The sequence below is a fragment of the Malania oleifera genome, chromosome 10 (assembly GCF_029873635.1).
Source record: "Malania oleifera isolate guangnan ecotype guangnan chromosome 10, ASM2987363v1, whole genome shotgun sequence".
NCBI lineage: Eukaryota > Viridiplantae > Streptophyta > Magnoliopsida > Santalales > Ximeniaceae > Malania > Malania oleifera.
In genome coordinates, this window is record NC_080426.1 from 57,818,308 (window position 1) to 57,885,938 (window position 67,631).

The following is a 67,631-nucleotide window of genomic DNA, read 5'->3' on the forward strand; positions in this document are numbered from 1 at the left end:
GACCACTTTCTAATCTAGGTATGGGCACTACGAGTTCTTCGTATTGCCGTTCAGATTGACTAATGCACCAGCAATGTTTGTGGACCTAATGACTTGGGTGTTCCATCAGCATTTAGACTTGTTTGTTGTGGTATTTTTTGATGATATACTAGTCTACTCAAAGAGTTTTAAGGAACATGAGGAGCATTTGAAGCTGGTATTTCAAGTATTAAGAGAAAGGAAGTTATATGCTAAATTTAAGAAATGTGAATTCTAGCTTAGGCAGGACACTTTTCTCAGGCATGTGACTTTTGGGGACGGCGTATCAATAGATTCGAGTAAAATAGTAGTAGTGGTGAATTGGGTGAGACCGGGGAACGTTTAGGAAGTTAGAAGTTTCTTAGATCTGGCAGGGTACTACTGGCATTTTGAAGATAGTTTTTTCAGATTATCAGGTCCACTGACACGACTCACAAGGAAAAATATGAGTTTGAATGGACCGATAAGTGTGAGCAGAGCTTTTAGGAGTTAAAGTAGCGGTTGGTCACTGTACCGGTATTATCTATTCCATCAGGAGAGGATGGATTTGTTATATAAAGTGATGCATCCCAGAAGGGACTCGGGTGCGTGTTGATGCAGCATGGGAGGGTTATTACTTATGCTTCTCAGTTGTCACGCCCCGAAAGCCGAAATGGGACCCAGGGGTGAAAATGTAAGCTAATTTATCCCTGTATCATACAAATCATCATAGATACAGTACAAAGGATGAGGGTCCAACCCTATGGGGTTCCCAGACACCTTAAACACATCCAACACAATCATATACGTAATGAAAAAACCATACATACATATGCAGTATTATACTAGAGTCTATACAAGAGCAGACACAAAGCTCTATCAAAACATACAAATGGGTGCCCAACACATCCCAAAATGGCAACCCACCAAAATTACAGTCCTAGCATTTACCTAGCCCTAAAAGCGGTACACCGGCCACTAAGCTCCGTACACTAGGACACTAGTTCCGGTTACCCGAAGGACCTGTAAAAATGTACGTACAGTAGGGGTGAGACACCTCTCAGTAAGGAAGAGCACAGGTTATATCGGTGTGTGGCATTTGAGTGTTATCATGATACAACATACACGCAATTAAATGCATTCCAGTACTAATTTCATTAGTGCATACACGCAAACATACACATACACATGATCAGCGATCCGGATGTCGTCACACCCATCGGCCCGAAGCCGGTCCTCGACAATCCGGCGTTGGCCCGTAGTCAACTCGCGAAGCACGGTGCCACTGGCACATAGCTAGTCCTCGACTCCCATGGCATCGTACCGATGCATAATTGATGGATCCACACCCTTCGGCTTGATCTGCCAGAATAGGCTCACGCCCTCGGATATAGAGCTGGACACTTTTGCCTACATGGCAGGCGATAAACACACGCCCTCGGATATAGAGTCAGACACTCTTGCCTACGCAACAAGCGATAAAACACATGCCCTTAGATATAGAACCGGACACTCTTGCCTACGTGGCAGGCGATAAACACACGCCCTCGAATATAGAGCCGGACACTCTCAGTACTTGGAACAATTCAGAACCGTGTTTCCACTAGCATTTCAACATATCACACACACATGCATGCTCATATAACTAAACAAACCACACCCATTTGGTAATCTAAATCATGGTTTTTCAAAAAAATACAGTTAAAACAAGTCAAGGCACGGTCATCCCAATATCACAGTATAAATCAACATATACGCACGGTTTTCAACAAAACCAGGGATGCAGCCCGTCGCCCCCTTTTTCCAAAACTGTAATAATGAAAAACCTATAATTTTCTCTGTTAGATCCCCCCCAAATGAGTATCCAAAACACACACAGGACCATGAACTACAGTTCCACCGAGTCCAATTTCAAAAATAACCAATATAAACATAGTTCCCCTTATCTTTTCCCCGACTAGCCAATCCTGAACTCCTAGGCCCCTAAACAGCGAACCAAGATCCAAAACCTACAAATCACAGTACAGAATGTACTCACAAAACAATTTCCTACAAAACGACCGGGTCAAAAATGAAAACCGAGCCTTACCTCAATTTTTCGCCAAAACCCAAAAATCTCCGAAATAGGATTCCAATTCGTAGAACTTGTAGAGAATCCTTCCACAATCCTCACGGTAACTTCCGATTCTTGATTCCAACAACGATCGGCGAAGAAATCTAGAGAGAGAGAGAGAGAGAGAGAGAAATATTTGAAGTTACTTAGTGAAGAAGTAAAGGAAATTCCTATTTATAGCCCTTTGACCCGGCATAATTCATTGACGAAATGGTGCCTTTGTCGACGAATCTTTCACTACCTTTGTTGACGAATCGGTGGCCTAGTCGACGAATCTGAGATCACCGGTTTTTTCGAAACTCCTCGACTTCTTCTCGTCGACTAGTCTCTGAATTTCATCGACGAGAAGAACAAAGGCTTCGTCGATGAAATTTGGCTTCGTCGACGAAATATGCCAAATTTCCAATTTGTCCCTCTCTTATTTATTTAAACCCAGTTATCACGGTTCGGGTTCTTACAATCTCCCCTCCTTATAAAAATTTCGTCCTCGAAATTTGTCATCTCTCATTCAAAAAGTCATATCTGGAATACTCATATATGAACTATCAACAAGAAACTGGCGACTACTACAGCGCAATCCCATCATACACATAGACATACATACCCTCACTTATGGCGGAGGAATATCGTGGTTACATATACAACTGTCACAGGAGTTCACAATACACACACACTCCCGACGACTAACCACCTATCCCAACCCATAGTAGGATCATGTACAAGTGCTCAAAACAATTGTGGATACTTCCAGAATATTTCTGTTTCCAGTTCCCAAGAAGCCTCCTCAATCTCGTGGTTTCGCCACAATACCTTCACTAACGGTATCTCTTTGGTATGAAGCTTCTGAAATTTATGGTCTAGAACCTGAACAAGTATCTCCTCATACGCTAAAGTATCCCCAATTTCCAACTCATCATAACTAATAACATGTGAAGGGTCCAACACATACCTCCTCAACATGGATACGTGAAACACATTATGGACCCACGAAAGTGCTGGAGGTAATGCAACTCTGTAGGCTGCCGAACCCACTTGCTTAAGTACCTTGAATGGTCCGATATGCCTCAAGCTCAACTTGCCCTTCCTCCCAAACCTCATCACCCCTTTCATAGGAGCAATACGCAGAAATACCTTACCTCCCACTTCGAACTCTAACTTATGGCGGCGAACATCCGCGTAACTCTTCTTTCGATTCTGGGCTGATCTAATTCTCTCCCGGATCAAACCCACCTTCTCAGACGCCTGCTGCACGAGTTTAGGTCCTAACACCTAACGTTCACCAACCTCTTCCCAACACAAAGGCGACCGACACCTCCAACAATACAATGCCTCGAACGGTGCCATCCCGATACTAGACTGGAAGCTGTTGTTATAAGCGAACTCTATAAGTGGATAAACCGTATCCAGCTACCACAAAAGTTCAACACACAAGCTCGCAACATATCTTCTAAAATCTGTATCGTCCTCTTTGACCGTCCATTAGTCTAGGGGTGGAACGCTATACTGAAAGTAAGCTTCGTCCCCAGTGCCTCCTGTAAGCTCATCTAGAATCGAGAAGTAAACCTCGGATCTCGATTTGACACAATGGACACCAGTACTCTGTGCATTCTCACAATCTCATGCATATACAACTTTGCTAGCCTACTCAAAGGATAGCTAACTTTCATCGGTATGAAATGAGTAGATTTCGTCAATCTATCCATGATCACCCAAATAGCATTCTATTCGTGAAGCGCTGGTGGCAAACTGGTCACGAAATCCATGGAAATATGCTCCCATTTCCACATCAAAATCGGCAAGGGCTGCAACGGCCCTACCGACCTCTAATGTTTAGCTTTCACCTACTAACACGTCAGACACTGCTCCACAAACTAAGCAATCTGCTTCTTCATACCAGACCACCAAAAGGTCTCACACAAGTCCTGACACATCTTTGTACTGCTAGGATGTACCGTATACAAAGAACGATGCGCCTCCTCTAGAATCGTCCTTCTGATTTCATCATCATTTGAAACACACAAACTGGTCCCAAACTTCAACACACCTCCCTCGGAGATGTTAAACTTCGTAGCCAAACTTGTTGTACCTTTTCCCTAACCTCTGTCAACTCTGCATCACTACCCTGCGCGGCCTTTATACGCATAAACAAGGTCGGTTGGATCACCAAACCAGCAAGATAAGCCTGATAATCACAACAACTTTATACATGAGCTCTCCAAATCCCGTCTGATGTGATACTAAGTTGCAACCGCAGATACAGCTGTAGGCCCTGACTTTCGACTCAACGCATCAGCTACCACATTAGCCTTTCCCGAGTGATAACTGATCGTGCAATCATAGTCCTTGATCAACTCTAGCCACCATCTCTGCCTCATGTTGAACTCCTTCTGCGTGAAGAAATATCTAAGGCTCTTGTGGTCAGTGAAGATCTCACACTGCACCCCGTACAGATAGTGTCTCCAGATCTTCAGTGCATATACAACAGCAACCAATTCTAGATCATGCGTAGGGTAATTCTTCTCATACTCTTTCAATTGTTAAGAAGCATACGCTACTACCTTACCCTGCTGCATAAGCACACATCCCAAGCCCTTCAGAGACGCGTCATTATAAATCACAAACCCACCATCCCCTGAAGGAATGGTCAATACTGGAGCAGTAACCAGCCGGTGCTTCAACTCTTGAAAGCACTGCTCGTAATCATTGGTCCAATCAAACTATACTCCTTTCCTGGTCAATCGAGTTAGAGGCCCAGATAGTTTAGTGAACCCCTCCACGAACCGATGATAATAACCCGCCAGTCCTAGAAAACTCTGAACCTCCTGCACATTCTTCGGCCTTACCCAGTCGACCACGACTTCAATCTTGCTAGGATCAATTGATATACCATCCCCAGTAACCACATAGCATACAACTTATTCTCCCGCAGAATCTGTAACACTAACCTCAAATGTTCCATGTGCTCTTTCGTACTCCTCGAGTATACTAGAATGTCATCAATGAACACCATAACGAATCGATCCAGGTACTCATGGAAAACCCTGTTCATCAGATCCATGAACACCGCCAAAGCATTTGTCAACCCAAATGGCATAACCAAGAACTCGTAATGGCCATATCTGGTTCGAAAAGCAGTCTTTGCTATACCCTCCACTCTAACCCTCACCTGATGATATCCTGACCGCAAGTCGATCTTCGAAAAGACCCACGTTTCCTGCAACTAGTCAAAAAGATCATCCATACGAGGTAAAGGATAGCGATTTTTCACAGTTACCTTGTTAATCTCATAGTAATCAATGCACATCCGCATCGACTCATCCTTCTTCTTCACAAACAATACTAGAGCTGCCCAGGGCAAAACACTAGGTTAAATGAATCACCTGTCCAGTAATTCCTACAACTGCTCCTTCAACTCTCAAAGTTTTGCTGGAGCCATCTGGTATAGAGCTTTAGAGATCAGTGCCTTACCGGGCAGCAACTCTATCACAAACTCCACCTCACGATCCGGAGGTAAATCGGGTAAATCATTGGGAACACATTCGGGAATTCGCTGACTACCCGAATGTCCTCGAGTCTCAACTCATCCCGCGGTGGTTCCTTCATACACGCTAGGTACCCCTGACATCCGTCCAAGAGTAGCCTCTTCGCCTATAATGCCGATAGAATCTATGGCGTCGAACACATACACGATCCCACAAATTCATATCCCTGCTCCCCAGGTGGTCTAAACACTGCTACCTTCCTACAACAGTCGATCACTACATAACTAGAGAATAACCAATCCATCCCCAGAATAATATCAAACCTCGATATGTCGTATACCACCAGATTCGCTGGTAGTAGCTTTCCTTGAATTTCCATTGGGCAGTCTACCAACATCTTTCTACAGAAAGATACACTCTCAGATGGTGTAGTAATAGATAACACCTCATCTATGTCTCAAGTCTCAACCCCATACCGTCCCACAAAATTCACAGATACAAAAGAGTGAGTTACACCAGAATCAAATAAAACAGAAGCCTTATTTGAAAATAATAATAAGGTACCTATCACCATGTTCCCTGCATGCTCAGCTTCTGCTGGAGTAAGAGAATATACTATGGCCGGAGCTGTGTTCGTTTGAGCAGTTCCCCGAGGTATCTGATTGCTCCCTCAGTCCCCATTAACTGCAAGCACGTCTCGCCTTGGTGCACGACAATCACGAGACATGTGGCCTAGCTGACCACAATTATAGTAGTAACCCCCAAATGACCAGCACTCACCCTCGTGCCACCTATGACATCTGGTACAACGACCACCAGTCTGGCTCATCTGAGAATCCTAGCACTCGGTATTATGACGATAACTCGAGCCCTTGCTCCTTTTCTTCCACGATCCTTGACGAGATCCTATCTGAGAACCAGAAGGTACTGTCCTCTTCCTCGATTCCTGATCCACCTCGTCCTCTCGGATACCATTCTCGATCATTGTGGCTTTATCCACCAACACCGAGAACTTGTGGATCTAAAGCATACCCACCAGTTTACGGATATCCTTCCTCAAACCCTTCTCGAACCTTCGAGTCTTCTTATACTCGCTCGAGATCATACATGGTGCAAAGCGGGACAGCTCTACGTACATAGCCGCATACTCCTGCACCGTCAAACTCCCTTGAGTCAGCGCAGAAAACTCATCTACCTTCGCATCACGTACAAAAGCTGGAAAGTATCTGTCAAAGAACACCTCCTTGAATCGACTCCACATCATCTCCTCAGGACCGGCTCTCTACTTTTCTAGCAGACTCACTACAGTCCACTATCGATCCGCCTCCCCAAACAGCTGGAAAGTAGCATAGAGGACTCGCTGCCTATCTGTGCAGTGCAGGACTCCCAGAATCCTCTCAGTCTTCTCCATCCAGTCCTCTACTGTCATTGGGTAGGTCCTCCAGAGATCGTCGGAGGATGCATGCGTGTGAACCTCTTAATGGTGCACCCCGCAGTAGTAGGAGAGTGCTCGCATCTCTTCATACTCTGCCTGATCTCGCGTAATACCTGCCTTATCAAACCTTGAGGCACAGAAGGAGACTCATCACTCGTGGTCTCCTCGGAGCCACTTCCCTAGTTATTATCCTTGGGCTCCATTCTACAACACAATAGGAATCTATCAATGTCCCTATAACATATATAGTTAACACAATGATCTACACTAATTGTGTTAACTACTCCCTGCCAGGTCTAGGTCTATCCTATCACATCGATACGAAAGTCATCAATGATCTGCCCTGCTTTTACTAGAACCATCATCCCAGGAAAAACATAGAATACCATCAACAAATCTCGGTCTAGCAACCGAACAACCTTCAACCAACTCTACCCATATCCACATCCTATACTCTGGTATGTACTCCCAAATAAGCCTAACCAAGTCTACAAGATCTAGTAACCTGGCTAGCTCTGATACCAAGCTATCACGCCCCGAACCCCGAAATGGGACCTAAAGGTGAAAATGTAACCTAACCTGTCCCTGTATCATACAAATCATCATAGATACTGTACAAAGGATAAGGGTCCGACCTCGTGGGGTTCCAGACACCCTAAACACATCCAAACACCATCATATACACAGCGTAAAAACCATACATACATATGCAGTACCATACCAGAGTCTATACAAGAGCAGACACAATACTCTATCAAAACGTACAAACGGGTGCCCAACACATCCCAAAATGGCAACCCACAAAAATTACACTCCTAGCACTTACCTATCCCTAAACGCTATACACCGACCACTACGCTCCCTACACTAGGACGCTAGTTCCGGTTACCCGAAGGACCTGTAAAAATATACATACATCAGGGGTGAGACACCTTTCAGTAAGGAAGAACACAGGTTATATTGATATGTGGCATTTGAGTGTTATCATGATACAAAATACACGTAGTTAAATGCATTCCGGTACTAATTTCCACAGTGCATACACGCACACATACACATACACATGATCAACAATCCCGGTGTCGTCACACCCATCGACCCGAAGCTTGTCCGCAACAATCCGGCGTTGGTTGGTAGCCAACCCATGAAACACAGCACCACTGGCACATGGCTATTCCTCGACTCCCATGGCATCGTACTGACGCATAGCTAGTGGATCCACACCCTTCGACCTGATCTTTCGGAATAGGCTCACACCTTCGGATATAGAGCCGGACACTCTTGCCTACGTGGCAAGCAATAAACACATGCCCTCAGATATAGAGCCGGACATTCTCAATACTTGGAACGATTCGGAACCGCATTCTTACTAGCATTTCAACATATCACACATACATGCATGCTCATATAACCAAACAAACCAAACTCATTTGGTAATCTAAATCATAATTTTTTTTAAAAAATACGGTTTAAACAAGTCAAGGCATGACTATCCCAATATCACAATATAAATCAACATATACGCACGGTTTTCAACAAAACCAGGGATGCAGCCCGTCGCCCCATTTTCCAAAAACTATAATAATGAAAAACCAATAGTTTTTTCCCATTAGATCCCCCCCAAATGAGTAGCCAAAATATACACAGGACCGTGAACCACAGTTCCACCAAGTTCGATTTCAAAATAATCAATATAAACATAGTTCCCCTTACCTTTTCCCCGAATAGCTAATCCCGAACTCCTAGGCCCCTAAACAGTTAACCGAGTTTCAAAACCTACAAATCACAGTACATAATAACTCACAAAATAGTTTTCTGCAAAACTACTAGATTAGAAATGAAAACCGAGTCTTAACTCTATTTTTTGCCAAAACCTGAAAATCTTTGAAACGGGATTCCAATCCATAGAACTTGTAGAGAATCCTTCCACAATCCTTGTGGTAACTTCCGATTCTTGATTCCAACAATGATCGGCGAAGAAATCTAGAGATAGAGAGAGTAGGGAGAGGTTTAGAGAGAGAGAGAGAGAGAGAAAGAAAGAGAGATATTTGAAGTTACTTAGTGAGGAAGTAAAGGAAATTCCTATTTATAGCCCTTTGACCCAGCCCAATTCATCGACAAAATGGTGCCTTCATCGACGAATCTTCCACTACCTTCGTCGACGAATCGATGGCCTTGTCGACGAAATTTTGCTTCGTCGACGAAATATGTCAAATTCCCAATTTGTCCCTCTCTTATTTATTTAAACCTAGTTATCATGATTCGGGTTCTTACAGCAGTTTAAGGAATATGAAAAGAATTACCCGATATATGATTTAGAGTTAACTGTAGTGGTGTATGCTCTAAAAATCTGTAGACATTATCTTTATGGTGGGAGATGTGAGATCTTCACTAGCCATATTGAATATGAGGCAGAGAATATGGTTAGAACTTATTTAAGATTATGATTGCACTATTAGCTACCACCTAGGGAAAGCAAACGTGGTGGTCGATGCTTTAAGTCAGAAATTAGTGGGAGCAGCATTGATAGTAGTAGAGATTCAGCATCCGATTTATATGGACTTGGAGAGGCTTGGTGTGGAGTTAGTAGGGAATGATCAACAGAAATTTATTGCCAACCTAGAGTTACAGCCTACTTTGCAGGAAAGGATTAGAGCTGCTTAGAGGAATGTCGTAGAATTGGTAGAGTTGATAGATAAAGTGCAGGACGAAGTGGGGGAGGAGTTCAGTATTTCAAATAATGGAGCTCTGAGGTTCCATACTAGGCTGTGCGTACCTTCAAATGCTGAGATTAGGAGGGCTATCCTAGAGGAGACACACAAATCCCTTCACATAGTGCATCCTGGAAGTAGTAAGATGTATCAGGACCTCCGAGAATACTTCGGTGGAGTGACATGAAGAGGGAGATAGCTAAGTTTGTGGAGTAGTGTTTGACATGCCAGCAGGTAAAAGGCTGAGTACCAAAGACCAGCAGGACAGTTATAGCCACTCCACATCCCTGAATGGAAGTGGGATCCTATATCCATAGATTTCATGACAGGGTTACTGCCGGCGTTGCATGGACACAATGCTATTTAGGTGATTGTTTATCGATTGACAAAGACCACTCACTTTCTCCCTATTAAAGTCAACTACTCTATAAACATACTGATTGAGTTATACATTTAGGAGATAGTTTGATCCCATGGTGTTCCAGCATCCATAGTTTCAGACCGAAACCTATGATTTATATCGCGATTCTAGAGGAGTTTACAGGAAGCCTTGGGGTCACAATTAGCATTCAACAAGGCATTTCATCCTCAGATTGATGGGCAAACAGAGAGGATGGTCTAGATACTTGAAGATATGCTACGAGCATGTGTGCTGGATTTCAGGGGTAGTTGGACCCAATATATGCCGCTGGTTGAGTTTGCGTATAATAACAGCTATCAGGCTAGCATCGAGATGGCACCATACGAGACATTTTATGGTAGAAGGTGCCATTCTCCATTATCTGGGATGAAATGGGCGAGAGGCGAGTTTTGGGACCATAGTTGGTGCAACAGGCATATGATAAAGTTTGATTTATTAAAGACAGAATTAGTGCAGCTCAGAGTTGACAGAAAAGCTATGCAAATACTCGCTGCCAAAAGTTGGAGTTTGAAGTGGGAGATCGGGTATTTTTTAGAATAACACCTCTTAGAGGAGTTATGCAGTTTGGGAAGAAGGGTAAGTTGAGCCCTAGGTTTATTAGCCCATTCGAGATACTTAAGAGAGTGGGTTCAGTAGCCTACAGGCTAGCTTTACCACCAACTCTAGTATGGATTCATGACATATTCCATGTTTTCATGCTGAGGAAATATGTCCTTGATCCCTTCCACGTAATTAGCTACGAGGAGATAAAGCTCAGGGATACTTTAATATATGAAAAAACACCAGTGCATATTCTAGATAGAAAGGAATAGGAATTGTGTACTAAGATAATTCCACTAGTAAAGGTCATGTGAAGGAATTGTGTAGTGGATAAGGCCTCGTGGGAGCTAGAGGAGGAGATACGACAGAAACACCCATATTTGTTTGGTGGGGATCAGCATTAGATAGAAAAGGAACAGTAATAATTCAGGTAAAGCAAATATAGTTTGGTTTTATTTTATGCAGAGCAGGATAATGTATGTATAAGTTGTATTTTAGGTTATAGAATAAGTAGTGTTATTGGTTTGGGAGAATTTTCTTTAATGTATATGCTTGTAATCTCCTATAATTATAATTGTAACCACGGTATTTCTCCGCCACAAATGAGGGTAATTAATAAAGTGAATAGAAAATTTTCCTTTGAGGATGGTGTATAGTACAGATAGCAAATTTCGAATGACAAAATTTTATAAGGAGGGGAGAATGTAGAGACCCAAAAATTTAAATTATGAAATTAAAGAAGGAAAAGAAATTTTTAAAAAAGAAATTCATAGGGCTTCATCGATGAATGCCCTGGGCTCGTCAACAAACTCCCCACTGTGACCCGTCGTCGAGGACACGTGTCTTGTTGATGAAGAGATACCGAGAGCAGGATTACAGGACATTCAGGTCATTGACGAATTCATGACCTTCGTTGATGAACTCTCTTCTTCGGTTCGTCAATGAGTCCACATGTCTCGTCGATGAGATCGTGGCCAGCCATCTAATATGAAAAAATTATATTTTTGGCGAGAAATCCTTCCTTCTTACATTTTTTCTCCCTAGAATTCAGACTCTCCACCTTCTCTCTAAGTTTTCGGACCCATTTTTCCTCGGTTCAATGATCAGAAGCTACAACGATGATTTTGGGAAGATTCTCTACAGCTTAACAGGAGCAAAATTTTGGGTTGAGAAGTTTGGGCACCATCCCAAAATCAGGGTAAGTAGGTTATTTTAGGGTTTTGTAGTTATCAAGCTTTTATGAACTTAGATTTTGTATAACATTGAAATATACAAGTGTTTGAGTTGAGTAAACTAGGGTGTTGTAATTTTAAGGTTTGGATTTTCAAACACCCCAAGCATGGGTTGAAGATCCCAGCAGGTATTTTCTCAGAAACTCGGGTAATATTGATAAATAATTAGTAGTTTAGAATTTTATGAATAAAGAGGTGTGTGAGCTTGGGGAAAAGGCAAATATAGTTATTATTCTGAGTTGTGTTGATGGAATTAGGAAATGTATATATATTTCATGGTTTTGGAGTTTGGTACATTGCGAGCATAAGAATAAATTTGGAGTCGGATCTCCTGGTCAGTTACGTAAGGGAAATATGCAATGCTAGTAATTTTAGAAATTTTACCAGTAAAACATATGTATTTTGGGATATGAAATTAAGTGTTATCAGGGAAAACTCTACAGATTGTATGTTACCTTTATAACCAAAAAATGCATATTATAGTTCATGGGTTTCTTATTTATTTAATTGTGTGGCATGAGTAAATATTAGTTCAGTACAAAATTTACACAACTTTTAAAGTATCATGATTTACAGTATATATACCGAAAGATGAATTATAGAATTTATAGAATTATGATTTACAACATATATAAAATAAAGGTGTTTTTACAATATTTACAGTATACCATGTTATACAAATTACAAAACCATAACATTCAGATATTTCAGTTTATTCAAATAATTTCAGTTTATTCAGATTGGCTTTTACAATGTTGTGGTTATTACAATTGAAACAAAATCATGTATTATATATATGTATTATACAGTATAAGACCCTGATGGATCAGATCAGATTTCAGAGCATGGTACCATAGCTATTCAGATCAGAGTACAACCACATATCTCAGATAGTATGTGGATTTTATGACTAGTCGATCGTGCCTTGGGAGAGATTGTAGGCTCCCCAGTAATCTGGGTTGAGGAGGCGAGTCTGACGATAGAGGTTTCAGTTGACTTATCTTGGTAGGCCAACCAATGTTAAGTCTTGCCTACGGGCCGCACAATCCTGTCATAAGGGGTTAAATCATGACATACAACCATCTAGGGAAGTTTTAACAATTTTGTATATATATAGATTTACAAAAAAAACATAAGATATATTTATAATTACTAAAACTATGATTAAATAGAAAGTTCAGAAACAGTTGTACTTTAAGCCAAATAGGTGTGAGTTATACTGTATATTATTTTACATGCTATCTCAATTTCAATTGTTTAGCAGTATATTATTCATGTAAACTCAGCTGCCACATACTGGTAATAACATATTTCATCTTACTAAGAGTTGTCTAATATTAGTAATTTAACACATTTCAGGTGACCCAGCTAGACGAGCAGATCAGGCTCGGAGATAAAAGGGACATTTGTACTGCCCTACCTGCAGGGTAAATGTTTTAGGGATATGTATTTTTTAGTAGATCTTAGGAGGTCTAGTTGTTGTTTCTAGAGTGATGTGTATGTGTATTTTGGGGAAAATACTAAAATTCTGGTATTGTATTTATGGTATTATGATTTTATGTTTTCCACTGCATAGGTGTGTTGTCTTATGTACAGGTATTCCTTGGTGCCCACTTTGGGATTGAGATGCTATAGTAAATACTATCAGGGGTATCAAAGTAATAGGATTATATAGTTTAAAAAAAATAATATGAATTTTTGGGTCGTTACACTTTCTCTAGGGATGGATCTTAGCTCACACACACACACACACACACACACACACATATATATATACACATATATGTTCTAATGCATGCATTTTCAACTAAGGATGAAAATCATATATACGTTTAATAAATAGTCATCCTTTAAAATGAGTTCCAACATACAACATATTATACTTGTTTGGCACATTGTTTTATGGATTTGGGAAAATTTAACAAAATTTCGGCAGCATGCCGTCTATAAATGGAAAATTTCCCAAACCTATTGAACACAAAATCATGCACCAAATATCCTATGAGTTTCTACAGCATGCAATTCACAAGTGACTGCATTAGCCATGCAGGTGGCATTTAGTTCAATTAGCATGCACTCCTAGATCCACTACCAGCATGCAATACACAATACTACATCAGTCATGCAGTTGGCGTTCCATATAAGCATGCATATCAATAGTTCAATCAATAATTCATACTAAATAAAAACCATCCATCAAAGAGACTTTATCATTCAGTGCATTATGAAAAGTAATTTGCAATGCAATTCTCATAAAGGCATATGAGAACAAAAATGATGTAAAATCAAGAGAGCATTTTAATTTATAGAGTCATGAAAGATAAATGCTCCCCCTCAGTTGTGTACTCAACTCACTTAATGCCTTTTTCATCTTTTAATTTCTTAATTTCTTAGCCAAGTTCTCTTAATTTTTTAATAATTTAAGCTTGGCTTTACATGCATAGGCTTAGAGGAAAAAAAAATCACAATGAATATTCTTTTCAATGTCATAAGCCTACTTTGCCTCTTTTCTTGTGAATCTCAATATGTGTGAGAGACTCAAGTTAGAATGACTTTTCATTTAACTTCTCGTGCATAGGTTTCTCTAAACTTTATGTCTTCTTCTAAATTGAAACCTAGTGCAATCATTTTAGCCATTCAACTTCATTTTAAGGATATAAAACTCTAATTGATTAGATTTAAGGACAAGAGCTTATTCAGTGAATAAGAATAAATACTCTTAAAAGTTAAAACATTATTAGGTTCAGAATAGTATTTAAAGACACATGACATCGTATAGAATAAGCAAGCTAGAGAGAATGTCCTAACTTATTTTGGCAAAGAGCATTATGAAGTATACAGATTTCTTGAACATAGCTCTATTGATATTATAACGTATCTTTTTAGATATGATCACAATTTAGAGCAAGGATATGAACCAAAGAATATGATGAAACTTTACCGAATATGATCGTGGTTGGTAAAGAATTCCTATGGAGGAGAAGGTATACCAAAATTAGGGAGTTTTTACATTTAAAGCTCAAAGGTAATATTTTGATTTAACAATGAAACTTGAATCCCTTAGTGAATGCCTCTAATTTTGATAACTAGAAGGATGTCTTTTAATAAGCACTTAATGATTTGGAATTTATGAAAAAAAGTGCTTATGACCAAAGTGATGACTACATTTTGATCAGGCATATTAGCCTCTAAGAGGAGTTTAGGAATAGATGATATAAGATATAAGATTGATTTCCTAAAGCTCAAACTTATACAATGGATAGAATATGCTTAACTTAAGATTTACATTTAAGCATGAGTTAAGCATTTAGAGTTATTTACCAAGAAAAAATGCTTCGTCCATTTTGGAGTGGATATAACTCAGCATGTTTCTGAGATGTTATTCAAGAAAATGATTTGTGATTTATATCTCAGAAATGAAAAGTTCCAGATAATTTTGACAGCTAAGTCCTAAACCTTTACTTTGAACATATCAGAGGAATGAAATGGATTATGTAGAGACTAATGTCCCATTTAAGCAAATATTAACTCATTCCTTTTCAGTTCAAAGCAGCATGCTATAGCCAATAATTACATATCTTACCCAATCATTATAAAATAAGTGCATTAAGTTCAGATTGGATATATTATTTGAGTTTTCATATTGGCTTGTTTGTTAATAGTTCTTAGTATAACAGCAGTATACTAAGATTTGAAAGATTTAAGCACAAAATACACTTTAAGCATATTATCTAATACCTATTGGAATCCATTCTCCCTTTGGTCTCAAGGAGTTTGCCTTCATGATCACCCACATCATTTCCTTATCTATGCCTTTGGCACTTCTAACCTAACAGACATATCTAATGTGCCCTTTCTTTCCACAAAATAAGCAAGATTTATGTGTGCGTGATGGATTATGCTTATTTGTTCTATTTCTACTAGATGAGGCATAAAAATGACAATGGAATTTACAAAATGATCTCAAATCCTTTTTGAAAAGATTTTTATTTTTAACTCCTAAGGATTTATCATGATTATTATTTTCAATTTTAGCTTCGAGTTTCATTCTAGAATGATCTTTCATATCTCTCTCCAAGCAAATAATTTTCAAAATCTTCTTAATCTTTTTCTTCTCTAAGATAGCATGGTAAGTTTTGAATTCTTTTAATTGTTTTTCTATCCTTTTATTCTCATCTTTTAAATATGTTCTCTTTTTGTACATCCCAACTAGAATCTTATATATTCTGAATAAAGCACTTTCTAGTTGTTTGCAGGAAGGCATGCTTTTCTCATTTAATTCATCACATAATTCAACATAAGATTTATTACAAAGATTATCACATGAATCAGTGCATGAATCATTTGCAGTATTATCACAAGATTTATCAGATGATTCCTCACATGATATAACATACGAATCAACATAGGAATCATCGCATAAAACATGTACCTCCTCATCGATTAATGTCGTTAGCTCATGATTTACCACTTCCTGATCATTTGAACTTTACACTTCCGGAGTGGTGGTTTCCTCTTCTATGGTTCCTCCATATCTCCTATCCAGCTCATCTCATATACCCTGTGCACTACAACAAGCCATGATCTCTTGGAAAATGTTAGGCTTTAAAGCACGATATAGCATATTCATGGCATTAGAATTGATCAGATTAAAATCATTTTCATTGGTTTGTGCACACCTTCCTTTATCAATCACTTGCCATAACCTCCAATCCATTGATTTTATAATTACACTCATTCTTAGTTTCTAGGTGGTGTAGTCATCACCATAACATAATGGAGGCCTGGTAAGCGACTATCCCTCATGAAATGGGGATGCACCAGTATGAGTCATTGCGATCTTTAGAAAAAACACGTTTAAGCTTTTTTGCAACCTGACTCGGATACCAATTGAAAGGAATGGTGTATTCCCAAGAGGGGGAGTGAATTGGATGTTTAAAAAAAAATTCTTCCTAGGTTAAGTCTGTTCAATTTGAAACTGCAGCCAGTATTACACAACCTAGGGTCTTTTCTATACAATCTCATATCCTAGAAATATATAAAGTATGTAAGTAAAATAATCAACCCAATAATTAATCATACATGTGCAGAAATTAAATAGCATAGGAAAATTAAATAGGTTCAGCCAATACTGTTGACCTGATAGGTCACGCCCAGTTTTGATCATGACAAATACTCTTGGTACTGATGGTTGTACTAAGGCTTGCATGCTGGTTCACTGTGCATGTGTATTCGGACTGAAAGGCATACCATGATGGCGTGCGGTGTTCATGCCAAAGAATGAAGTTTTCTAGTGTAGGCAAGGTGGGGACGCAGGCAATTTGGCCAAACCTCGTTAACATATCGCGTGTACTATTTACTTTTCCGCACTTTACTATTACTACACGTGTATGTTTATTTATTGACTGCATAGATTGAACCTAGGCTTCTGTAATACTGATATTAGGGAATTAACTTAGGGGATAAAATTTTTAAATACCTAATTCACCCCCCCCCCTCTTGGGATTGCACCAAAGTTAACAAATACTGCCTACATCCCCGCCTTAAGCCACAGCTCAAGGATTCCACTAAATGCTCACTTAATCGGTTAGAGCGACGCCTTTTACACTCTCCTTACGAGGCAGAGACTCCCCACCTCAATTATAGGGGTGAGCCACAACCATTGCTTTTTACGAGGTAGAGACACCTTAGCTCACCTAACTGGGCTTGAGCCAAATCGATACACCTTACAAGACGGTGTAATCCTTTTTAGGCCACACCTGGATTACAAGGATATCAAATAATTTTGGTGCAAATAAAGTGCTTCTTCACTAAACAGATGTGTACAATAATAAATCTCAATGCACTCTTGTATGATGAGAGTTTAAGCTCAGTAGAGTTTGTGCAATATCTCTTAAAAATGTATTATGAAATAATGTGAGAGATGATGATAAATATGATCTTTGATTCAAATATATAATATTTAGCAAGTATATATCAAAGATCTTTAAACACTCAAGAAAAATCTCCAAAAGTATTTTTCAACAATAAAGTGTAGGAGATGAAGATGATTAGCTTTGTAAAAATATTTTCTAATAAGCACGGAAACTAGCTTTTGAATCTTGCAATGAGTATGCAAAGATTCACAAGTTGTAGAGAGTATTACCAACAATATATATCAATGAAATGATATGGGAACAACTCAAGCTCACTCTCTAAAATTGATTTTCAAATATGAATGAATAAAAGAGTATAAGCTTAACAATGATATGTATAACACTCACAATAAAGAGTATTCAATCTAACTTCAAGTTGCAATGCCTTTACAAATGAAGAAGATGAACATAATGCTCTCTTTCTATAATGATAAAACAATGAATATCAGAAATAGATTGAGTGTATGTTTGAGAATGTGAAAGTATAGCACAAAAATATTTTCAAAGAATTGATTGCTAATCAAGTTCTTAATTATGCTTTGAAATGGCGTATTTATAGAATTCCAAAAAACTCTAATTGTTAGGGACATGGTGAGAATTTTTTAATTTGTTTAATTAAAAATTATCCTCATTTTAACACTGAAAAAATTACCAAACCCGAGAGGTTCGGTTGACTCGAGCCAGCACCAGTCGACTGACCTCACACAAAAATTTGAATTTCTCTAGGGATTCGGTTTGTTGTGCTAGGTACGGGTCGACCAGCTGAAGGCGATTCCAAACCTTCGCTAGTTCGGTCAGCTGGGGCTAAAGTCTGGTCTATCGATCTTGGTGCTCGATTGGATGAGATCATTTTGTGCTTAAAGAGTCGGTCAGCTAGCCTTTTAGGATTGGGGCATAACACAATGGTTGGTTAGCTGGGCACTTCAAGTGTAAAAATGACTAGTCGGCTAGGCTATGTTATTGTCATGATTGGACGGCTGAGATACTTACTATATGAAGAGATCAGTCGATTGAGGCATTTTGAACGTGCAATGGTCGGTCGACTGGGATAAGTTAAAACCTAAGATTAAGCCCTATTTTGACCTTGAAACTTATCAACCCTATATGTATGAGTATGGCCTTTTAAGTGAAGGGTTCTTCCATGCAATGTTATGTACCCTAAGGTCAGTCTACGGTCCTGTGTTTGAGCTTATCAATCTCATCATGCATGATATGCATTATTACAAATTAAAACATTAAATGTAACGACCTGCTTATATACCCGTTTAACATAAGCAAAATAAATAAAACAGTCAACCCAAACCCGTGGGTAACGGGGACACCTGTCATTCACAGCGGAAACTTAAGCAGCAGTAAATATAAATCACATTCTCAAAACCATAGAATATATAATACCAGAGTTAATTATAATTCATCACGTCCTGTATTTATACACAATCCCCAAAATACCCAAAAACTCCAAAAAGTATTCCCTAGGATCCTTCAAAAAAAAACCATTAATCCTAGCACAACACTTACCCTCCTAGCTGGGTAACTCAATAAACTCAACGACGGCCACGACCAACCGGTCCTTCTGGGTTTCCTGAAAATCATTTAATGTTCAGGGGTGAGACACTTCTCAGTAAGGGAAAATAAACTAAATACAGTTGTGTGGTAACATGAATATTTAATGATAATATAGATATACAGTACAAACTTCATACCAGAAAATATTCATCATTTAATAATTGCAAAAAAATATACTTCCATATTTCTAATACATCATACTAATCATAACTATCTAGTATAGCTAATAATATTGAAAACATACCCAGGATGAATAGCTAACTGATGTCATGTATTACCCCCCATAACGGGTTGTGTAGCCCGAAGGCGGGACCCGACAATGGCTGGCCGACCACTGCCGAGTCAAAAATATCTGTAAGTACGATGGGCCTGTCGCCACACCCTGGTCTGGACTGCCAGGTGGACGTCTACACTCTACACTGAAAGCCACATCGACTATCCATCTCTCACCCCCTCGTGGGGTGGTTAGCACCAATCTGATCATAGATATCTGATCTATAAGCTATGCTACCGTGCTCCTGAACTGAATTAAACTAACATCTGGGTTTTGATAACATATAATACATGATAATATAGCGTTTAACATAAATAGATGGATAGCATTTCTATAATTTCATAAATACGGCCTCGAGTCGAACATTTAATAAATACGGCCTCGTGCCGAAATCATACGTAAAACACGGCCTCACGCTAGCTATCAATCACGGCCTCGTGCCGAATACCTCATACATATCATTCTAAATAATAAATCAATTATTATGTATTTTCAACATCATTTTGTACTGTAATAATTCAGATTCCTGAAAACATGCTTCATTCGTAACATAGTCATATCATAATAATTCTCACGTAAAGTAATATTCATGCCACACATTTTCTATATAAAACCATTCTTTATATTCTAAAATCATAATTTCTGGCATCTCATACCTATATATACATTTCAACATAATAGCAGCATTTTTCCAAATGTGCATTTCCTTCATAATATACTAATATAATACATGCTTTCCTGAAAATTAATTTATTGATAAATAATAATAATTTGCATGGAAAATAACTGCTTTAGTTTATTCCCTTACCTGACACTGAAAGAAACCCCCTAATTTCACTCGCCCTGCACCCGCAGGGTTCCCCGTTTAATACGCTAAATTCAACAATCCCCATAACTAAACTTTAATATTTTCACGTGAATATCGTTTCCTATAACTATGAAAAGACCAAATTCGGCATAAAAAGCCTTACCCCAACTCAGGGATGAATTTCAACGGAGTTCCACCGACGATCCACTCTGGCAGATATGTAGAGAACTTCTCTAGGGGTGTTGTGGTGGCTTCAGATCTTTGAACCAGTGGAAATATGGCTCAAAATTGAAGAGATAAGGGAGGGAGTCCAAAGGGAGGAGAGAGGGAGAGTTCTGTGCCGAAAATTAAGCTTAAAAATGAAGTTCGGGCTATTTATACTGCGGGATTCGTCGACGAGCCACGTCACCTCGTCGACGAGTCTTGTAGAAAGTTTGTCGACGAACCTGCACCTTCGTCGACGAATTTCATACTTCTTAAAGATCCTCTCTCGGTATCTTCTCATCGATGAGATGGGACCTCGTCAACGAGATCCTAAAGAACCCTCATCGACGAAACCTATGTGTTCATCGACGAGGCCTAAAAAAATTTCTTAGATTACACCCGAAAGTGCAACGTCGTCGTTGAACATGAAGCGTTCGTCGATGAAGTCGACTGCCTCCTTTTGTTACTGTTTCCATTTTCCTCTCTCTTATTATTTGAATACCATTATTCCTTGGGTCATTACATTAAATGCAATTACAAATAAAATAATATGTCTTCTTTTTTCTTTGCTCTTCTGTCTTCCATGGAATAAGACAAATTGTATGATCTTTTAGTTCCTCCTGGCTTCCATTTCTTCTTTACCTTATGTGTGTGCTGCAAATTAAACATGTTCACATTCTAAATACACGCATAAGATACGAGTGGTTTGTCATAATCAAAACAGGATCAGACTCAAAAAGTCAACAGAGGAATTGAGAAATGATGCTTATGAGAACTCTAGAATCTATAAGGCTAAAATAAAAGCATTTCATGATAAAAGTATTTTGAGAAAAATGTTTAAGCCTAATGATCGAGTGTTCTTGTATGATTTTAGACCTCATAAGCACCCAGGAAAACTTTGGTCTAGGTGGACCGGCCATTTTGTAGTGAAGAATATTTTTTGCAAATGGAGTGGTAGAAATATAGGATCCTAAGGATGGTTGGATTTTAAAGTAAATGGTCAATGCCTTAAAGTATTAGTTGATAGGCAAGTTCAGGAAGTGGTAGAAATTCCACTTGAGGATCCAATTTATCAACCTTGACCACACCACGCAGGTATGTTTTTTTCTTTAATTGTTTTTTTTTTGTTTAATTAACTTTGCAAGAGTGTACCACATTTTTAGATCTATACTCAATAATTCAGGTGATATTTTCCCCTTTTGCTTTTATGGTAACATTTCTTTTTGTTTATAAACATTGAGGACAATGTTCGGTTTAGGTTGGGGGTGTAGATTTATGCATATCTGTTTACATGAAGTTAGCTTGGGTATTTGAGCATGATTATAAAGTATTCAATTGAGTCAATTTTGCTATCTTAGTTATTTATTTAGACACTTCAATGGATGTCAAATGCATACAATCAGAGAACAATCAAACTTAAGTTGAGACTTAAAACACCTGTGAGCAGTTGAGCCATTCTCATTCTTTAGAGAGGATTTATCATATTCGGTGTCATTATTTCTTTTCTACGACATTGTTTTGTTGCATGGTCTCAATATTTTTCTTATTTGGCTATCTTTTGGGAATGCCATTACATGGTTTGTAGTATGTTTGCTTCATTATACTTAGGAAGTGATAAAGGTCAATGTAGAATAAAGTTTAAGTCTTTCAAGCCTACCGTGATATTATCCATTAGAAGCTACTTCGAGCCAAAATGTAAGGCCTTTTTCTTTGTTAACCTATATATTTTCGTACCCACTCCATATTGGAGTTAAGCCTGAAAGTAATATTTTCCTACCCTTAATATTTGAGTATTTGCTAGGGGGGTAAATTGTTGTTTTGGAAAAAAAAAAAAAAAGGAATGAGAAATTTATTGAGATGGTTTGTATTGTTGCTTGCAAGCTTCATCAATGGGGAAAAAAAAAAAAAAAGAGCAAGAAGATTAAAAAATGGGAAGAAGAATGTGTCGAATTGAAAAGAAATCAGTTGAAAGAAGAGAGTAAATTGTTGGGAAGTGGTGTATATTATACAATCTTTGGAAGATCCCTAGTATTTACTTGAATCTATTTTTGAATTCCTTTATCTTTCGTTCTTTTCAGCTTAACCCTAGCCCCATTACAACCCTTTTAATTGACCTTTTGATCCTAAGTAGGTTTGGTGGAATGATTGCTTAAATTCCCAATAGATGATATTCTTTCCATGAGATCAATTTTGTCTTATACCTTTATTCACATGCATTTACTCTTTCCATACATTTGAATGAGCAACCCTTCTAAAATCTCTGAGTGATTATTATATGCCCTTGTGAGATTTGAAGTCAAAACTTTTGTTAAGGTTGTTTTCGACATTGTATGTATTTGGGTTTGATGGTAAGATGGTTATTGGCTTAACACACACACACACACACACACACATGAATTTTGAGTGTTTTGATAAACAAACTTCGATAGCACTATTGATCTTTTGAGAATGTCTTATTTTGAGTGTTTGAATATTCCTGCTTACTTTTGCTTCAATTGCTAGGGTCTAACAATAAGCTGGTTGGGGGTGTGATGAGTGCATAAAAGTGCACTATGAGCATTACTTGACCTTTTATTTGCTAATTTATAAGAACAATATGAATATGTAAGTGGTAAGTTTCTAACTTGATCTTCATTTTATAAAGTATTAATTCTTACTAATTTTCAATGATTTTTATTATAGGAATGAAGTTAAGAAGACTTGGGAGTCAACCCTTAACATAAATGAAGAAGATCAGCCACCTAGAATGGAGGAAAGAATATTGGATATGATAGAATCCCGTTCTGGAAGAGTCTTCGTGCACCGTTCAATATTTTAATCATAACTATCTCATCCTATATCGGTTTGGGCGATTCAAGTTGTGTTGAATATTCATATATCTGAATCTCCTCATGGATTCAGTTATGCTTTTTCCATAGAATTGTAAGGATCCAAGAATATGTTCAAGACAAACTATTAATTTTGTTAAATTGCTCCTCTGCTACGATATTGTCTCCAGATATCTTGTCGTTATTAGATTTTGTGAACAAAGCTAATAGCTTTTGAATTTTTAACGAGATGAAAATATCTAAAAAATTTACTTTTAAATTTATCAAAGATTTGTAATTCTACATCTTCCGATTGGGGATTTGGGATGTGAAATCTCCATTTGAGAAAACCAATAGGTAAAAAATAGATTGATTATCTTATTTGTGAGACGGATTCCTAATGCCTTGGCTCTTTCAAACTTAATTTTTCATCCACAAAAATAATTTTAGTTTTAAATCTTTATAAAAAGAAGTCAATTGTTTTTCTTTAAAAATCATTTACCATTCTTTTTATCTTTATTTGCCCATTTGTGTTCCTTTTTTCCATCTCCTTGTGGAATCGACACCCCAAAGTTGTGCTACAACTACCGCATTATTCTTTAGGCTTAATCAGTATCATTTTTAATTTCTTTCTCAATTTAGACCATGGCATTGCATGATGGCAATTAAAGTTTTGCCTAGGCTACATTACACTTCAAATTTGAACCTTAACTAACTCTATTATATTTGTGTAGACTCTTATAAGTGGGATCATAAACAAAGGATGGAAAACATGTGAGAGAAGTCTTCTTGTGCTAGCAGCAGAAAACTCGTCGATGAGTGTCTTATGCTCGTTGACGAGTAGATACCAAGAGCAAAAAAATTTCAGAGTTAGAGACTCATCGACGAGAGGATAGATTCATTGACGAGTAGACTTCTTTGCCTCGTCAACAAATCCCTTGTACTCGTCGATGAGTGCGCCTGGGCTGCGAGAAGTTATTTGAATTTTAAATTTAAATGGTGTGACAGTTGGGGATTCGGAGGAAAACCTCTGAGGGCTTGTTATATATGTTCTTCTGGGAATATTTTAACATATAAGAGAGTAAGAGAGGGTGAGAGAACAAGAGAAGATAATTGTATTGTGAGACTTTGATTTTCATAGTGAATCTTTTTCCGATTGCTCCCATGAATGTAGGCTTTGCCGAACCACGTATTTCCTGGTATTGTTGTCTTTATTATTACTCTCTTTATATTGTTATGGTTGTGGAATGTTTTCTGTTTATCACCATTTTGTTTGTTGCAAGTATGTATGTGTGATCTTTTGTACAATGTTCATTCCACTGTACATTGTTGGGAGAGGCCGCCTTTATTTTTCACAACAAACTCTTTGATTTAATTCTACCCTAAAAATAAAAAAATAAAAAAAAGGCTTTCATTCTCTATTGAAGTTAGATGTGATATATATGTTACATTATAGTTTAGACCTTGGCTCAAGAAGTTGAAAAAAAAGAGTACGTAAGATTTGGCTAGATTTATGATTTCAATCATGCATCTAAAAAATTAAAATATATATGTAATTAAATAAAAATAATGAATGAGGTTTTACTTGTGCGTTAATAGGTTAATAGATTGTGAAGAATAAGAGAATAGATCTAATAATTAAGTAGGGAGATATAAGTAGCATAGATTATTAAATCTAACTAATATCAAATTGAGTCTAGTTTCAATGATTGTGACTATAATATGAATCATAGAATCTCAAACTCACATTAATATAAATGGAAGATTCAAATCAAAATAAGACGTATCCTTAAAAGAAAAATGACCAAACCAAATTCTTTCAATTTTGTCAAACCTAGTATAATATTTTCCAATTTGTAAAATTATTAGTTTGAAATTGAAAAAAAAAAAAAATGATGTTACAAAAGAAAGTTTCAAAAAAAAAAAAAAAAAAGGGTATAAAAAGATAATCATATAGAGAGTTTAGTTGTGTTCAAATTATAGAAGGAACTAATTTCAAAACTTCTATTGCTATGGAAGTTTTAATTTAGTGGAGGTTTTATTATTTCCAAAAAAAGGTCTTCATTTAGATTAATGTCATTCAAAGAACTTTATATTTATCTCATTTAAAGAACTTTTCATTCCTTTTAATTAAAAAAAAATTATACATTGAAATGAATTAAATGAAGTTGGTGAAGGTTAACATTATTTGATTTAAGTGTGCATGTTGCTCATAGGGAAAGATGAAATAAAGATAAAGGAGAAGGCCTGTGCCTCACGTGATGAGATGAGGCTTGAGAAAATATGTGTTCGCGTGAGCTCAAAAGCCTAGAAAAGAGAGCATGCCTTATGTGGCCAATTGAGGCAAGATGTGTGTCTCATGTGATCAAATTAGCTATGAAAAATACAGACGAGATATGTGTCTCGCGTGACCAAGCTAGCTCCAGAGCTCAAGAGGAAACATGCGCACCTCGCTTCGGCTAGGTAACCTCAAGAACCCAAAGAAGAGACGTGGACCTCACATGACAACCAAATAGTGAGGCGCAAGGGCATTTTTGCAGTCCTAAAAACTTTACCCCTAGTCTACTCACATAAAAAACTACTAAGGAGGGGTAACACACATAACTAACACTCGCTCACCTCTCTCTCCCCTTATTCTTATTTCGTCCACCGACAAGAGTGTAAAGATATTTTTTTCTTTTATGGGTGAGGTGCTATCAGAACGGCACAAGGGGAAGACAGTTTGAGGAGAACAACAATTTTTCTTTTATACCCAAAAAAAAACAAAAACAAAAACAAAAATCGTAAAAATTGAAATGAATTTTGAGGTGATTAAATTGCTGTTTACAAATGAAGAAAAATTAACAGTATTTGACTTTAAATGTGGATGCCGGTCTATAATATCTAGGGTTTGTTAGGATTCCAAATAGGATCGCATTTTCAACTAATCTAAAATCCCCCCCAACAGACTAGAGCCAATCTCAAAGCTAGGAGATTTGGGGCAGCCCAGGGTTGCATGTTACCCTAGGGCGCCCTATATTCATGGAGGAGGGACTGTTTGGCATGTGGATCACGGACTTCCATGTTTCCCTTGTCAAGTGTCAACCAACACCCTTTTTCTTCTTAGGTTTTACCATTAAAATGATCATTGGAAATAAACTTGCTATGAATGATGCAGCACTGTTCTCAGGTGTGTTACGTTGCGTACGTATGTTGTGTTGATGTGCCTTCTCTGCTTTTTTTTTTTTTTTTTTTTAATATTTGTTTCAAAATAAACAAAACAAACTGCACAAAATCGTTGCCGACTACTTCTCAACATCCAACCCATGGGAATTTTAGAGTGTTTATTTATTAGATCTATCCCTTTAACCATGGTTACTTTTCTAACCCTGACCATGGTCAGCAGATGCAGTTAGGATTTAGGGAGAGCCGGGGAGAGAGAGACAGAGGCAGAGAAAGCACCCTCCACCCCCTTCCCAGTTCCCTCTTATCTTTTTTTTTTCCCTCTCTCTCTCTCTCTCTCGCGTGTTGCTTAGTGTTTGCAGTGCTGTTTTGTTTCGCAAATTACTGATCGTTCTGTTCTCTGGGAAATTGAGCAATTGAGAGTTCTCGGCGCCAGAGACTGTTAATTCGCTTGCCAAAACTGGTGTGTATGCTCTTATGTATTTTTGCCTTACGATTCCTAGATCAATTGTAGTTCGTACTTTGTGGGTTTTTGTTTGTCTCGCCAGTGATTGATATTTTATTGGTTTAGTGTAGTTGAGATCTGGAATTTTAGGTATGAGCGGGTGGGTTTTCGTGAAAGAGTATTTATTGGAGCTCTGGGAGTATGTGGGGGGTTTGTTCTGATTTGGTTGCTCTCTTGTTGAATGTGGTGGATTTGAGTTTGCACGCAAGAAGAGGGTTTTCTAGTGTTCTTGGGTGCAGATATTGAAATTTGGAGACCCTTTTTTTTTTTTTGAGTGTAAAAATTTGGAAGCTTTTATTTTGTGGGTATTCTTGCTTTTGGGGTTAGGAGATGAAAACTGAAGCGGGAATGGGAGGAAATGTTTGGAATGATGATGACAGGGCCATGGTTGCGACGGTTTTGGGTGGTCGGGCTTTTGATTATTTAATGTCGAGCTCTATGTCGACTGAAACTTTGTTAATGGCGGTGGGGAGTGATGAAAATTTGCAGAATAAGCTTTCTGATCTAGTGGACCAGCCAAATGCATCAAATTTTAGCTGGAATTATGCAATTTTCTGGCAATTGTCGCAGTCCAAGTCCGGGGATTTGGTTTTAGGGTGGGGAGATGGGTCCTGTAGGGAGCCCAAGGAAGGGGAGGAGTCTGAAGCCATGAGAATTCTTACTTTTCGGCTTGAGGATGAGACCCAGCAAAAGATGAGGAAAAGGGTGCTTCAGAAACTCCACACGGTTTTCGGCGGTTCAGATGAGGATAGTTATGCTTTTGGACTGGACAGGGTTACGGATACTGAGATGTTCTTTCTTGCATCGATGTATTTTTCCTTTCCTCGAGGAGAAGGTGGCCCTGGGAAATATTTTGGATCAGGAAAGCACCTGTGGCTCTCAGATGCAATTAGATCTCCGTGTGATTACTGTGTCCGATCATTCCTTGCCAAGTGTGCTGGAATTCAGACCATTGTTCTCGTCCCAACTGATGTTGGGGTGGTTGAACTGGGTTCAGTGAGATCCATTCCGGAGAGCTTGGAGCTGCTGCAGGCTGTTAGATCATCATTCTCACCATTTTCATCACCCATTAATGTGAAGCCCACGGCAACCTTACCAGTAGTGATGAATGAGAGAAGAGATGAAAATGCCTCGTTCTCTAACTTGGGGCTTGGTGGGCGTGCAGAAGGAATTCCAAAGATTTTTGGGCAGGACTTAAACTCTGGCCATTCTCATTTCAGGGAGAAGCTTGCTGTTAGAAAAACAGAGGAGAGACCATGGGAAGTTTACTCCAATGGAAATAGGCTTCCATTTCCTAGCTCTCGCAATGGTCTTCACAGTCCAAGTTGGGCATATGTCCAAGGTGTGAAACAGGGGATTGCTGCAGAAATTTACAACTCTCAAACCCCAGCAAATAATCTAAAGGAGTTTGTTAATGGGGTTAGAGAAGATTTTCGGCAAAACCAAATGCAACCTCAGAAGCAGGTGCAAATGCAAATTGATTTTTCAGGTGCCACTTCCAGGCCTTCCCTGATTGCCCGGCCAATTAGTGTGGAGTCTGAGCATTCAGATGTGGAGGTTTCATGCAAGGAAGAGCGTCCAGGACCATCTGATGAAAGAAGGCCAAGGAAACGAGGTCGAAAGCCTGCAAATGGAAGAGAAGAACCTCTCAATCATGTGGAGGCAGAAAGGCAGCGCCGTGAGAAGCTAAACCAGCGGTTCTATGCATTACGAGCTGTTGTGCCCAATATATCCAAGATGGACAAAGCCTCCTTGCTAGGAGATGCTATTACCTACATCACTGAACTTCAGAAGAAGCTCAAGGATATGGAAGCAGAGAGGGATAAAGTTAGGAGCACCTCAAAAGATTCATCAGCAATGGAAGGAAACTCAAATGCAGAAAACATGATCCAAGCGTCAGATGTCGAAATTCAAGCCATGCCCGACCAGGTTATTGTAAAGGTGAGCTGTCCTTTGGACACGCACCCTGTCTCAAGAGTCATCCAAGCATTCAAAGATGCGCAGATCAGTGTGGTGGAATCAAAACTTGCCATGGGCAATGATACCGTGTTGCATACATTTGTCATCAAGTCTCAAGGATCCGAACAGTTGACAAAGGAAAAGTTGATTGCTGCATTTTCCCACGAATCCGTTTCTTTATGACCATTATCATCGGTTGGATGATACCAGCATTGCATTTAACCAAATCCATACATGTAATATTTTAGTGAAGAGCCCATTTGAGAGCTTCTACCGAGGTTTTTGACATATAGCAGGGGATCGTAAGGAACAGCATTTAAGAAGCTAGAAGTAGAAAATAACTACCTATTGACCAAGTAGGGCAGCAAATTTTCTGTGTTTTGTTTATAGTATACATATTTTGTCATAGTTATTCTTGCAAGATGAATTAAATTTGTAAGTTTTAAATGAGTATCCCATTTGCTTATTAAGGAGTTATTAATTTTTTTTCCCTAATGCTGAGTTCCGTTGAGATATCTCCCTCCATCCCAAATTTTCTTGTTCTCCTCTCTGCCTCTTAAATTCTCATAATGCAAGTCATCGGCACATTTTTCATTCATTTAACTCACTGCTACTCATTTTTTTCTTAATGAAGGATTAGAGGAAGGTTGGTGAGATATATGTGTGGATAAATGGGGCGTCAGTTTAGTTTGAGGCCTCTGTTTTAGTCCTTCTGTTTTCCCATTTTGCAAGTCATCCATGGTGGTGGGTCAGTTCGTTCCTGATTTTCAAAGACAACAGCTAATATTCTAAAATGACATTTTTGAAGAGTCAAGTTTTTGCATACATGTGTTGTTGGAGGTTCAAATTGATTCATAAGCTCAGTTCTGATGTCCTTTGGAGTTGCCTGTGAAGTATGGGTGTATTTGTTTATAGGGCAGGACATCCTTCTGCACCACCGTCAAATGTCATACTTCCTGTAGGAAGACACCCCTGAACCTGATGTTCTGCACTCATTTCTTGTGTTCATGAGGGGAAAAAAGCTGGTTTTTTTTAAAGAATTGCAAAAAAAGAAGGCAATGTTCTTTTTTTATAAAAGAAATTCAATGTTTGTATGCAAGATTTGAAGTAATAAATATAAACCATGGGGAAAGTTGAAAAATAATGAGATATTTTTGTAGTTTTTCGAAAAACAGAAAACACAGAATGAGAGCTGGACGCCCTTATTGATTCTAATATATCTTTATTATTTTTGAGTGGTCCATGAAATATAACACCAAAAATGTCCATGCATATTTCCCTACATTTAGTCACAGATTCCCTGCTGAACTTGTCATTCCCATCTCTCATTTTGCGCATGGGCAGCATGCTTTTCAAGTGGGAAGGATTCTTTTGGAACCTTGACCTTGCCAAAACGACGACCCCCACTTTGGGCCCTTTCCCTGAAATTGCCCCTCCCAGTTTCTTTTTCATTATTAGCACGGAATCCTCAGTTCCAATGTGGAAAATCTCTCTCTCTCTCTCTCTACTTTTTCCCCACCATGGAGACGGTGACAAAGGCTTAGGCCAGACGGTTCCTTCATCCAATAACATTTAGAACCCACTAATTGTTTGTAAGATGTTATTTTTAATACTCGAATCTAAATATTACTGGAATAGATTACCTAATTACTTTATATTTCAAACAATCGATTATATTTCGAATTTTAAATGACTTTGAGTAATTTTAATATAAATTTTAGTCTAGAATCATTTAAAGAAGATATGATCGATTATATAAATTAATATGCTAGACAACCTAGCTTAATAGTTTTAATTATGCAGATCTAGCATCATTTTAATAGGTTCAAATATTAATATAGTATGTTTTGATTAGCGCATACGAAATGTCCTTGTAAGTATTCGATTCGAGTGTCACAAATAAATGCCTTTTATCCCTTCCTATTTATCTTCATATTTACTATTGTGGCGATTTTTCAACAGTGTGGCAGAGAACTGGCCTGTCAACTGTCAAGTGGGTGGCTCTTGTCACAGTGCCTATGTGCATAGAAATGCTTATTTCTTGGTGCTTAAAAAGCAAACTTTATTCTTTTTTTCTTCCTCTCTCTCTCTCCCAAACCCTCTCAGATTCTGTTTGGGAGATAAGTGAAATTGAATTTTGGAATCGAAAGCGCTTTGCGGTTGCTTGGTTCCGAGGAAAGTGAAAAACTTGTACAGAGAAGGTACTCGTACGAGGTTGCTGTTTGTTTATTCAGTTTGAGGAGGAACCTGAGTAACAAAATGGTCGAGATTCCTCAAATTTCACTTTTCTTTTTTTTTTCTTGGCAACTAAATGTGTTGCGCATGAAAAGGGAGGAAAGAACAAATCCCCTTCTGTGTCTTTTTCTTTTTTCTTAATTTATAATATTATTTATAAACATCGTTAAAGAAAACTGATCGAGGTATCTCTAACGTTGGCAGAAAACAACAATGGGAAAAGTGTAAAAACATGATGAGCCCAAAATTCCTACCATACTAGCCAACCACTGCATCCCTTTGGTTAAAGGACTAAAGCCATTAAATTCCTTCCTCTTTTTTTTTTTTCGTTTGAAGAGGAGAAGAAAGGTGCCCTAGGCTAAGGTACATTTTCTCCCACGAAGAGCGATTCACACTAAACAACTTGTGTCAAATGGGCGTAGGACATAGACTGAGTGAAGTTTGAAAAACAAAGGTTAGAAAGGAAATTGTGACAGCAGGAAAACGCCGGTGTCTGATGGGCATAGACTTTGTGTTCATAGTCTTATATTGCGTAGTTACGGTGTGTCTGCGGTGGGGGCACCAGAACTGGCGCCGCCGCCGCCGCTGCTGCCGCCATGTGCACAACGTGTAACATTTCTTGAAGGGAGGATTTGGGTAATGCAGATGGTTGTACAAACATTTTTATCGTTGCAGAAAGAAACACATCTCCAAGTTGGCCACTGCTTCCATTCTCATTTTGCATTTGCCTTCCACTCACACCCCATCACTATCTCCACCATTTGCTTCTTCTCTTTTATTGTGAGGTTAGACTCGCCTCTAAATTCGTGAATTATCTTAGCCACACATCTCTGTCATGGGTGTCCTGTCCATTTAAATATTGGTTCGATCTTTTGCCCTCATCACTAGACTTCTTCTTTGTTTTAAAGCTTACCCTTCCTTTATTGATTTCATTTTTTATTTTTATTTTGGATACCCACATGAAAGAAATTTACAAAATTAGGACAATTAATACATGCACACGCATGCATATAGGATTAGAGATACTTATCCTTTTTTTTAGATTTAACAAAAATACATAAATAGTATGTTTGAATAGTTTTTGAATTTGGATTTATATTTGTATTGAATTTAAATAAAATATAATATACATTTATATTAAAATTTATCAAAATCCGCTCAAATCTAAATTTAAAGTTTGAAATTCATGCACTTAAACCCTGCAAAATTTTCTTTGGCATTTGATTTATGAGACACTTATTTTAATATATTTTACCAAAATAAAAGAATGGCTAAATTTTTGCCACGTGCACAAGTGAAAGCAAATAAGAAAATAAATATTGTATTAAATATGCATGATTGTAATAAATTTAATGGACAATTTATGCACTGTATTAATTATCATAATCATGTTTTAATTACATATTTTAATTATTTACAATGGTTAAATATTATTAGTTTATAATGGCAAGGATTTATTTCTAAATTCATTATGAAGGCTATTAATTTACCGTAAATACCCTTTTATCCAATTTGGTGATATATCAATGAATATTACAACTCGTACAATTTTTAGTCTTTCTTCTGAAAAATAGTCAATTTTTAAAAATTTTCTTTGACTACTTGACCTAAATTAATGGAGGAAGGAACAAATGTTTCAAAAATTAAATTAACCTATATTATATATTAAAGTATAAATAGTGTAAATCATTTTATAAACAAAAATATCATTATATTTTAAAAGAAAGACTAAAAACTCCTTAAAGATGTAATTATTAATTAATTTATGGAAAATTAATTTCTATTAGACCAACATTTATATATTTATATATATATATATATATATATATATATATATATATATATATGAATAGTGTACGTCATTGTATTAACAAAAATATTTGTATCTTTTAAAAGTAAGATCAAATGATTAAAAGAAATAAATTTCTATAATATATATAGACATATAGAAAGTAAATTCAACTACGAATGTTACAATGTCCCGAAAATGGGTTCGGAATGACAAAGAAAAATAATGATAAAGGTTTGGTGGAGTCACCACTAACATGTTATTTACCTAAATGTGGTTAGTTCACCCAATTACTACTTGTTGACTGGTCTCTAGACTAATCGTAGGCCAAAGAACTAGAAGTCTCGGTTTGCTTTTACTAGATTTGGGATCGAGAGTTCAGTTATGCGAGAGGAAAGTACTAGCACCCGCTACACACATATTTTATGAACAGTACCTAATTAATCATGAATTATCCCTAAATTGACTTTCGTAGTCTTTAATTAACTCCTTAAAAAGTAAATAAATATTAAAATTTTAAAATAAAATGTGAAATAATGTGCGATTTAGGAATATCTAATAACACCTCCAAAAGAGGAGATGTTATTAGATAAACCTTCATCATAACTAATATAGGTGAGGTTTGAAATACTTTTTTACCCTTTGTTTAATTATTGTGATGCATACACACAAAATAGAATTTATACAAATAATAATCAAACAAATTCATCAAGTTTGAGCAAAAAAAGTCTTTAAAATATTCTCAAATTTAAAAAAAAAAAATTTTTTGAAAAGTTTTCAACAATTTTCTGCAATTCTCTAGGATTTGTAAAGACTTTTTCTCCATTTTATTTATTTTTTCCATTTCTAGTTTTCCATTTTTTTTATCTGAGTCAAAATGACTCAAATATTTTTTTTATTGATTTTTTCTTGATTTTTTAATATATCTTTTTTTTTTTTTTTCAGATTTCTTCCTATTTTTCCCAATTTTTTAAAAAAATTTAAAATCAATTAAAAATAAAAATTTAAATTAAAGAAAATGAATCGAGAAATTCTAGACAGGTCAGACTAGTAACACTAGTATGAACTAGTGAGTTGACTTGGGTCAAAACAATTTGACCTGGCTGAGGAAAGGGCTACCACATGTCAACTCGCAGCGATGACACGTGGGCACTGATACTTTTTTTATTTTTTTATTTACTACAGTAAGGTGATATCATCCGCCACATGGCAAAATTCGACAGGTCTTAAGAGTTTGACACGATCGCTGACGTGGTAGCAATTTGTCTGTCTAGAGATTGAGTCTCGAGCTAAGAGTTGGATCTTAGATTGGGCTTAGGTCAGTTGACCTAAATCAAAATTGATCTAGGCCCTAGGTACATGGGTTAGACCTAGGTCATTGGACCAAGGTAGGGTTATCAGATCTGGTCTCCAATATTATCTTCATGATCTTTACTTTCGAAATTCAGTCGTAAGCACCAACTTCTCTTCTCCGAACCTCACTTTCTCCTCACAATTCTTTTTTCAATTTGTTCAATTCCTCTCTTTTTCTCTATCTATGTGTCTATGTATCCTTCTAAAGCCCACTATTTATATGTCTAGGGAATCATTCAATTAACACTGATTAGATCAATTAGCTCCTAATTGATCAATCAAATTTAATTTGAGTTGACTCCTTTTGTGCTTGCAACTTTAAAGATGAAGATGTTGGCCCACTGGATTTTTGCTTCATTTTTTCCTTTTCTATTTTTTTATTTTCAATATAAAAATTTCCATTTTCCATGTATTTTCTTTTTCATTTTTCTTGTGTCAAATTTTTTTCCTATATTTTCTCTTTTTATTGAATTAATGAATATTTACACAATTATGCATAAATATCAAAAATTCAACTAAGAAAAAGACCCAATTGGGCACTAGAATTAGGCCAAAAAGACAAATTATGTTATATAAGCTTTGAACAAAATTAGGTGTCTACAACGAAATTATATCTAGAATACGTAAAAGTTTATTAACTTATGGAAAAAAAAAACTTCTTTTAGTTTAAAAATTAAATAAACTAACATTGTATATAAACATTTACATCTGTATATATATATATACTATAATACATTCATAAAAATACGAATAAAGTAAATAATTTTGTACTAAAAATATCCTATATTTTAAAAGCAATAAAAAATATTCTTAAAAGAAAATAAATTCAACTAAAATTAGATAAACTTACATTTATAAAATCTATTTTAGACATGTTAAAATTTGAATCTAAAAAAGAAACTATTTTTGTCAAAATAAATTAAGTTCAATAATAACATTACATAAATTCACATTTAAAATTCTATTTTGGTCAAGATATGGATGTAAATAATTCATTTATTTTTAAAATATAAAATAATGTCATGGTTGTAAGAACTTGACTCGAGAATTTTGGATTAACTAAATAAGAAAAGGGAAGGAAAATTTAAAAAGGTGAAAACAGCAAGGCTTGTCGACGATGCTCTTTCTCTTTTCAATGAAGTCACTTCTATAGTTCGGCGACGAAATTCAGAGGTTCATCAACGAGTGAGTGCTGAGAGATTTTGGGAATTTTGAAATCTTAGACTTGTCGACGAGGCCACGCCATCGTCGACAAATGCCCTTCTTCTGCTTGTCGACGAGCGCTCCACTTCATCGACGAATCTGGTCAAGTCAATTAAGTTGAAAATATCTTATTCATTACTTAATGGTGAAGAAACTCAAATCATCTCTCTCTCTCTCTCTCTCTCTCTCTCTCTCTCTCTCTCTCTCTCTCTGTGTAAGAACCTGAACCGTGATATGTGGATTTATTATGTAAAAGAGAGGGACATTTGGTAAAAGAGCGGATTTCGTCGACAAAACTAGAATTTGTCGACAAAGCCTTTGTTTTTCTCGTCGACGAAATTCAGAAACTCATCAACGAGGAGAAGCTGAGGAGCCGAGGAGCCAAGGAAAGACCGGCGATCTCAGATTCATCGACGAGGTCACCAATTCGTCGATGAAGCTTATGAAAGATTCATCGACGAGAACACCATTTTGTCAACGAATTCCCTCGGGTCAAAGGGCTATAAATGGAAAATTTCATTACTTCTTCACTAAATAACTTAAAAGATATATATATATATATATATATATATATATACATATATATCTCTCTCTCTCTCTAAAACTCTCCCCACACTCCTTCTCTCTAGATTTCTTCACCGATCGTTGATAGAATTGGAAATCTGAAGTTACCATGAGAATTATGGAAGAATTCTCTACAATTTCTACAGATCAGAATCTCGTTTCGAAGTTTTCGAGTTTTGACGTAAAATCGAGGTAAGGCTTGATTTTCATTTTTGATCTGATAGTTTTGTAGAGAATGATTTTGTAAGCATGTACTGAACTGTGGTTTGTAGGTTTTGGAGTCTCGATTCGTAATTTTGAGGACCGTAGAGTTCATAGTTGGATTTCGGGTTAAGGTAAGGGCATTTTGTTTATATCAGTTTATTTTCGAAATCGGGATTGGTAAGCTTGTAGGCTAAGATCGTATGTATGTTTTGGCAACTTATTTGGGGAAATTTATTAGGTAAAAATATGGGATTTTCGGGTTATAGTTTTAGGGAAAATTGGGGATTTCGGGTATCATCTCTACTTGGTTTGGAAAATGGTTAGTTACGTTGAAACTGTATTATTGAGGTGATCGTAATCCATATTTACATAAACTGTATACTTGAATTGTAAACAATATGATTTGCCATAAACCAAATAAGTGTGGTATGTATGGTTGTATGTATTTGTTCCAGGTATTTGTAAAACAGTTATGTGGCGGCTTATCACCGTACGTTGAAATGTATAGGAACGTGAGTTCCGAAATGATTCCAAGGATTTGTAAAACAGCTATGTATCGGTTAACTACTGTGGGCGAGAGTGGTCGGCTCTATATCCGGGGTGTGAAATATCACTAGTATGTTTCGTCTGGTCACCGAAGGGTGTGTTCTACACCCTATGTAGCAACGTAGTCACTGAGGGCCTGAGTTGTCACATCGTAGTTGCGTATGTGGCAATGTAATCGTTGTGAGACTAGGTGACCTTGTGTAGTTGCGTATGTAGCAATGTAATCACTATGGGTCTCGGTCATCGCAGCGTAGTTGCGTGTGTAGCAATGTAATCGCTGTGAGACGAGGTGACCTTGTGTAGTTGCGTATGGAGCAATGTAATCACTATGGGCCTCGGCCGTCACAGCATAGTTGCATATGTAGCAATGTAATCGTTGTGAGACAAGATGACCTTGTGTAGTTGCGAACTAGTGTGACGACACTGACCGTATGTTTTGGGTATCGTATGTACTAGAATGGTTTTGTGAAAATACTGGAACTGTATGGAAATGTATGGATATGTATGAAATTGTATGTAAATGTTTCAAACTGTACCGTATTGTATAGTGTTATGAAGTATGTAAAATAACACCGATATGCCACACACTGATATAACCTGCTTTCTTCCTTACTGAGAGGTGTCTCACCCCGAATGTACGTACAATGTTTTTCAGGTCCCTCAGGTAGCCATAAGTAGCATCCTAGCGTCCGGAAGCAAGGGTGTCGTAGCTACTGCTAGTACCTATTAGGTACGAGTTATGGTATCCAGGTTGTCGGGATAGTTTTGTAGATATTTGGGGTATGTTTTGTATTATGAGAATGTATATTCTAGCTTATATAGACTCTGGTATGATACTGTATTTATATAAAAAGACAGTATTCCGCTGCATATTTTGATGAGTATGGACTTTTATGCGTATGTATATAGGGCATTCGTTCACCCCACGGGGTCAGACCCTCTTTTGGTATTGTATCATGTATGTTTTTAATTGATATAAAGACAGGTTAGGTTATTTTATTCACACCTAGGACCCATCTGCGGGTTCAGGGCATGACAGCTTGGTATCAGAGCTAACCAGGTTGTTAGGTCTTGTAGACTTGGTTAGGAGTATTGATGTGTACATACCAGCATATAGGATGTAGGAAAGGGGTAGTGTTGGTCGAGGGTTGTTCTATTACTAGATCGGGATGTGTCGGCGGTATTCCGTGTTTTTCCTCAAATGACGATTCCAGTAAAGGCAGGGCAGACCATTGATGGATTTGTGTCGGTGCGACAGACAGGCTTAGACCTGTGAGAGTAATAGTTGACATGATTAGGTCTATGATTGTGTTAACTACATACGATATGGGAATTCTAACCGATTCCGATTCTGTTTTCAGAATGGAGCCCAAGGATAATAACTTGGAGAGTGGCTCCAAGGAGATAGCAAGCGATGAGTCTCCTTCTGTGTCTCGTGGTTTGGCGAGACAGGTGATCTAAGAAATGGGAAGGAGTGTTAGGAAACGTGAGAGCTCTTCTACTGATGCGGGGTGTACCATCGAGAGGTTCACACGCATGCACCCTCTGACATTTACGAGAGGACTTGATCCGGTAGTGGCAGAGGACTGGGTCGAGAAGATCGAGAGGATTTTGGAAGTCCTTCACTGCACTAAGAAGCAGAAGATTTTGTACGCTACCTTCCAGCTGACTGAGGAGGCAGGGCGATAGTGGACTACAGTGAGCCTTCTGGAGAAGCAGAGAACTGGTCCATCTGGTATGATGTGGGGCCATTTTAAGGAGGTATTTTTCGAGAGATACTTTTCGGTCTCCACTTGGGAGGCAAAGGCTAATGAGTTTTCAGGCCTGACACAGGGAACATTGATGGTGCAGAAGTATGCTGCTAGATTTATCAAGTTGTCTCGATTCGCACCGTACTTGGTTTCAAATGAGCACGAGAAGTCTTAAAGGTTCGAGAGGGGTCTGAGGAAAGACATCCGCCGTCTTTTGGGGATGCTGCAGATCCTTGAGTTTTCTGTCCTAGTGGATAAAGCCACCATAGTTGAGACCGACCTTTGGGGAGATGAGGTGGTGCAGAATCAGGGGAAGAGGCCAGTATCTTCTAGTCCTCAAAGTGGTCCTCGACAGGGTCAGTGAAAGAAGAAGAAGAACTACAGCTCTGGTTATCGGTGGAACACCGAGCGGCCGAGTTCTCAGGGGGATCCATCCTCCACACCGTGCGCTAAGTGCCATAAATGGCACGATGGCGAATGTCAACCATTCTGGGGTTTCTACTACAACTGTGGCAAGTCGGGCCAAGTGGCGAAAAGCTGTCAGGAAGAAAGGAGGATTATGCCTACACAGAGTCAGAATCGTGGGAGTAATCAGATGCCGCGGGGGAACCACCAGGTGACCGCGGCTCCGGCGAGAGTATATTCACTTACTTCGGTAGATGCGAAACACGCTGGGAACGTGGTGACAGGTACCAAGTTATTGCTTTTGAATAGAGTTGTTGTTTTATTTGATTCGTGGGCAACCCATTCGTTCATGTCTGCTAGTTTTGTGAAGTTGTGTGAGGCAGAAACTTGTGTGATGAATGAGATGTTGTCTGTGAGTACGCCGAATGGGAATGTAACGATTTGTAGTAAGATGTTAGGAAATTGCCCAGTTGTGATTCAGGAGAGACTACTACCGGAAAATCTTGTAGTATACGACATGTCGGGTTTCGACGTCATACTGGGAATGGATTGGTTGTTCTCCAACTATGTGGTGATTGATTGTGGTAAGAAGGTAGTAGTGTTCAGACCTCCTGGGAAGTAAGAGTATGAGTTTGCAGGATCGTGTATGCGTGCGATGCCACATATTTTATAGGCACTACAAGCGAGGAGGCTACTCTTTCGGATGTCAGGGGTACCTAGCTTGTATGAAGGAACCGCCGCGGGATGAGTTGAGACTCAAGGATAACGAGTTTCCGGATGTGTTTCTTGAAGAACTACCCGGTTTACCTCCGGATCGGGAGGTGGAGTTTGAGATAGAGTTGCTGTCTGGCAAGGCACCAATCTCTAAAGCTCCATACCGGATGGCTCCAGCAGAACTTAGAGAGTTGAAGGAGTAGTTGCAGGAATTACTGGACAGGGGATTCATTCGACCTAGTGTTTTGTCCTGGGGAGCTCTAGTATTATTTGTGAAGAAGAAGGATGGATCGATGCGTATGTGTATTGACTACCATGAGATCAACAAAGTGATGGTGAAGAACCGTTACCCTTTACCTCGTATAGATGATCTTTTTGACCAGCTACAGGGAACACAAGTCTTTTCGAAGATCGACCTATGGTCAGGGTATCATCAGGTGAGGGTTAGATCTGAGGATGCAGCGACAACTATTTTTCGAACCAGATACGGCCACTTAAATTCTTGGTTATGCCGTTTGGTTTTACCCATGCACCGGCAGTGTTCATGGATCTGATGAACAGGGTTTTCCATGAGTACCTAGATCGATTCATAGTGGTATTCATTGATGACATTCTGGTATATTCGAGGAGTACGGAAGAACATGTGGAACATTTGAGGTTAGTATTATAGATTCTACGAGAGAAGAAGTTGTATGCTTAGTTGAAGAAGTGCGAGTTCTGGTTGAATCAGGTCGCGTTCTTAGGCCATGTGGTGTTTGAGGGCGGTATCTCTATTGATCCTAGCAAGATTGAAGTTGTGGTCAAATAGGCTAAACCGACGAGTGTGCAGGAGGTTCAGGGTTTTTTAGGACTGGCAGGTTACTACCGTCGGTTTGTGGAGGGATTCTCTAAATTGTCAGGACCTCTGACACGATTGAACAGGAAAGGAGTGCAGTTTGAGTGGACTAGTGATTGCGAGAAGTGCTTTCAGGAGTTGAAGCACTGGCTGGTTACTGCTCCAGTGTTGACCATTCCTTCTGGGAATAATGGATTTGTGATTTATAGCGACGCGTCTTTGAAAGACCTGGGATGCGTGATTATGCAGCAGGGTAAGATAGTAGCTTATGCCTCCTGGCAACTGAAGGAATATGAGAAGAACTACCCTACACATGATTTGGAGTTGGCTGCTGTTGTATATGCACTGAAGATTTGGTGACACTATCTGTATGGTGTGCAGTGTGAGATCTTCACAGACCATAAAAGCTTCAAGTACTTTTTCACGCAGAAGGAGCTGAATATGAGACAGAGGCGGTGGCTAGAGTTGATCAAGGACTACGATTGCACAATTAGTTACCATCCGGGAAAGGCTAATGTGGTAGCTGATGATTGAGTCGAAAGTCAGAACGTACAGCAGTATCTGCCGTTGTAGCTCAGCATCATGTTAGACGAGATCTGGAAAGCCTTGATGTGGAGTTGGTGTCTAGTGATCATTAGGCTTACGTTGCTAGCTTGGTGATCCAACTGACCTTGTTTGAGCGTATTAAAATCGCATAGGTTAATGATGCCGAGTTAGCTGAGATTGTGAAGAAAGTGCAGCAGGGTTTGGCTGCGGGTTTTAACATTTCTGACAGAGGTGTGTTGAGGTTTGGGACTAGGCTGTGTGTTCCAAATGACGGTGAGATCAAAAGGATGATTCTAGAGGAAGCGCATCGTTCTCTGTATATGGTACATCCGGGTAGTACGAAGATGTATCGGGATTTGCGCGAGCCCTTCTGGTGGAGTGGTATGAAGAGGAATATTGCTCGGTTTGTGGAGCAATGTTTGACGTGTCAGCAGGTGAAAGCTGAACATCATAGGTCGGCAAGGCCGTTGCAGCCTTTACATATTCCGGTATGGAAATTGGAGCATATCTCCATGGACTTTGTTACCGGATTACCCACAGCGCTTCACGAGCAGAATGTTATTTAGGTAATTGTGGACAACTTGACAAAATCTGCTCACTTTGTACCGATGAAGGTTAGCTACCCTTTGAGTAGGCTAGCTGATATGTACGTGCATGAGATTGTGAGAATGCATGGGGTACTGGTATCCATTGTTTCAGATCGGGATCCAAAGTTTACTTCTCGAATTTGGAAGAACTTGCAGGAAGCATTGGGGATGAAGCTTACTTTTAGTACAACGTTCCATCCCCAGACTGATGGACAATTGGAGAGGACAATACAGATCTTGAAGGATATGTTATAGGCTTGTGTATTGGACTTCGGTGGTAGTTTGATCCAGTTTATGCCACTAGTGGAGTTTGCCCATAACAATAGCTTCTAGGCTAGTATAGGGATGGCACCATTTGAGGCTTTATATGGTCGGAGGTGTCGATCTCCTTTGTATTGGGATGAGGTCGGTGAACGTCAGGTTTTAGGACCTGAACTTGTGCAGCAGGCATCTAAGAAAGTTGGTTTGATCAGGGAGAGGATTAGATCGGCTCAAAGTCGACAGAAGAGTTATGCAAATGTTCATCGCCGTGAGTTGGAGTTCGAGGTAGAGGGTAAAGTATTCCTTAGAATCGCTCCGATGAAGGGAGTGATGAGATTCGGAAGGAAGGGCAAGTTGAGCCCGAGGTATATCGGACCATTTGAGGTTATTAAGCGAGTGGGTCCAATAGCCTACAGAGTTGCACTACCCCTAGCACGCTCGAGGGTCCACGATGTGTTTCACATATCCATGCTGAGTAGGTACGTGTTGGATCCATCTCATGTTATTAGTTACGAAGAGTTGGAAATTGGGGATACTTTAGCGTATGAGGAGATACCTATTCAGGTTCTGAACCGTAAAGTTCAAAAGTTTCGTACCAAAGAAATACCATTGGTAAAGGTATCGTGGCGAAACCACGAGATTGAGGAAGCTTCTTGGGAATTAAAAACGGAAATACATCGGAAGTATCCACAGTTGTTTTGGGTAATATTTGGATAACAGGGTGGTATGAGTATGTATGTATGTATGTATGTAATACTCTGTTATCGTATCGTATTTGGTGGTTAGTCTCTGGGAGAGTCTTGTTGTATTGTAAACTCCTGAGGCAATGTATGTATGTAACTACGGTATTCCTCCACCATAAGAAAGGGAATGTATGTATGTATTGCGACAGGGCTGCGTACAAATAGCCGTTGTATTCTCTAGAGAGTGTATATATGTATTGTAATGGGGCTGTGTATAAATGGTTGTCATATTCTCTAGAGAGTCTATACATGTATCATAATGGGGCTACGTATAAATGGTCTCCGTATTCGCTAGAGAGTGTATGTATGTATCGTAACGGCACTGCGTATAAATGGCCACCGTATTCTCTAGAGAGTGTATGTATGTATCGTAACGAGGCTGCGTATAAATGGTCGTCATATTGTCTAGAAAATGTATGTAGGTATCGTGACGGGGCTACGTATAAATGGCCGCTGTTTCACCTCAGAGTATGTATGTATGGGTTGTGATGGGGCTATGTCGTAGTGGCCGCCAGTTTTGCTCTATAGTGGTACGTATGTGTAATGGTATGTGCGAGTATGTGAATGAGATATGGCAAATTTCGAGGACGAAATTTTTGTAAGGAGGGGAGGTTTTAAGAACCCGAACCGTGATATGTAGATTTATTATGTAAAAAAGAGGGACATTTGGTAAAAGAGCGAATTTCGTCGACGAAACCAAAATTCGTCAACGAAGCCTTTGTTATTCTCATCGACGAAATTCAGAGACTCGTCAACGAGGAGAAGCTGAGGAGTCTCGGAAAGACCAGTGATCTCAGATTCGTCGACGAGGCCACCGATTCGTCGACGAGAACACCATTTTGTTGATGAATTCCCCCGGGTCAAAGGGCTATAAAAGGAAATTTTCATTGCTTCTTCACTAAGTAACTTAGAAGATATCTCTCTCTCTCTCTCTCTAAAACTCTCCCTGCACTCCTTCTCTCTAGATTTCTTCGCCGATCATTGATGAAATTGGAAATCTGAAGTTACCATGAGGATCATGGAAGGATTCTTTATAATTTCTATGGATTGGAATCTCGTTTCAGAGTTTTTGGGTTTTTGGCGTAAAATCGAGGTAAGGCTCGGTTTTCATTTTTGATTCAGTAGTTTTATAGAGAATGTTTTTGTAAGCATGTACTGAACTGTGGTTTGTAGGTTTTGGAGTCTCGATTCGTAGTTTTGAGGACCATAGAGTTCGTAGTTGGATTTCGGGTTAAGGTAAGGGGATTCTGTTTATATCAGTTTATTTTCGAAATTGAGATTGGTAAGCTTATAGACTAAGATTGTATGTATGTTTTGGAAACTTATTTGGGAAAATCTATCAAGTAAAAATACGGAATTTTCGGGTTATAGTTTGTATCATCTCTACTTGGTTTGGAAAATGGTTAGTTACGTTGAAACTATATTATTGAGGTGACCGTAATCCATATTTGCATAAACTGTATACTTGAATTGTAAACGATATGATTTGCCGTAAACCAAATAAGTGTGGTATGTATGGTTGTATGTATTTGTTTCAAGTATTTGTAAAACAGTTATGTCGCGGCTTATTACCGTACGTTGAAATGTATAGGAACGTGAGTTCCAAAATGATTCCAGGGATTTGTAAAACAGCCATGTATCGGTTAACTACTGTGGGCGAGAGTGGTCGGCTCTATATCCGGGGTGTGAAATATCACCAGTATGTTCCAGCTGGTCACCGAAGGGTGTGTTCTACATCGTATGTAGCAATGTAATCACTGAGGGCCTGAGTCATCGCATCGTAGTTGCGTATGTGGCAATGTAATCATTGTGAGACTAGGTGACCTTGTGTAGTTGCGTATGTAGCAATGTAATCACTGTGGGTCTCAGTCATCGTAGCGTAGTTGCGTGTGTAGCAATGTAATAGCTGTGAGACGAGGTGACCTTGTGTAGTTGCGTATAGAGCAATGTAATCACTGTGGGCCTCGGTCGTTGTAGCGTAGTTGCGTATGTAGCAATGTAATCGTTGTGAGACGAGGTGACCCTGTGTAGTTGTGAACTAGTGTGACGACACTGACCGTATGTTTTGGGTATTGTATGTCTTGGAATGGTTTTGTGAAAATACTGGAACTGTATGGAAATGTATGGATATGTATGAAATTGTATGTAAATGTTTCGAACTGTATCCTATTGTATAGTGTTATGAAGTATGTAAAATAACACTGGTATGCGACACAGTGATATAACCTGCTTTCTTCCTTACCGAGAGGTGTCTCACCCCGAATGTACGTACAATGTTTTTCAGGTCCCTCGGGTAGCCGTAAGTAGCATCCTAGCGTCTGGAAGCAAGGGTGGCGTAGCTACTGCTAGTTCCTATTAGGTACGAGTTATGGTATCCAGGTTGTTGGGATAGTTTTGTAGACACCTAAGGTATGTTTTGTATTATGGGAATGTATATCCTAGCTTGTATAGAGTCTGGTATGATACTGTGTATATATAAAAAGACCGTATTCCACTGCATATTTTGATGAGTATGGACGTTTATGCATATGTATACAGGGCATCCATTCACCCCACGGGGTCGAACCCTCTTTTGGTATTGTATCATGTATGTTTTTAATTGATACAAAGACAGGTTAGGTTATTTTATTCATATTGGGACCCATCTGCAGGTTCAGAGCGTGACACTCTCTCTCTATAGAATTTGAAGGAGACTCTCTCTCTCTCTAAGGTTTCGGGCCTCCTATTGCCTGAATCAACGATCTGATGTTGCACCGTGGATCAGGAGGAGAATCTCTACATTTAGAGTGGATCGAATCTTCGTTCCGAAGATTTTAGGGTTTTGTTCCAAAATCGAGGTAAGAGTTTGAATTCGTTTTCAGTTTGGTAGATCTATAGTGGTTGAGATTATATTGAAGTATTGTTCTTCATTTTTTAGGTTTTGAGGTTCCCGTGTCATTGATTTGGAGCCATATAGTTCATATTTCAGTTTTTGGGGAAAGGTAAGGGGTTTCTGTTTATATCAGTTATTTTTTTAATTTGAATCAGTAAAACTGTGATTTACGATAATATGAATGTTTGGGTTACTTATTTGGGAAAATATATAGGGTGAAATGACAAAATTTTCGGGTTACAGTTTTTGGGAAAATTGGGGGTTTTGGGTATCATCTCTATTTTTGTCTAAAAATTATATATATGATTAAATTGTAATATAGAGATGATCGTATCTTTGATTATGTTAAGCTGTAATTTTGGAGTATCTAATATGAGATTATTTATTTACCCAAATAAGTGAATGAACTGTTGTATTGAATGATGGGTTTTGTGAAAAAGTGTGTCGATTAACTACCGTAGGCTGTGAGTTGTTGAAATGAGATATAGAAACAGGAGTTCCAAATTTTTTGAAGTTTTGTGAAAATACCAAGTTGGAATAAACCTGAACACCGAGGATAATCGAAGCGCACCGGCTTATCCTCGAAGGTAGAGATGTGGAGTCAAATATCGTAGGCGGAGAGTGTGAAATATCACTTTTTATACCGGTTGATCACCGAAGGGTGTGGGTTCACCAAGTTAGCACTGGTACAACGTCGTGGGAGCTTATGCTATGCTAGGTTACTGGGGGCGTCATGTAATACGGCCAGCGTAGGGTGAACAGTGTGACAACACTGGATAGATGGATCGTGTTTTGTGAGATATACTAGGACTGTATTGTGAAAGTACTGGAATTGTGAAATGCTTATGTTTTACTATTGAAATAACACTCATGTGTCCACACACTGATATAACATATTTCTCCCTTATTGAGAGGTGTCTCACCCCTATCATACAAATGTTTTTCAGGTCCTTCAAGTAGCCGACACTAACATCCTAACGTTTCAAGAGCGTGGTGGTTGGTTAGCATTGTCTAAGTACTTGTGTAAGTACTGATCTTTGGTCGAGTTGTCATTTTTAGGTTATGTAGGTGCCCAGGGGTATATGTTGTATTATGAGACTTTTGTATAGACTCCAGTATGGTATTATGACGTAATAGGTTGAATTATTCTGCTGCGTATATTGTTTATGTAATTGTGGATAGGGTATACGTGAACCCTACGGGGTCGAACCCTTACATTATTTAGTATCATGGATGGTTGTATGATACATAGACAAGTTAGGTTACTAAATCATACCATGGGGCCCACTTCTAGGTTCTGGGGCGTGACAGCTTTGTATTAGAGCTAACCAGGTTATTAGGTCTTGTAAACTTATTTAGGCGTGATTTTGTGAACATACCAGAGTATAGGAATGTAGGGAAGGGGTAGAGTAGGTCAAGGGTTGTCTGGTAGCTAGATAGGGATTCATTGAAAGTGTTCTGTGTTTTTCTTGGAATGACAATTTCAGTAAAATCACGGCAAACCATTGATGGTTTCGTGTCGATGCGGTGGGGCAGACCTGGACCTGAGAGTCTAGAAGTTAACATGATTATCTTGCTATGATTGTGTTAATTGTGCAAAGATATAGGAATATTAATCTATTCCTATCCTATTTTGTAGAATTGAGCTCAAGGATAGCAAGTGGGATAGTAGCTCGGAAGGGACTACAAGTGAAGGGTCTTCTTCCGTGCCTCATGATTTGACTAGGCAGATTATGCAAGAAATCGGGCAAAGTGTTAGGGGACATGAGCGTTTGCCTACTGTTGTGGGTTGCACCATTGAAAAGTTCACCCTCATGCATCCTCCTACGTTCATTGGGGAATCTGAATCGATTGTGGCGAAGAACTAGATGCAGAAGATGGAAAAGATACTGAATGTTCTGCACTGCACCGACAAGAAGAAAGTTCTCTACGCTACTTTTCAGCTGGCAGGAAAAGCTGAGAGATGGTGGATGGTTGTAAGTATACTGGAGGAACAGAGGGCTAATCCATTAGGGATGACATGGAGCTGCTTTAAGGAGGTATTCTTCGAGAGATACTTCCCGGCCACCACTTGTGATGCGAAGGCAGACGAGTTCTCGAGTTTGACTCAGGGGACCCTAACAGTGCAGAGTTGCGCAACTAGATACATCGAGATGTCTCACTTTGCGCCGTGTATGATCTTGAACGAGTATGAAAAGACTCAGAAGTTTGAGAAGGGTCTGAGGAAGGATATTTGCAGGCTAGTGGGAATTGTTGGCCTAATCAAGGCTTACAACTCTTGATTTTAATGATAATAAAGTAAAGTTATCTAATGTTCTTCAACATTGTGATATTTCAGATATTGAAACAAAAGCATACCTCGTGATCAATTCAAAAAGCTTAAGAGACCAATATGGAAAGACTTAAAGATCACAAGAACATTGAAAGCTCATATCAACTCAAGTGATCAATATTGAAAATTCAGGAACTCAAAGCAACAACTTGATGAAGTTTTTCAAAGAGAGATCAAGAAATGAAGAGAGTCTAATAGGACATGTTTGTAAGTACTTCGAGTATATTTCGAGTACAAAATTTCATTTTGAAGCTCATTAGGAAAAAGAGACTTAGAGGCCCTAATTTTAAAACTTGGAACATATTTTTCAAAGAAAACAAATTGATATTCTAACAGTTAAGAAGAAAAGAGAGAGAATACAAACAGATTTTAAAAGTTAGGATTTTTACTTGACAGACTTGTGACTAAACATGGTCGGTAGGCTGTCACCTTAAAGGCTTTTAAATTATACAGACAGAAGGTCATCAGGCTACTGTCTAGGTCTTGACAGGCACCTAACGGTATAAAATGAGAAGTCAGACAAGGTTTCACCAGGCTGCTGTCACTCTTCTGCCCATTTTTTAAAACAGGAAATCTCAGTGACAGGCGACTGCCACCCTACTGTCTGTGTATTTTATCAGTGTAATACATTGACAGGCGACTGACTAGAAGCCCTCAGGCTACTGCCACACAGCAGATTTTAAAATTCATAACGGACATATTTTTGAAAAATCAATTACTTGAGGCTCAAACTTGTTCAAAACTTGGACACTACTCCAAGTAAACATGGGGATCAAGTTAAATACTTTTTCTAACCCTATAAATACACCCAAGATCAATTAATTCAATAACCAAGAGTCAAATTGAGTCTCTCACAATTGTTCTCAAACTCTCAAGGGCTTTCTCACTCTCATCTTGCACAAAATTTACTGAGGTTTTGCTAATTCTAAATCTCCAATCTTGTGCTACAAATTCAAATTCTTTAATCCATTGAATGAACCATTCAGTGATACACTCTTTGAGCTTTAATCTGAATTTCATATTTGAATTGCTTTGAAGTATATAGCTCTGAATTTGTACTAATCAGCTCTTTTGAGAGCATCTCTTGTACACCTTCTTTTATCTTGTCATGCAGTGATTTTGACAATTTCAAGGTGTTTGTATCGTTGGCTAAGTGAGGGGATATCACTTAAAGAGGCGGACTCTAGCCTAATTGAAGGAGTGACCGCATGAGGGGATATCACTTGGAGAGGCAGGCTCTAGCCTACTAAAGGAGTGTGTAACCGGTGTTATTCCGCCTGGCAAAGGAACTGATTTAGTGAATCCTTTGGTGGTTTAGCAAAGGTAAGGACGTAGGTTGGAGATAAGCCAAATCTCGTAAAAATCCTGGTGTCACTCTCTCTTTCCCTTGCTCTTTATTTTCAACACATATATCAACTGCATGGATGATTTAAATTCCTTAATCATATATACTATGTAAATTTGGAAATTAAGTAAACTTAAAGTTTAATTTTGATTTGGGATTGCAGAAACTAAAAGGGAGTACGTTAGTTGATCAATACTTTACGAAAACCTCAAAGGGAGTACGTTGATTGGTTAAACACCCAAAGATAAATTAACTAAAAGTTTATTTGAATTTTGAAATTTGGAAAGAGTGTGGATGATTTGTTGAATATCAAATTAAGAAACAAATTTCATAAATATGGGGCTTGATTCAAACTTTCATTCACTATAGGGCATCAAACAAATTAAATATCTTATTGGTTACTTTATGATTAATTGGTTTGAGTGGTTGATTGAATGTTTAATTATGTTGTGGATTGTATAAAAAGAACTAAATTTTTGTGTGGTTGTTAAATCAAACAAAGAAATCAAGAATTAATTAAAAAGAATTTAAAGAAATTTTAAAACCCAATTCACCCCCTCCCTCTTGGGACTACACCTGAGTTTTCAATTGGTATCAAAGAGGGATTATAACAAATCCTGACAAGTAGTTATATAAAGATCTTAATGGCACACGTAGGCGTAACTCCCTTTGGAGAGGGTCAATCCTCAACCCGACCACCAATCTTTTTCGGACTGAACTACACATTTTGGAAACAAAAGATGAGAATATATCTTCAAACAATGAATTGGAAAGCTTGGGAGGTTGTCATGGATGGTGACCTAATTCCCCTCAAATTAGTAGATGGAAAACAAGCCCCTAAGGAGAAAAAGGACATGACTGACTTAGATCACAAAATGTTGCAAGTTAATTCAAGTGCTATCAATGTTTTGTATTGTGCTCTAGAAATTAATGAATTCAATAGAGTCATGGCTTGCAAAACAACCAAAGAAATTTGAGATAAATTAGAGGTAACCTATGAAGGAACGATAGATATTAGAGACAATAAAATTGATATGCTAACTATTGAATATGAAGCTTTCAAAATGAATTCAGATGAATCAATCACTAGTATGTATACTAGGTTCACCCATATTATAAACTCCCTTAATGCCTTAGAAAAAATATATTCAATGTATGAAATGATTCAAAAAATTCTTAGAGGCCTGCCACCAATATGGGAACCAAAAGCCACTCCAATAACTGAAGGAAGAAATTTGAAAAATACTTCCATAGATGAACTTATAGGTTCTCTCCTCACATATGAAATGTCATTGAATGAAAGGAATGGAAAAACTAAAGCCCAGGAATTTATAGTCTTCAAAGTTTCAAAAGAAAACTCTAGTATTGAAGAAGAGATGGATGAAGATGAACTAGCCTATATCTCTAAGAAACTTGCAAGAATACTAAAAAGAAAGAACAAATTCAAAAGAAGAAATCAAAACTCCGAATCAAATGAAGAAGAAACTAATACAAAGAAATCAAAGAATAAAATCCTCACATGTTATAATTGCACCAAAGCTAAACATGTAAAACCGGAATGTCCACTACTTAAGAAAGATTCTAAAAAGAAAAAGAAAAAGACCATGAAAGCCACTACTTGGGACAGTTTGAGTACAAGTAGTTTCAATAATGAATCAAGTGACCAGGAGGTTGCTTATACTTGCTTTATGGCTTGGGATGATGAGGGAAGCTCCTCATCCAAATCGGTTAATAGTTCTTGTAGTGATTCATCTAATGAATCCAATGATGAGAGCATGTCATCTTATGAAGAGTTACAAAATGATTTATTCAAAGTGCATAAGATGCTAGTCAAAGTAACTAAACAATATACTTCATTAAAAAACAAGAATGAAGGAGTTATGAACGAGTTAGAATCTCTTAAACTTGCTGCAAATGAAAAAGATTCAAAAATAAAGAAAATTGCAAATAAATGTGAAGCTGTGATAAAAGAGTTAGAATCTAAAAATCTTACTGAAAAAGAAAAAGAATTGAAAATCAAGAAATTAGAGAACGAGAATGAAAAGTTGATGAAAGAAATAGAAGATCTAAAATTCCAAACTTCTATGGAAAATGAGAAAAACAAATATATTTCTGAATTAGAGGATAAAATCAGAAAAATGTCTCAAGATTTAGAGAAATCACAAAAAAAATAATTCATGGCAAGAAAGATATTGAGATAGATGATCTCAAAAGTCAACTTGAAGATAAAGAAAAGATCATTTAGAATTTCACAAAAGGAGAGGAAAACTTTGAGAAAATTAGAGGATCACAAAGAATGACCTTAAACAAAGAAGATAAAGGATTTAATGGAGTTGAAAATACAAGGAAGAAGAACCTCTATATGGGGTATTTTACAAAAGCCTCCAAAGACTATGTAAGTACTTCTTCAAATGCTTACACTCACATTATATGCTACCCATGTAAGAAGAAGGGACACATAAAGTTTGAATGTTCATTTAAGAGAAAGGGTGTGTGTTGGCCTTACAAGGCTTAACATCTTGTTTTGATGCTAACAAACAAGTAGATCTTAACATGCTTTGTTTTAAGTCATGTATTTTTAGGACTCAATGGTGAATGCAAGGTTAAAGAATTCATGAAAGCTTGTTCTTCAAATAAGGATGATTATATTAAGCTTGAGGCATGGATTCAAGAATAAAAGCTCACGTGAACATCATGAAAAGCTCAACATGGAAAGTTCAAAAATCAATAAAGCTCAAAGTCTGAATTAGTGATGAAAGATCAAGAGAGACAAAGAATTAAAAGCTCACATCAAATTTAGGATCATTGACGTTCAACAAAGAAGATCAAGAAAACTCAAACCAAAAAGTAGTCACCTCAATTCTTAGGACAAGTCTTTGTAAGTACTTCAAATTGATAAATTAAGCAAAGATGAGAGAGATAAAAATTTTATTTAAAGAAGAAAAATCTGGTTGACAGACGACTATCTATCTATGGACAGCCCACTAGCATGTTAAAGGAATTAAACTAAGTAAGACAGAAGCAGGACAGACGACTGTCAGCTACTTGACAGACGACTGCCAATGACAACTGAAACGACTGGGTGTGTTTTGCCAGCCAACTGCCACCCTTCTAAATGTATTTTTTAAAAACTGAGTTGTTCAGTGACAGATGACTGCCACCCTGAGGACAAACGACTGCCACCTTACTGTTTGAGAAATATATACTTGAAATGCATGGACAAACGACTGCCAAATAGCACACAGTCGTCTGGCTCGTGACAAATTTAAAATACTCAACAGATATATTTTTAAAAATTCAATACTTGAGGCCCAAATTAATTTAAAACTTGGACCCTACTCCAAGTAAACTTGGGGAATAAGTTAGAAACCTTTCTACTTCTATAAATACCCTCAAGTTACATTGATTTGAAAACCAAGAAATCAATTCAGCAACCAAACTCTCTCAAGTATTCTGAAATTGCAAAAGCTCTCCATTGCTCACATCTTGCACGAAATAAACTTAAGTCTTGCTGGTCTTCTCACTGAGATTGTGCTTCAAATACTAAATTCTTTCATTCATAGAAAGAATCATACGGTGATAAATCTCTAGAGCTTCAATTTGAATTTTGTATTGTGAATTTACTTTGAAGTATATTAGTTTCTGAATTGTTGTACTAATCAGCTCTTTGAGGAGCAAATTCTTTGTGCACAAATATTTGACTTGTATCTTGTAGATTGACGAATCTAAGGATTGTTTGGATCGTTGGCTAAGCAAGGGGATATTGCCTAGAGAGGTAGGCTCTAGCCTATTTGAAGGAGTGACCGAACGAGGGTACATCGTTTGGAGAGGCAAGCTCTAGCCTATTGAAAGAGTGTGTAAAGGTTTGTTCCACTCAATAAAGGAACAGGTTTAGTGAATCCTTTGGTGATTTGCCAAAGGCAAGGACGTAGGCTGGGTATAAGTCGAACCTCATAAAAATCCCGCTCTCACTCTCTCTTTCCCTTTCTTTTTACTTTTCAGCAAAGTATATAAATTGTGTGGATGCTTTATAAATCTCTGAATTCTAAGTGATTGATTGTTAAATAGAACAAAAAATAATTTGTTTTTTTTTTATCAACATTGATTGCGGAAACCGAAAGGGACTGCGTTGGTTGATCATCCTTAACTTATTAAACTAAAAGTTTATTTAAAAGTTGAACATTCGGAAGAAGTGTGATTGTGAATGTTTTGTTGAAAATCATATTGAAGAAGCAAATCCATATCAGCAAGCATAAATTATCATTCACTACAGGGCTTAGTTCAAATTTGTATTCATAGGGCTTATATAAACAAACTACCATCTTAAGTTCTTATATTACCAAAGTGTTGTATATTTTAAATCTTGGTTTGGTTGAATGATTACTTGGATGATTGATTTGGTTACTTGGATGTTTACATAGTTGTGTTATTGATTGTATAAAAGAAATTAAGTTCTTGTGTATTTGGTAAAACAACAAGAAAACAAGATTTCATTAAAAAGGACTTAAAAGAAGTTTAAAGATTATTTAAGGGAATTAAAATAAAATTTTAAAATCCAATTCACCCCCCCCCCCCCCTCTTGGGACTACACCTTGTTTTTTAGTGTGAAAACAAAACAAGTTTGGAGAATTAAAGAAACATCACTTTCTAAAGAAACCGGACCCAAGAAAGTATGGGTGCCGATGAAATACTATGACAAAATCCTTAAATTTCAATTGATATCAAATCTACGGAAAAACATACAAGGATATTGAACAAAATTGAAATAGAAAATAAGGATAAAAATTTTTCAAACTTATCAATGCTGATCTTATTAAAACTAATGAAACTAATTGTTGGCCTAAATTAATGAAAAATTCATACAAGCCTTAAATTAGAAAGTATTAAGATATATGAAATTTGGGAACTTATATGAAGTCAAAAGTAAGAAAATATGAGCTTATTGCATAAGTTTTTAATTAAGAAATGATATTTGAAAATAAGAAACAACTTGAGCAATATTGTAGTATAATGCAAATGATTATGATATGCTCTTTGCTTATGTGATGTGTTGATATGCTATATGCTACATAAAAATGATCCATGATTTGTGGCACACTATAGTATTGAAAACTTGAGCATGAAATTATTGAGCTTGATTTTGAAGCATGAAATTTTGATATGATTTCCATGAGTTATACATGATATAATATTAGTTTTGCTATATTTGTATCCATGAATGCTTTAATTGGTATCACAATTTAAAAGTTCAATTGATTTCACGATTTAAAAAGTTCGATTAGAATATGAGCATGACTAGCATAATTATATAGATATTGATGATATTGACATGGTAATTGATATTAGTATCCATAAACACAGTCATGATATAAATCAAATATTTGAAGGATAAGATGATAAACTTAAAAGTATAATAGGTATCAAAACTGAATGTATTAAATTCAGGGGGAGTGTTATAACTTATTTCTTATATTATGATTGTTTCCCTATTTTCAAATTGATATCATGAATTAATGAAATTTTAAATTGGTAACACAATTTTCAAATTTCAATTAGTATTATTCTTTAATGACTTACTTGGTCTCACAATTCAAAAGTTCAATTGGTATCATGAATAATGTCAAAAGGGAAAATGATGTTCGTAAAGACGTTACAACACATATGCATGAATATTAAAACACACTACACATGTTATATTGGAAAATAATAAATTGAGTATGTACATATGTTTAATATGCATGTTTGATGATATGCTCAAAATGTGATTTTATTTTAACTTAATCATTTTTTTACTCTTTTTGATTGATGTCAAAAGGGGAGAAGTTTTGAGCAAAAATTGAGCATGAAGTATTTGATATTGATTGATAAACTTGAACTTGGAATATGTTTATGTTTATGTCAAAAGGGGGAGTATGCATGATGATTATGAAATGATGAATTTATTTAGAAGCGAGCTATAATGACTTTTTGAAATGCTATAATTGTGAAGTATTTGAAATAGTGATTTAATGTTATATTAACTTTAAAGATTTTTGCTTATTGTAAGGGGGAACCTTTTAAGGCTTACCTATTTTTGCTCCTTATTTGTCATCATCAAAAAGGAGGAGATTGTTGACCTAACCAAGGCTTACGACTCTTGATTTTGATGATAACAAAGTAAGGTTATCTAATGTTCTTCAAAGTTGTGATATTTCAGATATTGAAACAAAAGCATACCTCATGATCAATTCAAAAAGCTCAAGAGACCAACATGGAAAGACTTAAAGATCACAAGAACATTGAAAGCTCATATCAACTCAAGTGATCAATATTGAAAATTCAGGAACTCAAAGCAACAACTTGATGAAGTTTTTCAAAGAGAGTTCAAGAAATGAAAAGAGTCTAATAGGACATGTTTGTAAGTACTTCATGTATATTTCGAGTATGAAATTTAATTTTGAAGCTCATTAGGAAAAAGAGACTTAGAGACCTTAGTTTTAAAACTTGGAACATATTTTTCAAAGAAAACAAATTGATATTCAAAGAATTAAGAAGCAAAGAGAGAATACAAACATATTTTAAAAGTCAGGATTTTTACTTGGCAGACGTCTGACTGAACATGGTCAATAGGCTGCCACCTTAAAGGCTTTTAAAGTATACAAACCGAAGGTCATCGGGCTACTGTCTGGGTCTTGATAGGTGCCTGATAGTGTAAAATGAGAAGCTTGACAAGGTTTCACTAGGCTGCTGTCACCCTTCTGCCCATTTTTTAAAACAGGAAATCTCAATGACAGATGCCTGACCCCAAGGTGACAAGCGACTACCACCCTACTGTCTGTGTATTTTATCAGTGTAATACATTGACAAGCGACTGACTAGAAGCCCTCAGGCTACTACCATGCTACAAATTTTAAAATTCATAACGAACATATTTTTGAAAAATCAATTACTTGGGGCTCAAACTTGTTCAAAACTTGAACACTACTCCAAGTAAACTTGGGGATCAAGTTAAATACTTTTCTAACTCTATAAATACACCCAATATCAATTAATTCAATAACCAAGAATCAAATTCAGCATTCAGTCTCTCTCAATTGTTCTCAAACTTTCAAGGGCTTTCTCACTCTCATCTTGCACGAAATTTACTGAGGTTTTTCTAATTCTAAATCACCAATCTTGTGTTAAAAATTTGAATTATTTCATCCATTGAAAGAACCATTCGGTGATACACTCTTTGAGCTTTAATTTGAATTTCATATTTGAATTTCTTTGAAGTATATAGCTCTGAATTTGTACTAATAAGCTCTTTTGAGAGCATCTCTTGTACACCTTCGTTTATCTTTTCTTATAGTGATTTTGATGATTCCAAGGTGTTTGAATCGTTGTCTAAGCGAGGGGATATCGCTTAGAAAGGCAAGATCTAGCTTAATTGAAGGAATGACCGAGTGAGGAGATATCACTTGGAGACGCGGGCTCCAGCCTACTAAAGGATTGTGTAAATGGTGTTGTTCCGCCTGGCAAAGGAACTGATTTAGCGAATACTTTGGTGGTTTGCCAAAGGTGAGGACGTAGGCTGGGGATAAGCCGAACCTTGTAAAAATCCTAGTGTCACTCTCTCTTTCCCTTATTCTTTATTTTCAGCACATATATCAACTGTGTGGATGATTTAAATTCCTTAATCATATATACTATGTAAATTTGGAAATTAAGTAAACTTAAAGTTTAATTTTGATTTGGGATTGCGGAAATTGAAAGTGAGTACATTAGTTGATCAATACTTTGTGGAAACCTTAAAGGGAGTACGTTGATTGTGTTGAATTAGATGTAATCCCAAGAGGGGGGTGAATTGGGTATTTTAAAATTCTTTGAATCTATTTACCACTTAATCCCTACTTGTATATTTAGCAGTGAGTTCTTATTACCCAATTAATTGTGTGCAATGTTATTCAACCTACACATGCAAGACGAACAATTTAAATGTAGTGCTGAAAGTAAAGAGTAAAGGGAAGAGCGAAGACAGAAGCTGTTTTTACGAGGTTCTGCCAACTCGGCCTACGTCCTCACCTTAAGCAACCACTCAAGGATTTCATTAAAATTCCTGCTCCTTAAATTGGGACGAAGCTTTCCTTATAATCCACTGCTTATAAGAGGTACAACTCTCTTTTCAAACACCGGTTCACACACTGAACCGTGTATACAATAAAATCTGTAAAAAAACACTCAAAAATGCTTCAAAACAAAAGCTCGTGAGTACAATTCAAATTCCTAATACATTAACATATGATAAAATCGGAAGCTCAAAATGTATGAAACGATATAATCGTTTATGTATGATATGCTTTAACACACAACCCAAACAATGCTTTGGAGATCTTAGGTTAGATCTTTGAATATAAAGATAACTTTGTAGATTGCAAAGATTTGACACACACTTTGTCGAAACAATATTTCTCTCAAGAGTTCGATCTCAACGTGATCTTGGTAGTATTTTCCCATATATATATGTATGTATCTATATGATGAGAATACCAAGTATCAAATACTTAAAATATGATTTTTAGAAAATATCCTTCAATATGTATAGATCTAGTTATGCACTTCTTTATCTAATCAACTAGTTTAGAAGTAACCAAAATATCTCATCTTTAACTTTGAAAACACTTGAATGATTACTCTTTAAACAATGGCCAAATAAAAACTTTCTCAAGTATTCAACTAGTCAAAAAAAACAATCTTTATGTGAATATGAAAAGACTCAATATCAAACCTCTCTAAAAATATTCAATAGCAGATGTTGATATGAGAATCTCTTGGAAAGAACTAAATGAATCAAACAAACCTCAATACCAAGATGAAATAAAGTTGTGTGAATAGAACCTTTTGATTTCAAGAGTAGATTTGCCCAAGCTTGATAAGAGTAAGTTAAAGTGCAGGCAATCGTATAGCAAAGTGCTCAACGTTCTCAATTCGCTTTCAAAAGGAGTTATCTTTTCTTCTTGTTTTTCTTGGCATGCGAACTAGGGTTTTGTAATTCAGTGTATATAGTGTCTTACCCTTAGAATTGATCTTAACCGTTGGATTAAAAGATATCTCGCGTGTTTGCTCAATAAAAATTAAAAATTTTTAATCTTTCCCGCAAGTTCAGATGACTAAAGTCATTTTATCCTTCAAAAAAATAGCCTGGACACAGGGTCAGACGACCGAAGTTAAGTTCAGACGACCGAAGTGTCAAGTTCATGCGACTGAAGTGTCAAGTCCAGACGACCGAAGTGCTTCTTCCAGTTTCTGTTTTTCCCAAATAAATCTTCATACGACCAAGCTTATTCTTCATACGTCTAAGGGAATTCTTCAAACGACTGAGCTTGAGTTCAATCAACCGAAGTCCCCTTTTCTGAAATTTTCTTTTCTAATTTAAAATTCTGCTTTGCTCTCCTTCTTGGGTCTTTTATAAAACATATTTTCCATGATTTTAAAAGTATTTCTAAGTCCATGAATGTCCCCTAATGATATACATGAAATGCATGAATCCTAACGTCTTTCTAAGTTATGTTGAGCCTCAAATTAAATCATAAGAAAATGTAAATACATGAGGTCTAAGTACCCTTTCCCAAGATATGCTTGAACTTTGCTGCTTGCATCTTGCTTCTCATACTCTTTGAGTTCCATGGATCTTGCCAAGATATGTGTGCTTTACTTTAAGGCTTCCATGACTTGTTATCCTTCCGTGTATGCTTAATATAAGTCTTGTTCACAAACTCAATGCACAGATCAAATACCAAGTGATTTGTCATTATCAAAACCGGATTGGACTCGTAGAGTCAACAGATTGGTTAAACACCCAAAGATAAATTAACTAAGAGTTTATTTGAATTCTGAATTTTAGAAAGAGTGTGGATGATTTGTTGAATATCAATTTAAGAAACAAATTTCATAAATATAGGGCTTCATTCAAACTTCCATTCACTACAAGGCTGTAAACAAATTAAATATCTTGATTGAATATTATGTAGATTGATTGGTTACTTACTTTGCGATTAATTGGTTTGAGTGGTTGATTAAATGTTTAATTGTGTTGTGGATTGTATAAAAAGAACTAAGTTCTTGTGTGGTTGTTAAATCAAACAAAGAAGTCAAGAATTAATTAAAAAAATTTAAAGAAATTTTAAAACCCAATTCACCCCCCTCTTAGGACTACACTTGAGTTTTCAGGAATGTTGTAGATTCGAGAGTTTCCCGTTCTAGTAGATAGAGCCGTCGTGGTTTAGGTTGGTCTCTTGGAGGATGAGGTGGTATAGGAACAAAATAAGAGGACAATGTCTTCTGGTTCTCAGACTGGTTCTCGCCAGGGGCAGTGGAAGAAAAGGAACTACGGTTCAAGTAATCGCCAGGGTATAGAATCGTGGAGTCCATAGGGGAACCGACCTCACGAGCGTTGTACCAAGTGCAACAGATGGCATGATGGAGAATACTAGCCGTTTGAGGGCAACTATTACCGTTGTGGCAAATTGGGCCACAGGATCCGGGATTATCATACGCAGATGAACGATACGCCTACACAAAGTCAGAATCGGGGAAAGGATCAGGTATCGCGGGGAAACTTTCAAGGAAATACAGCTCAGGTGAGAGTGTATTCGCTTACTCCTGTTGATACAAAGCATGCTGGCAATGTGGGGACAAGTACCATGCTACTATTTTCAAATAAAGCTATTGTATTATTTGATTCAAGAGCAACCCACTCCTTTATATCTACAAACTTTATGAAACTTTGTAGGGTTGAAACCCAAGTTATGGATGAGGGGTTGTCTGTGGCTACACCATCTGGGAGTGTGGTGATCTGTAGGAAGATGTTAGGGAACTACCCAGTGGTAATTCAAGGAATGCTGCTACCGGTGAATCTGGTAGTATGCGATATGTTCAGTTTTGACGTTGTACTGGGGATGGATTGGTTATCCTCCAGTTTTGCTATGATTGACTGTCGTAGGAAAGTGGTGATGTTCATACCTCCTGGGGAATCGGAGTATGAGTTCATAGGATTGTGTGTGCGCTTGACACCACAAATTCTGTTGGCTATGCAGGCAAGAAGGTTACTCTTAGATGGGTGTCAGGGGTACTTAGCTTGTGTGAAGGAACCACCTCGGGATGATCTGAAACTTGAAGATATCTAAGTGGTTAATGAATTTTTGGATGTATTCCTGGAAGATTTATCCGGTTTACCTCCTAATCGTGAGGTGGAGTTCGCTATTGAATTGCTACCAGATAAGGCACCGATTTCTAAAGCTCCATATCGGATGGCTTTAGGTAAACTTAAAGAGTTAAAGGAGCAGTTGTAGGAACTACTGGATAAGGGCTTTATTAGATCTAGTGTTTCACCCTGGGGCGCTCTAGTATTGTTTGTAAATAAGAAAGACATGTCAATGAGGATATGCATTGATTACCGTGAGTTCAACAAGGTAACAGTGAAGAACTGAAACTCGTTACCTTGTATAGATGAAATGTTTGACTAGCTGCAGGGAACGCATATATTTTTGAAGATCAATCTATGGTCAGGGTATCATCAGGTGAAAGTTAAGACTAAGGATGTTGTGAAAACTACTTTCCAAACCAGATATATGGTCACTACGAGTTTCTAGTCATCCCATTTGGATTGACTAACGCTCTGGCGGTATTTATGAACCTAATGAATAAGGTTTTCCATGAATATCTAGATTATTTCATAGTGGTATTCATTGAAGATATTTTGGTATACTCTAGGAGTTTGGAAGAGCATGAAAACCATTTGAGGTTAGTGCTTCCGATACTGCAGAAAAGGAAGTTGTATGCTAAACTGAAAAAAAATGTGAGTTTTGGTTGAAGCAGGTCGCATTTCTAGGCCATGTCGTGTCGTGAGGTGGTATCTCAGTTGATCCAAGTAATATTGAAGTAGTGGTTGACTGGGTGAAACCGAAGAGCATGTAGGGAAGTTCGGAGTTTCCTAGGACTAGCTAGGTACTACTAGTGGTTCGTGGCGGGATTCTCTAAATTGCTTGGCCCTTTGACACGGTAAATGAGGAAGGATGTAGGATTTGATTGGACTAACGAGTGCGAGCAGAGTTTCCAAGAGTTGAAACACCGACTGGTCACTGCTCTAATGTTGACCATTCCATTTAGGGACAGTGGTTTTGTGATTTACAGCGATGCATCTCTGAAGGATTTGGGATGTGTGTTGATGCAATACGGGAAAGTAATTGCTTATGCTTCTCTAAAACTCAAGGAGTACGAGAATAATTACCCCATGCATGATTTGGAGTTGGCGGTAGTGGTGTATGCATTGAAGATTTGGAGACATTACTTGTATGGTGAACAGTGTGAGATCTTCACGGACCGCAAGAGCCTCGGATACTTTTTCACGTAGAAGGAGTTAAACATGAGGCAGAGGAGGTGGCAAGAACTGATCAAGGACTACGATTGCACCATTAGCTATCATCCAGGTAAAGCTAATGTGGTAGCTGATTCGTTGAGTCAGAGGTCAGAGCACACATCAATATCTGTAGTGGTAGGTCAACATCATATTAGATGGGATCTGGAGGGGCTAGGCATGGAATTGGTGGATGAAAATCATCAGGATTTCATTGCTAGATTGGTGATCCAGCCAACATTAGTTGAGAAAATTAAGGCCATACAGCCAATGATGAAGAGTTAGTTGAGGTTGTATAAAAGGTGCAGTAGGGGCTAGCTGCAGATTTTAACATCTCCAAGGGAGGTGTATTGAGGTTTGGAACCAGACAGTGTGTTCCAAACAATGAAGGGATAAGGAGGACGATTTTGGAAGATGCACATTGTTCTTTGTATAGGGTACATTCGGGTAGCACGAAGATATATCGATATCTGCGCGAATCTTTCTGGTGGAGTGGCATGAAAAGGGAGATTGCTTGATTTTTGGAGTAATGTCTGACGTATCAGTAGGTAAAGGTTGAGCATCAGAGGCTGGCAGGGCCGTTGCAGCCATTGAGTATCCCAGAGTGGAAATGGGAGCATGTCTCCATATACTTTGTCACCGGGTTACCACCAGCACTTCACAGGCAGAACGCAATCTGAGTGATCGTGGACAGGTCTAAATCTGCTCACTTTTTATTTGATGAAGGTTAATTACCCTTTGAGTAGACTAGAAGACCTATACGTGCAGGAAATAGTCATAATGCACGGGGTACCAGCGTCCATTTTTTTTTAATTTGAGACCCAAGATTTACTTCTCGATTCTGGAATAGTTTGCAAGAGGCACTGGGAACGAAGCTTACTTTCAGTACAATGTTCCACCCCTAGACCAATGGACAGTTAAAGAGGACAATTTAGATCTTGGAGGATATGTTAAGGGCTTGTGTTTTAGACTTCGGCAGTAGTTGGATTCAGTTTCTATCGTTGGTGGAGTTCGCCTATAACAATAGCTTCCAAGCTAGTATTGGTATGGCACCGTTCGAGGCATTGTATGGTCGGAGGTGTTGGTCTCCTCTGTACTGGGATGAGGTCAGTGAACGACAAGTATTAGGACCCGAGCTCGTACAGTAGGCTTCTAAGAAGGTTAGGTTGATCAGGGATAGAATTAAATCAGCTTAGAGTCGGCAAAGAGTTACGCGAATGTTCACTCTCAGGAATTGGAATTCGAGGTGGGGGGTAAGATATTCCAGAGGATCGCTCTGATGAAAGGGGTGATGAGGTTAGGAAAGAAGGGTAAGTTGAGCTCGAGGTATATTGAACCTTTCGACGTACTTTAGCGAGTGGGTCCAATGGCCTACAGAATTGCACTACCCCCAGCGCTCTCTCAGATTCATGATGTGTTCCACGTATCTATGTTGAGGAGGTACGTGCTAGATCTATCACATGTGATTAGTTACGAATCTTTGGATATTGGGGATGGTTTGGCGTATAAGAAGATACTCATTTAGATTCTAAACCAAAAAGTTTAGAAGTTGCGTACCAAGGAGATACTGTTAGTGAAAGTGTTGTGGCGGAATCACGCAGTTGAGGAAGCTTCTTGGGAATCGGAGACGAAAATACGTCAAAAATATCCACAACTGTTCTAGGGATTAGAGATCGTCAGGACTATACGACTGCTCAAGTAAGTTGTAGTTTTGTTTACAGGATCGGTTTATATAGGTATGTCATGTTTTTGTTATTTATAGTGATGTATGGTTAGTCTTTGGGAGGGTTTTGTGATAATGTGAACTCCGGAGACACTGTGTATGTAACCGCAGTAGTCCTCTGCCATAAGTGAGGGTATATTATAAATTTGGAATGGGGCTGCTATGTGGGTGGCCGTCGGCTCTTCTTAGAGTCGTATGTGTGTGTTGGTTATATTGGTGAGCTAGTGAGCAAGAGATTGCAAATTTTGAGGACAAAACTTTGTAAGGAGGGGAGATTGTAATAACCCGGTCCGAGAATTTTGGATTCAATAACTAAGAAAAGGGAAGGAAAATTTAAAAAGGTGAAAATAGCAGCGCTCGTTGACAAGGCTTTTCCTCTCATCAATGAAGTCCCTTCTATAGCTCGGTGACAAAATTTAGAGGTTCGTCGATGAGTGAGTACCGAGAGATTTTGGGAATTCTGAAATCTCAAGCTCGTCGACGAGACCACACCATCGTCGACAAACGCCCTTCTTCTGCTCATCAACGAGTCTGGCCGAGTCAACTAAGTTATAAATATCTTATTCATTACTTAATGGTGAAGAAACTCAAATTTTCTCTCTCTCTCTCTCTCTCTCTCTCTCTCTAGAATTCGAAGGAGACTCTCTCTCTCTCTCTCTCTCTCTCTCTCTCTCTCTCTCTCTCTCTCTAAGGTTTCGGGCCGTCTGTTGCCTGAATCAACGATCCGACGTTACTACGTGGATTAGGACGAGAATCTCTATGTTTATAGTGGATCAGATCTTCATTCCGATAATTTTTGGGTTTTGTTCCAAAATTGAGCTAAGGGTCTAAATTCGTTTTTAGTTCGGTAGATCTGTAGTAGTTGAGATTATATTGAAGTATTGTTCTTTGGTTTTTAGGTTTTGGGGTTTCCATGTCATTGATTTGGAGCCGTATAGTTTGTGTTTCAGTTTTTTTGGAAAGGTAAAGGGTTTTTGTTTATATCAGTTATTTTTGTAATTTGAATCGGTAAAACGGTGGTTTACGATTATACGAATGTTTTGGTTACTTATTTGGAAAAATCTATCGGGTGAAATGACGAGATTTTCGGGTTACAGTTTTTGGAAAAATTGGGGGTTTCGAGTATCATCTCTGTTTTTGTTGAAAAATTATATATATGATTAAATTGTAATATAGAGATGACTGTACCTTTGATTATGTTAAATTGTATTTTTGGAGTATCTAATATGAGATTATTTGTTTACCCAAATAAGTGTGGAATGAATTGTTGTATTAAATAATGTGCTTTGTGAAAAAGCATGCCGATTAACTACTGTAGGCTATGAGTTGTTGAAATGAGATATAGGAACGGGAGTTCCGAATTGTTCTAAGTTTTGTGAAAATTTCGAGTCAGAATCAACCCGAACGCCGAGGATAATCGAAGCGCATCGGCTTATCCCCGAAGGCTGAGATGTGGAGGCGAGTCGAAATAATACCGTAGGCGGAGAGTGTGAAATATCACTTTCTATACCAGTCGATCACCGAAGGGTGTGGGTTCACCGGATTAGTGTTGGTTCAACGCTATGGGAGCTTATGCTATGCCAGGTTACCGGGGGCGTCGTGTAATGCGGTCAGCTTAGGCCGAAGAGTGTGACGATACTGGATAGATGGATCATGTTTTGTGAGATATAGTGGAACTGTATTGTGAAAATACTGGAATTGTGAAATGTTTATGTTTTACTGTTGAAATAACACTCATGTGTCCACACACTAATATAACTTGTTTCTCCTTTACTGAGAGGTGTCTCACCCTTATCATACAAATGTTTTTTAGGTTCTTTAAGTAGCCGACACTGGTGTCCTAGCGTTTCAAAAGCGTGGTGGTTGGTTAGCATTGTCTAAGTACTTGTGTAAGTACTGATCTTTGGCTGGCCCATTGTCATTTTTGAGTTATGTAGGTGTTCGGGGTTATGTGTTGTATTTTGAGATGTTGACCTAATGGGTTATATCCCGATTTTGATAATGACAAAGACTCAGGTTCTAACGCCCCGGACCCGCCACATAGGGCCCAGAGTGTTAAGAAATTGACACGCATCTCTGATACCATTAACGTAGCGGATAATAATAAAGCAATCTCGAACATAATATACCAGAGTTCTATAATTATACATCATCAAACTCATTTCACACATCCACGTTCTCTATCATACAAAACCTGACAGAAATTTAATAAAGCATAAAAACTAAAACATAACCGTTTAAGTCTCACTCACAAAACTATCCTGCCCTGGAGCTATCTAAGTTTGATCACCTGGATAACCTGAAAAGATTTAACATATGATGGGGCGAGACACCTCTCAGTGAGGAAGAAATAGTTTATAACAGTGTGTGGCTGAAGTGTTTAATATACAATTAAAATATCTATCCAAAGTGCAACCACGATCCGCATGTAACCCAAAATATTATGCCCATAATCACACAAAGTCAATGGTTTGCCAACCAATCACATTCCACAATCATTAATATCTTTATTGGTAATTCCTGAGAATAGAGAAATCTACCCGCTCATGCAAGTAGTTTCCCTTTACTCTAGTACTGACACTAGGGCACTCACCTTTCTCAGTAAACCTTCGGGTTATGTATTTAGGTAAAGTCGCCGAGAATAGTGAAGATCACTCATCCATACAAGTGGCTTCCCTCTACTCTGATACCCACAATTAATTACCAGAGTACTCGCCTTTCTCAGCAAGCCCTCGGGGTGGAGTAATCTACTTTACCATAAATACTTAATTAATTAAAGTCACACTTATACCCATATCACAATCAATCCATATAGAATATTCATACATTTTCCATTTTTTACCCACATCGGGTTTATATCCACATATCATGTAATTGTCCACACATAACCTTAACAAATCACAACATAAATGTCCACACAGGACTGGTCCACACAAGACTAACCAAATCACAACATAAATGTCCACACAGTACTAACCAAATCACAACATAACTATCCACACAGGACTGGTCCACACAGGACTAACCAAATCACAACATAACTGTCCATATAGGACTAGTCCACAGAGGACTAATCAAACCACACGGCATACAAAACAACACTTCGTTCATGGTAAATAGGTAAACAACCTCCTCATACCACTGCCAATGTTTACCTCCCAATATAAGCGTCCATATAATGACCTACTCATACCACTACCAACGTTATATGACGGTTATACCAGGTACGATACGACGACCTCCTCATACCACTACCAACGCTATATCGTAATATACATGAACCACAACTGAATCAACATAAATCAACCATTCAACATACCCAAGAATTCACCACAATATACCCAACATCAGCATATTCAATCAGCCAGAATTTCACAATCAACAACATTCACATTCTTAATAATTCCTCATTCCACATTATTCACAATCATTTATTTATCAAAAATGGTTTCAACCATACTATTTTTCCCAATATGATTTATCTATCTAAAAAAATTATTTCCAATACCAGTAAGGTTTAGAAAATTATACCTGCATGTATATAATTTCATATGCAAAACTAGTCATTTAAAATTATTAAAAGGCCATTATAAAAAATATTTCCCCTTACGTGCTCCTCTAAATTCGACCCAAAATCAAAAAAACGAGACCTTGTAATTCAGAAATTCCAAATTCTTCAAATCTTAGCAATACACCCTTATAATACTTCCTAGGCTCCAAATGACAATATTTACTAAGGAAATTCCAAATTAATTCACTTACCTTGGTTTTGGGATGTTTCCCAAACTACTCAAATCAAAGATCTACTCCACCTATATTGCACAAAATCTTCCCAAGAGTCTCGTGGTAGCTTCTGATAGTCAAACCGAGCTAAATCCGGCCCAAAATTGAAGAGAGAAGGTGGAATGGCCGAAGTTTTTAGAGAGATAATGAGAGCATGCAAAAATTTCGCACTGAAATGAAAAGAATCCACTATTTATACACAGGGATTCGTTGATGAGACACGTCAATTCGTCGATGAGTCCTAGTACACAGTTCGTCAACGAGACAACCAACTCGTCGATAAATTTCAATCGTGCGAAGAACCCCTCTCGGTAATTCCTCGTTGACGAGACACGT

At 37.8% G+C, this 67,631-nt stretch overlaps 2 protein-coding genes across 2 annotated transcripts; both read left to right on the forward strand.

The window, feature by feature from the left end:
- The first annotated feature begins 26,728 nt into the window (after positions 1 to 26,728).
- On the forward strand, positions 26,729 to 29,626 carry LOC131165823 (transcription factor MTB1). Its single transcript, XM_058123924.1, has one exon. It carries the CDS (start codon positions 27,503 to 27,505, stop codon positions 29,312 to 29,314), a length of 1,812 nt encoding a protein of 603 aa, XP_057979907.1. The 5' UTR covers positions 26,729 to 27,502; the 3' UTR covers positions 29,315 to 29,626.
- A 17,981-nt stretch (positions 29,627 to 47,607) lies between these two features.
- On the forward strand, positions 47,608 to 48,021 carry LOC131166698 (uncharacterized). Its single transcript, XM_058125274.1, has one exon. The coding sequence runs from the start codon at positions 47,608 to 47,610 to the stop codon at positions 48,019 to 48,021; it is 414 nt and encodes a 137-aa protein (XP_057981257.1).
- The last annotated feature ends 19,610 nt before the right edge of the window (positions 48,022 to 67,631 follow it).

Bases quoted from the DNA above. Each gene is read 5' to 3' on its own strand.
- LOC131166698 (XM_058125274.1), top strand. From the start codon at position 47,608: ATGCAGAAGATGGAAAAGATACTGAATGTTCTGCACTGCACCGACAAG.
- LOC131165823 (XM_058123924.1), top strand. From the start codon at position 27,503: ATGAAAACTGAAGCGGGAATGGGAGGAAATGTTTGGAATGATGATGAC.